Below are 72,089 nucleotides of genomic sequence, written 5' to 3'. Positions count from 1 at the left end.
TGTAAAATTGAAAGGTTCAATATCACTCAAGCCCTTTTGGCAAGTAAACATAAAGAAGGAAAGTCGGTGTGTGCACACATCCTAGGGATGAAGTCGCACATTGATAGACTAAGAATGATGGGATCCGTTGTTAGTGAAGTGATGGTTGTTGATTGGGTTCTTCAGTCACTTCCCAACTCGTATAGTGAGTTCGTAAGAGAGTACTATATGATGAACCACGACGTGACACTTATAGATCTCACCTACATGCTTATTGCTGCTGAATCAGCAATGGTTTGGCGCAATAGAAAAGCAAAGTTGATTGGTGAATCTGCCTTCAAGACCTCTATGGATATAGACAATGGGAATGAAAGACATGCAATGATCGGAAAGTTTGATCATAAGAGAAAGGCGATGTCTGAAGTAGTTCCATTTGTTGTTCCAAAAGAGTCAATTTGCTTTTATTGCCAAGAGAAGGGGCATTGGAGACGAAGTTGCCCTAATTACCTAAGAGATCTAAGAGATGGGAGAGTCAAAACGTATGGCTCCACTTTAGGTAAAATCCACTATATAACTTCGTTAAGTTCCTATTCATTAATTCTTAATACATGATGTAATAAGATTGCATTTGAGTGTTTAGCAGGATCGGTGAAAAGAAAGGAAGCTTGTTGAGAAAGCAAGATGAATCTAATCACCAAGAGATGGATCTCGATCGCATGGACTTGAAGATTAGATTTTGAGCTTAGATAGTTATGATAGAGTTGTTAGAAATTTTCTTTTTACATAGTTTTCAATGGATTTTGCATTGTAAGGACAAATATTTCCGCTGCTTTTATAAATAAAATAAATTTTGTTTGACTTATTTATTTATTTGTTTATTTCCTTGCAATGAAATCGTTATGAAAATTGATGTTTGCATATTTCTACAACGAATGGATATGATTCTTAATTATGTTATTTATGGAAATGTCAAGAATTTACCAAATAGGGAGAGTTTCTCATCACCCAAAGTTTTAATTGGACAAAAATTTGGAATCACGCAACTTGGTTGCATGATGAATGAGAAATTTCATATTTGGAAATTAGACTAATTCGTTGACAAAGTGTCAAGTGAAGGACTAGGAGATCGAGTACACAAAGTTGTGTGTTGGTAAAAGTCCACCATAATAGTAACAAGATATTCGTAATGATTTACTAAAAGTTTAGTAAATATGATTATACTTATAGGATTAAGTGTAATTTTGAATTGATTGAAAAGGTTTAAATCAATAGCAAAACGAATAAGAAGAATCAAGTAGGCAAAAAGAAAAAAGTTTCTCCATTCTAAGAAGAAGGGAGAGTAGCTTTTATACTTTATTATAGGTCTTAATGATTAAGAACCATATCTCAATTGATCCTCTAAGTGAGTCTTAGTACAATTGTATGTTTGAGAAGAGGAATCAAGGATTGAAGAAATGGTTAAATCAAGAAGTCAATCATACTTCGTCCCAATAACAAGTCTTAAAGTTAAGATTGTGACAATGAGTCAAAAGTATTATAACATTCATCAAATGTGGAAAGTTGTGATGTCTTGAATAAGACAAAGACCAACTAGAGCCAATTTATGAAGTGTTTTGATAAAAACTACACTAACTCTTGGATATTTGTTTGTCAAGAAATGGTTATTGACAAAAGAATCCTATATGTCAAGGAGTCGGTGAGAGTTTTAATGGACTTGAAAAGTTTCAAGAACAAATCAAATAAACCTTAACGATCATCACTAGCACACGAGTTGAGGTTTACAACCTATCGTGTTGACATTAATTTGTTTCTGTGCTGTTCCAATTGAGTTAATTATGCATGTGAGTCCTATGAGTTCTCATTTAGAACGCATAAAAGGCAAAGCACCTTAATCAATGAAAGGTACATTGATAAGAAAGGGTGAGTTGCTTAACTACTTGGAAGACATGGTGGGCAGCTGTGCTACCATAAGGCAAGAAATCAAGTTTAAGAAAGTTCGGTCCATATGAGTTTGAATTTGTCGTAAACTTTGGTTTTAACAAATTCACATGGATAGGAACAAATACACCGCTTTAAATCTAAGTGTCATAAGATTTCCTACTTCATGAAAATGATTGTGAGGAAATGCTTTCACTAAGAAAGATTTTAAGAAGATAGTGATTGTAAAATTTCATTCTCAAATTCAATTATGGTTACGGTATCCCTTTCCATGATTTGAATTGTGAGGTTTGGCAATTAGTCTTAAATGTTTAGACACATATGAACTATCTAAGGCAAAAGTGTATAAGTTCAAGAAGCCTTGATAAAAGATTATCAAAGCATTAAGTATTAGAAACATGAACTTAAGAAATTCAATAGGTATTGTTTTTCTGGAAGTTAAGATGTTTTGAATACATGTCGAAGCTAGTGGGAGCATAAGTGTTATGTTTTATAGTAATCATCATGATAGTGGGAGCATAAAAGTTATGATTGTATGATTATTAAGGCACGTATTGCAAAGTTGGCAATATTAATTATAGAAAACAAGAGTTAAACCTTGCAAAGTAGTAAGGGTTATAAAGTTGTTTTGCTATAATTAAGGGAGACAATATTATGCTTCATTTCAAATCTAAAGGATTAGGTTGAGAAATGTTAATAAATTTAGTCAAAGGTACATAGTGTGTTCTTAAAATTTCAATTATGATTACGATATTCCTCTTCATAATTCGAATTTTGAGAACATAGCAAATAAAACATTATGTGTCGTGTCTCATACGCTTCGGGTATAGGATCGATTGCAAATGCTTTAATATTTGACCATTCTAAAACTTTCAAAATGCCTAGCGCATTTAGAGGAAAAAGGGACTCGAATTGGTTTTGACTAAAATAATTAAACAACTAACAAAGGACAATCCAATGTTCGACGAGGATTGGTTGCTTGTGAGTAGTTGGAAGAATGGTATTAATGGATCATATTGACATTATGATGAATAGAAAAGATTCTATTAAGAATGAGTTGTCATATGGAAAATGTGGAAATGTTTCCATATTGGATGGACCGTATCGACCTTATTATGAATAGAAAAGATTCTATTAAGAATAAGTTGTCAAATGGAACATATGGAAGCGTGTCCATATTGGGAAGTAAATATTGAAAATCTATGACTATATTAGAAACTTTTATGTAAAAGGATGTTCAAAGGAATGTACTTTGAGTGAGAGACATCATATCTAAGGAATTGTCTTGTAACAATCTCCGTTAGAGAACTTTGTAATATCATTGGCAATAGTCTTTATGGCTTTGGTTCAATGACATTACGAAAGGATCGTTGCATAGAATGTTAGAATCTAGCATATTCTGTAAGTAACAAGAATTTGATATTCTTACACTTATGAAAAAGGATTTGGAGTTGTGAAATGAGAATGATTGGAAATGTGCTCAATTTTTCTATTTCACAAAAGTAAGAACCATAGGTAAACATTGTGTGCATGCTAGGAACATGGGACAAGTGTAATAATTCAAGTAAGAAGTTGATTACCCGAAACGACAAATAATGAGTAATTGGTATGGTGATAAATAAAAGGAGTTTTATTTATACTCAAAAGTTTGAGGCCATATGGGATTAGTATTATTCTTGTGTTTCACTTTGCATGTTTTGACTTCCAGAATAATTGAGTTTATTAAGAATAATCGATTTATTCGAACGGGCCACAGTCGTTCATATGTTGGAAGTAGATATGAATGAAGACTGTCCTGAATTGATGTGTGGATTGTCTAGAAAAGTATTAGACATAAGCAAATGTTTGTTGCAACGTTCATGAGTGCTTACGAATATGATTTGAGCATTGGATTAAACCCACGCTCACTTGGATCGCTCCATGAATTGTATCACGAGTGATTTGTGAGACGATAACATCTTATATTCTTGAAACCGAGATGTGTGAGTTGTATCTTGCGAATCGGTTGCACATTGATAATATGTAAACGCACTAGTAACTTGGTGTTATAAAACATATTGTTGTGTGTAATTCGGTGAGTGAGTGCAAGCGAGCATTGTATCAAAGTTTATCCGTTCCTTTTATCCAAAGTAGGATAAAAGCGATATCTTTGGGCCCCTCGATGGTTTAGTGATGACATACGTAAATGCTCGGCCGGGCTAGGGCTAATTTGATTTGTTCAATTAGTCTGTCGTCATAAATCAGAAATCGAGAAGTAGTACAAAGAGAATGATTAGAAATCATATCTCATATGATATCTAGAATGGAGGAATATATGATCCCTTATCTAAGGACACGCGTATCTGATAGGATCAGAGTTGACAACGGCTTTGGAAAGCTACGATTGCAGATCAGGATCTGAAGTCATACGTAGAATAGTTATTAGACTTATCCAAGTGGGAGACTGTTGGATTAGTGTCTAAGTCCATAACTATTTTTGTATGTACTTGACCCGATGGTGCATGGTCCTTTTGGGTTGCCTTCACCAAAGCAACTTGATTGGAGAAATAAATAAAGAGAGAAAGGTTATTATGATTTATTAATATGTTATAAGAATAATATATTAAAGGAGAAATCATATTTGTTTAATTAATATTGGTCAATAATTAATTAGGAATTAATTTTGTGATCAAGTGTAATTAATTAAACTAGAGGGGCTGAATTGTAATTATGTGATAGTTACAAAATAAGGTAAGGATTATCTTATTATTAGGTTGGACGAATTTAAGGTGATAAGGCCTTAGAATTCGACTATGATAAGGATTAAAGGATTATTTTATTGGTTGCTTTGTGGATAAGCAACTAGATAAGGATAATGACTGAAACCTTATCTCTACACCTATATAAAGGCCCTAAGGTTCATAAATTCGGGTATGCCTTCCCAAGAAGTCCTAAGGACGAATTCTAACCTCTCTCCTCTCTCTTTATACCTTCTATATTTGCTCTTGGTGTTTGTAAGCCATTAGAGGAGTGATACTTGTGACTCTAAGCCTTCCAAAGTCAATACAAGGAGATTTGGGATTGTTATTGCTACATAACAATCGAGGTAATATTATAAACCTATTCTTATGTTAATATGATTACTTATATGCTAGAATTAGGGTTTCTTTATGTGTTCATAATGTTGTGTATCTAATAGTGAAAACATAGATCCAATTCTAGGGTTGCATACACACATAGGATTGTTTGTATAAAAACCAACAATAACTTCTTCGTTATAACTCAGATTTCGGTGCTCTTTATATGTACGAAACCCTTGAGACATATTCTAAAACTTGGTTCAGATTATTTATTCTAAATAATATTTTGTTGAAAAGTTGTTTTCGACCCCTATTATCTCCAAATTTACTAGCCCGGATCTACGGGCGTTACAGTGAGGGAATGTACGACCATACACATGAGTGTACGGCCATACACATGTGTGTGCGGCCATACACATGTGTGTGCGGCCATACACATGTGTGTGCAGCCGTACACCCATGTTGTATGTACACACCCTTTATAAGTGCGATATCCCTTCATTCCTAAGTCATTTCCTCAGTTTCCAAGCCAAGAACATCGATTTTTCTCTCAACTATCATCGAGCTTTCACCCCGATCTTCAAGAATGTAAGCCTTTCTTCCGTTTTTATATGTTGTTATCCTTCTCCTCCTAACACCCTTTGATTTCATCCATGGAAATCATCTTTTGGCTAGATCTTCAAATCTTCATCCATTTCACCAAGAACACACACTTGTTCTTGGTGATTGTGAACCCTTTTGAGCCTCCAAATTGTAAGCACTATTTCCTGATGCTTAGTGCATGTTAGGAACACTTGATTAACACCTTAAAAACGACCAAAACTCAATATCATAAGGAGTGTACGGCAGTACACCCATGTGTGGTCGTACACCCCTCAAAACACCCCTAAAGGGCCTTTAAAATGCAAATCTAGCTTCAAGACTTGATGAGCAATAGTCCCACAAGCTTCCCTATCATCCAAGCAAACTTTTGTACACTTGTTACCATGAGTGTACGGTTGTACACTCCCTGGTCGTACACCTATGGCCGTACACTCCTCATTGTGGCCATATACACCCCTTCGATAAATCACATGTGATTCTAACACTTGGTCCAAGTGTTTCCTAGTCCCTAAAGGTGTTTCCTTGCATGTGGTTTCTTCTGAACACTATATTCATGCCAATATATGCTAGTATATGTCATTTAGGACTCGTATGTGTCTCAGGACTTCGTTCGTGGAACTTCCCATCCTTGTGCGCTTATTCGTTTGAATCACCCATATAAGGTGAGTTCATACCCCTATAAGCAATCTTTTAAATTGTTTTAAATGCTTTTAAGGAGGGGGGAATACAAGTTGAACACAATTGATAATTGTGTAAACGTTTGATATAAACATCTTTCAATGGTTGCTTATGTTTTTATAAGTGATCAAAACATTTCAAAAACTCTTTTAAATTTATGTTACTTTATAGTTTACAAAACTCCGTTTTTAAAAGTATAATCATAACTTAGTAAATAAAATGAGTCTTTTATTCAAGTCGGTATTAGTTCAAGTAAACATACCAATAAACTATAATGGGTATAGTTTACGGGTTCAGTTCATACTATAACAAGTACAAAGAAGAGCATACTATAACAAGTAAAGAGAAGAGTATACTATAACAGGTACAGGGAGGAACACATTATAGCAATAACAGACAAACAATTCAAGAATTACACACTTATACGGTGTTCCTAGTACTCAAGGAAGACATCGTATCCTTAATTCATTATTTGTAACAAATTAAGATGTTAATATATCTTTCCAGGTTTGCATTAACACTAGTACGATTTCATGTACCAAGGTTAGCAAGCACAAGATGATAAAACATACTAATATATCTTTTCGAGTTTGCATTAACACCAGTACGATGTCACGTACCAGGGTTGGCAGGCACGAGGTGATAAAACATGATAATATATCTTTTTCGGGTTTGCGTTAACACCAGTACGATTAGAGTTAGTAGGCACGAGGTGATAGCAATATATTGAATCAAAATTATTTATACAAAGTATCTTTGTAAAGTACCTGACAGTAATAAATAAATAACATACATAACTTATTCGTAACATGAACATTAAGTAGAAAGGGACCTATAATGCTAACTTTATGATTCTTTAGTGTATACATCAAGGATATATATTAATCGGGTATAGGAGATAGTAAGACATGTGCTTTCCGCCTTACTTTATGTTCTTTGTTTGGTTGTGAGCTTAGGGTATATGCACCCAGTCTACTATCTATCCGGTCTTATATATATATATATATATATATATATATATATATATATATATATATATATATATATATATATATATATATATATTCCGTATACACCAAGTAATCATAAGGAGTACCAGGTATAGGTCAGGTCATAGTAAACTAATTCAAATACATCGTTTTCTAGTACAAGAACATACTTTTTAGAAAGAACACGAAGTAGACTAAACTAGAAACTTATCAGTAAAAAAGTTTAATCCATTTTATTAAACCAATATACTTAAAGGACCTTTAGTGGTTAATTCCATAATACCTTAGTCTATAAATCAGAGTTATATATAATTAATATCTGATAGGCAATTGGATGTGTGCTTTCCACCTTACTTCTTGTTCCTTGTTTGGTTGTGGGATTAGGGAAGATCCACACAATTAATTATCTGTTCGATATTAGATTATATATAGCTTGTATAAAGTAAGTGATTATAGAAGGAACTATTGTGGTTACCATTTTACTAAAGGAAATAAGGGTTTTCCTTAAGGAATTTTTTTATCAAATATAGAGGGACTATTACAGTTAACTCCGTGAGTACCAAGTGAATACGACAGGGTTATATACAACGATGATCTAACAAACAATGGGAGGTGTGTCTTTCGTCCTATTTCCTGTTCCTTATTTGGTTGTGGGCTTAGGGCAGATACATACAATCGATTGTTTGTTTACTCTAAGTTTTATATAACTTGTATCCACTTAGTACTCATAGAAAGGATTGTAGAGTCATTTTTACTTATCTTTCATCAAAGCGGGAAATATAGGATTTTCTGGAGGAACAAGCGAACTTTTCTAAACAGAACTTACAACTTACTGCAAATTTCTTATGGCATACATTACATCACTAAAATCTTATGAGCTCACCAGCTTAAATGCTGATCTACGCTTTCAAAATAACTTGTATTCTCAGGAAACCAATAGACATGTACGGGCACTGGGATTCAGAAGATAGAGCATAATAGCTTCATGTCTTTTTGGTTATTTACTTTGTAGTCTATGTTATGTGAACCACATACTTTGTAAACACTTTCTTTCTAATAAAATGGTTGTTTATTACTTTGATTACTATGATGCATGTCTTGTAATACTAAACATGACGTCCTTCACCCCCGAACGTTTCCGCCGTTCCGGTTTTGGGGTGTGACAAAAACGAAGTTGCATGAACAAGATCCATTCTTTCGACCTAAAAAGGTCCAAATTTCAAAACCCTATATCTAAGCTTCTAAGAGGAAAAATAGGAGCTTTATACCTCCTTTGGGTGCCAAAAGATGAACTAGTTCCAGATCCTTAACTCAAGATACTCAAGTGCTTCTTCCTTTAACTTCTCTTCACTTATTCCTAGCCTTTCTTCACCAAAATGGACTCAAAAAGGTCAAGCACACAAAACAATGGAGTATGAGACGAACTAGGGTTTTCTGAGGGTGAGGGACTAGTGAGGAGGCCAAAGGGGAGACTATAATGGGGTATTTATATGTCTTAAACCCTAAACATTAGGGTTTGGCATCTGCCCGCGTACGTTGGGCATACCAAGACGCATACGCCCCCGAGTCCCTCAAATCCAATGTGGCCACTACGCCTGGTTACGCTCAACGTATGGCTTATGGACAACCCAACTTTTGGGCCCAATTTGCTAAGGTCCACTCCAAAGGGTCCATTGTCCAATTGTTAGTCCAAAACCAATATTAATTTACATAATTTAAATAATACATCGAGACGGATGTTATATATATATATATATATATATATATATATATATATATATATATATATATATATATATATGTATGTATATGAAACTTAGAATTTGAAATACACTATTGATAGAACTTGAAGCCATCAAGAATCATTGTAATTCGAAAATTAAGCCATGGATGAGTAACAAAAGTGTATACTTTATGATATATAAGCTAAGGTTCTATTTGTTTTTTCGAAGCAAAAATGTCTAAAATCTGCGAACCACCTCTGCAACCCTCTATAACAGAAGAGGTAGACCAAACGACTGCACCATTTAATAAAAAGTCTGTTTGTTTTTAAATGTCTGCAGATTGTTGCAGTAAGTTAAAGTAAGGTGTGAAGAGGTTTGAAACAGTTAGTTTACTGTTGTGCCGCGCAACACACGTACATTAATTTTTAAGTCAGAAGTCTTCTGAAAAACAAACAACTGCAAAAGATCAAGTATTACGCATGTGCTACCCGGTGCAACAATAAATTGTTTGAAGTGGTTTTTAAAAAGAAAAACAAACAACACCTAAAAGTCACTAGAAACAACAACAAAACACTCATTATATGAGGATTTTTGGATTTGGGGTTTTCACCCAAACCCACAATCGGATTTATGGAGAACATGAAGGAGTTTGTACCTTCCAATGTCTTCCTAATAAAACCTTATGTTCTGTACTTTATTTGTTATTCAGTTTCACCTCAAATATATTCTAAATCGTTAGTATTTTTCTTCCTCTCATCTCAAAATTATTTCAACTCTGAATAGTGAAAAGGAGAGATAACTAGTATTGATATTGACAACTAACATCATTAACTTCTTATTTTAACACTTTGAACACTAATGGACATCAATTTATAAATAAATAAATAAAATTAGTCATTCATTATCTTTACCATTTTAGCCCTTCTCTAGCAATGGTTATAACATTTATAACCCTTAATTAAGTTAGTTATTACTAAGAACTACTTATTTAGAAGGTATTTGCTAGAGATAACTATACAAGTTAAATTGAAATTTACAACTCACAATATATATAATATTTTAATTATTATTGGTTTGATTATTTTATTTTATTTATTTACTATGATTGTTATTTTTGTTTATTAATTTATAAATAAAGTTTTAAAAAATTACCCAGAAATGAGGATGTTACGTCTACCAAAATGAAACCATGTCCTAAATGGGGAATTTCAAACTTATTTCAGATTAACATTACGTCACATTAAAATACTAACAAAAAAGTTACATTTTGAACTCAAAATCCATATATAGGATTTCAGATTTTGGATAAAAATGTATTTCAAAATTTCAAAAATATGTCCGATAAATGAACAAATCCAAAATTTAGAGAAAATATTTGGTTTTATACATAAATCTTAGAAAATAAATAAAGAAATATAACAAATGTGGAATAGATATCATATAAAGATATTAAGTAACACATTATTTTGAAGAAATAATAATATTAGACATTTCGAAATAGTTGTTTCGAAAATATGTAAAGATTTTTAAAAAATATTTGGGGCAAATGAAAAAATACACATTATATATTTATTTAAATAAAAAATTTATGGTAATAGGGAATATACAATAAAGCACCACCTAAACTTAAGTAATAAACCTCTAAAATATATCGGTTTAACTTTAGTAAAAATATCTGATTTGGTTTTCACTTGGTAATATATCATCCACGATAACATTTATTTCTTCAATTATCGCTTTACCATTCATATTTTATATCATCCATTATCGTTTATTACTTCATCCAACGAACATTACTGTTTTCCACTATCACGAATGTTGAAAATAACCAATATTTTTTATTTATTATCAAAACTATTGCGTCGATCTTGAATCTACATCTTCAAGTGTTAATCGTGAATCTCCTAATCATAATCTTTATATAGTAAAAGAACGTATTTTTATAAAGTTTAGTATCTAAGCTTAAGTGGAATTATAATGTATATTCGTTTTTTCCAAAATATATATCTAAATTGTAATGTATATTAGTTTTTTCCAAAATATATATATATATATATATATATATATATATATATATATATATATATATATATATATATATATATATATATATATATATATATATATATATATATATATATATATATATATATATATATCTATTTAGTGGTGCTTATTTTTACAAATGCCCTAAAAGTTTGGAATCATTTCCCATCATTTTTCAAAATCATGTGGTCACTTTTATGGATCTCATTTATTTAAGTAATCTATACATATACATATTAAATAGTGTTGGTTTTCCAAGAAATAGAAAACAAAATGCCTCCATGGAAACTTTTATATAAAGTTTTATATTTCATGTTTACACCATTAGAGAAAATATTTAATGAAGTCATATGCCTATATGCTAGAAGTGTAGTCGGGTGTTGTACTTGTCATGATGCACCTACTAAAACGTTGTGATAAGTTTCATTTTCATCCACAATGAATGATAAAGCACGTCTACTAAAAGCTATTTTAAAAAACTTAGTATCTTCCGTTTAGCATCATTGTTTTCATATTAATGGATCACATGGTTTTTCATGAGAACTTCTTGGGGACATCCAAGCAATATGTTTTCTCAAGGCAAAAAGCTCATTCGCTTAAACCGAATTGAAGTATTTAACTTTTAAACAGAATTTCATTTGTTATTTATTCTATAATTTTTATGACATTTTTCATTTTTCTGAGATATTTAACTTTGGCTATTTTCACTCGTATGAATACGACTCTTGCAATGGTTGCCAACTTCCTATATGAACATGTTTCCAAATTTCAACTATTAATTGTCAGTGATACTTGCATGTTTGAAGATTTTCCATAGAAGAGTTTTGATAGAAGATTATTTAGTGAATTTATAATTGAATGATAAAATAACACTTTCGATAGAAGATAAATAATCTTAACAAAAGATATAGTAGACACAATGAGGATTCTGTAGATATAAGTAGCGTTTAAATCCAAATTCATATTAATAAATTATGTTTTTTCGAAGTTTCTTGATTAAATCAATACGGTTGTACGTGTCATAAAAAGTGAACCGGAGATAGGTTGCTTATTAGTCTAAGTAGTCTAAACAAAAGTCGTAGTAATCACTATATCGAGAACGTGCATATAGAAAACGTCTAAATCTGACTTCATATGATGAAGTTATGATTTTTCGAAGTTTCAGTACAGTAGCGTGTGACACAGAAACCGAAATTTTGATCGGTTGATTGTTAGGTAAAACAATCTAAACGGGAGTTGAAGATCTCGTCAATATGATTATGTCGATATAAAAACAGTCGAGAACGGATGTCGTATGAAAAAGTTATGATTTTCTTACAGATTTTAACAGTATATACATGTTAATAATATACTTTGTATACCAAACGGGTCATACCTCCGATATGATATTACCTGGCTATTATTTACTTGATAGATCTTGATGTAGACATTGAGATTAGTAAGGAATCTAGACTATCATAAGTCACCAAGAATATTAGACTAAGACTCAATATTAATCGTGCTTAGGTCACGTCAAAGGAAAAGTTAATATGTTTGGTGAAGCTTTGCCCAAATCATCAGTCATCCACCCAAGTCAGGTGAGTGCATAGTCCCTTTCAGGAACATGATTTTAATAAAAGTATCAATCAAAGCATTAAATATTTGTCGAAAAGTTTATATGTGAGCTATATGTTTATTGTCTGGAATATGCGTTAAAGATATATATGATATGCGAACCATATGCGAATGATATGCGAACCAAATAGGATTCATAAGTGTTAAAATATATGCCTATTATTAATAATAATAGAAGTATTATTAGAGAGAAAGATAAAATATATTAATATGTAAATACTATATGTTAAATATATACACTAAATTATGATAATTTTGCCTAAACTGAGTTGGTATTGGGAGCCTAATAATTTTGTCTCTTAATGAAATTAGAATTATTATAGATGCCCAATTCAATTATGTTTGATATTATGTAGTCTCATTCGAAGAATATGTGTAAGTTGGGAATGGAGAGTAGAGTTTTTTCCGTGACACTTTCAAGTGTTGATGGTACGAAATACGTACTAGAGTACAATATAATATTCTTGTAACGCCCGCGGATTCGGGTAGTCAATTAAAATAAAATTAACGATAAAAATGACATTTTGATAGAAGTGTAACACCCAAAGTTGGAAAGCTAAGAAAAGAAAGAAAACCCCAATTTTAAGGGGAGACTCGGCGAGTCCAAGGAGGGACTCAGCGAGTCCGAGCGGGGTCCGGGTTGAGGAGTAAGCGACCGACTCAGCGAGTCGGCCAAAGTGACTCGGCGAGTCTGGTCTGAACGAGGAAAACCCTAAAAAACGGGACTTGGTGCCTATTTAAACGCCCCATTCTCTTCCCTAAGGTTCCTTTAGTGCCCAGAACAATAAACCCTAGCCGCCATAATCGTTTTAGAGCAAGATCTTGTTGGATTAGTGTCTAAGTCCATAACTATTTTGGTATGTACTTGACCCGATGATGCATGGTCCTTTTGGGTTGCCTTCACCAAAACAACTTGATTGGAGAAATAAATAAAGAGAGAGAGGTTATTATGATTTATTAATATGTTATAAGAATAATATATTAAAGGAGAAATCATATTTGCTTAATTAATATTGGTCAATAATTAATTAGGAATTAATTTTGTGATCAAGTGTAATTAATTAAACTAGAGGGGCTGAATTGTAATTATGTGATAGTTACAAAATATGGTAATGGTTATCCTAAATATGGGTTGAACGAATTCAAGGAGATAAGGATCCTTGAAATCGTCCAAAGGATAAAGGATAAGGGTTTTCGAGGCTTATCTTATGGTTGCTTTGTGGATAAGCAACTAGCTAAGGATAATGACTGAAACCCTATCTCTACACCTATATAAAGACCCTAAGGCCTTAGAATTCGTGTACTTATTCCCAAGAAGTTCTAAGGACGAATTCCTACCTCTCTCCTCTCTCTTTATACCTTCTCCATTTGCTCTTGGTGTTTGTAAGCCATTAGAGGAGTGACACTTGTGACTCTAAGCATTCCAAAGTCAATTCAAGGTGGAATTAGGATTGTTATTACTATATAACAATCAAGGTATGTTCTTAAACCCATTCATATGTTAATATCGATTTCATATACTAGAATTAGGGTTTATAGTCTTGGATTCAAAGCATGTACAATAGAGAAACCTAGATCCAAGCATTAGGGTTTGTATGAGCACATAGGATGTCTTATGACCAAAACCCATCAGTGGTATCAGAGATTGGTTTGGTTTCAATTGTATGAACTTGATATATTAGGGTTTATTGCCAATAAACCCTAAGAGGCTAGGGTTTTTCGAGATTAGGGTTTGCAAACCCTAATTTGCAAGAGTTCGAATAAGATCTTCAAATCCTTTCCTTAAACCCTTAAATTTCGAAATCTAGGGTTTGTTATAATCCCTTGATTTTCGAAATTTGCCTCCTCCCCAAGATAAGGTCCTAATTTTTAGGGATTTGGATTATCCCATATCTTGTAATTATCCTCTAATTGTTATATATGGTAATTCAAGATCTTGCATTATCCATCCATATTTTCGAAATCTATATAGATATTTAAGGGATTAGGATAACTTAAATGTCTAAATGGTAATTATCCTCATTACTTAGATAATCCCTTATGATTTAATAATTAAATTAATAGTCTAATTCAAGATAATTATTAAATCAAGAGTTTTAATATTTAAAATTTTAATTTAAATGTCATAAATTCGAAATTTTAAGATAGATTAAAACTAAATTGTTTTGAAATATTTCAAAACTTGCCCTCAAGTTTTGGAATTTAAAAGTTGATTAAAAAGGTTTAATTAGGAGTGTTAAATTCTAAAACCCTAGTATTGTTTTGAAAAGTTCAAATCACACCCTTATGGTTTTATTAATTAATTAAGGTGTATAATTAAAAGAGATTTAATAAATCCATAAAAGTTTTGGTTTGCAATTTAATTGAATTAAAGGTATAATTATTAAATTTGACTACCTAGTATTTTAAAAGTGTAAAATACACCCTATAATATATATAACATTAAAACTCTAACATTATATATATGCATGAGTAAAAGTCAGTCTTACCATTAGTAGGCCTCATTCACGAAGCTGGTCTATAAGGGGTATTTAAGGAAATTGCCTATAATATGGCGATTGAATGGGTATCCATTCTTACCCACCGTACTCTTGACTAGTGGAGGGTCGTTGGCCGAACGAGTAGGATAGGACGAAACCTTCCATTATAAGTATAATGAAATACAAAGTAGCTAAATGTTTTTCTAATTCCCAATCTTAGTTACTTAGGCAAAAGTGAATTGATGCAATTCCATGAAATTACACTTTGTGCCCTTGCGAAGACGTTAGTGGAGCGTGTGTGGTTTACCGGCACACTAAATGGTTCTAAGAAAAGGTTGCAAAGGGTGACTCAATGTTTGTCATAGTTCGGTGGAGCGTGTGTGGTTTACCGGCACATCGAATGGGTGATTGTAACATGTGAGGGCACCATGTAAGTTTGCATGGTTATTCACACCCGCTTTGTGATCCTCGGCATCCCAGTCACAAACAAGAGGGGCATATCGAGATTTAAACATGCCATTGAAAGTTCAATGAATCTCAAAGGATCTAGGAGTTTTCATAGATTTAAAACTTAAATTTCTTTTTCGTTTTTCATGGTGGAAATTAGTGAATCGTCATTCACTTACCTTCAAATATTCTGCAACTAGATTACGGCATCCCTTTTCTAGGTTGTAGCGTATTGTGTTGGGTCCTAGCCTTAGTATCTCATTTGGGTGATTTACTAAGGACTCAATCGATCAACTAACTTGAATTTGTTTTCTCCCGTTTTGTAGATGTCAAAGTTCGACAATCATGGTCTTCCCAAATCCCGTGGAACAAGCATTCCACATGAAGATGATATTCCACGATCCGATCGAGGAACAAGAAATTATGCTTCACTTCCTCCTCCTCCTCCAATTGTTCTCCCTAACCCACAAGATCAAAGAATTGAAAGGTTCAATATCACTAAAGCCCTATTGGAAATGAAACATGAAGATGGTAAATCCGTGTGTGCCCACATTCTAGGAATGAAATCACACATCGATAGGTTGATTATGTTGGGTGTGTCATTCCCGAATGAGTTGGCTGTAAATTGGGTTTTGCAGTCACTTCCTGAATCATATAATGAGTTCAAAAGAAAGTATTATATGATGGATCATGACGACAACCTCATTGACCTAACCTACATGCTCATTGCTGCTGAATCAGAAATGATTTGGCGAAGCAATGGAGCGTATTTCTTGGGAGAGTCAACCGACCATGCTTCCAAGGACGTTCTAGGAGAACCGACCTGTGTTTGCTGCCAAGAGAAAGGGCGTTGGATAGAAGTCTGCCCCAAGAGCCTGAAAATTCCAAAGATGCGAGAGTCAAAGAGTATGACTGCGCTTCATAAAATCCACTATCTAACTTCGTTAAGTTCCTATTCATTGATTCAAATACATGATGTGATAAGATTGCATTTGAATGTTTTAAAGGATCGGTAAAAAGTAAGGAAGCTTGATAAGAGAGCAAGATGAATCTAATCACAAGAGATGGATCTTGATCGCATGGACTTGAAGATTGGATTTTGAGCTTAGATAGTTATGATAGAGTTGTTAGAAAATTTTCTTTTACATAGTTTTTCAATAGATTTTGCATTGTAAGGACAAATGTTTTTCCGCTGCTTTTATAAATAAAATAAATTTTGTTTGACTTATTTATTTATTTGTTCACTTCCTTGCAATGAAATCATTATGAAAATTGATGTTTGCATATTTCTACAACAAATGGATATGATTCTTATTTATGGTGATGTCGAGAATTTATCAAATAGGGAGAGTTTCTCATCACCCAAGTTTCAATTGGACAGAAACTTGGAATCATGCAACTTGGTTGCACGATGAATAAGAAATTTCATGTTCTAGAAATTAGACTAATTCATTGATAAAGTGTCAAGTGAAGGACTAGGAGATCAAGTACACAAAGTTGCGTGTTGATCAAAGTCCACCATAAGAGCAACAAAGACATTCGTCATGATTTACTGAAGGATTAGTAAATATGATTATGCTTATAAGATTGAGTGTAATTCTAAATTGATTGAAAATGTTTAAATCAATAGCAGAACGAATAAGAAGAGTCAAGTAGGCAGAAAGATAAAAGTTTCTCCATTCTAAGAAGAATGGAGAGTAGCTTTTATGCTTTATAATGGGTCTTGATGATTAAGAACCATGTCTCAATTGATCCTCTAAGTAAGTCTTAGTACAATTGTATGTTTAAGAAGAGGAATCAAGGATTGAAGAAATGGTTAAATCAAGAAGTTTATCATACTTCGTTCCAATAACAAGTCTTAAAGTTAAGATTGTGGTAATGAGTGAAAAGTATTAAAGGTTTATAACATTCATAAAATGTGGAAAGTTGTGATGTCTTGAATAAGACAAAGACCAACTTGGACCAAGTTATGAAGTGTTTTGATAAAAGCTACACTAACTCTTGAATATTTGGTTGTCAACAAATGTTTATTGACAAGAGAATCTTATATGTCAAGGAGTCAGTGGGAGTCTTAATGGTCTTGAAAAGTTTCAAGAACAAATCAAATAAACCTTATCGATCATCACTAGCACACGAGTTGAGTTTTACAGCCTATTGTGTTGACGATATTTTGATTCTGTGCTATTCCAATTGAGTTAATTATGCATGTGAGTCCTATGAGTACTCATTTTGAACGCATAAAAGGCAAAGCACCTTGATCAATGAAAGGTACATTGATAGGAAAAGGGTGAGATGCTTAACTACTTGGAAGACGTGGTGGGCAGCTGTGCTACCATAAGGCAAGAAATCAAGATTAAAAAAAGGCTCGTTCCATATGAGTTTGAATTTGTCGTAAACTTTGGTTTTAACAAATTCACATGGATAGACAAATACACCATTTAAATCTAAGTGTCATAATATTTCCTCCTTCATGAAAATGATTGTGAGGAAATGCTTTCACTAAGAAAGATTTTAAGAAGATAGTGATTGTAAAATTGCATTCTCGAATTCGATCATGGTTACGGTATCCCTTTCCATAATTTGAGTTGTGAGGTTTGGCAATTAGTCTTAATTGTTTACGACACACATATGAACTATCTAAGGCAAAGGTTTATAAGTTCAAGAAGCCTTGATAAAAGATTATCAAAGCACTAAGTATTAGAAACATGGACTTAAGAAATTCAATAGGTATTGTTTTTCTGAAAGTTAAGATGTTTATGAATACATGTCAAAGCTAGTGGGAGCATAAGTGTTATGTTTTATAGTAATCATCATGATAGTGGGAGCATAAAAGTTATGATTGTATGATTATTAAGGCACGTATTGCAAAGTTGGCAATATTAATTATAGAAAACAAGAGTTAAACCTTGCAAAGTAGTAAGGGTTATAAAGTTGTTTTTCTATAATTAAGGGAGACAATATTATGCTTCATTTCAAATCTAAAGGATTAGGTTGTGGAATGTTAATAAATTTAGTCAAAGGTACATTGTGTGTTCTTAAAATTTCGATTATGATTACAGCATTCCTCTTCACTATTCGAATTTTGAGAACATAGCAAATAAAACATTGTGCATCGTGTCCCATAGGCTTCGGGTATAGGATCGATTGCAAATGCTTTAATGTTTGACCATTCTAAAATTTTCCAAATGTCTAGCGCATTTAGAGGGAAAAGGGACTAGAATCGGTTTTGACTAAAATAATTAAACAACTATCAAAGGACAATTCAAAGTTCGACGAGAATTGGTTGCTTGTGAGTAGTTGGAAGTATAGTATTGGAAAATATGGAAATGTTTCCATATTGGATGGACCATATCGACATTATGATGAATGGAAAAGATTCTATTAAGAATAAGTTGTCATATGGAACATATGGAAGCGTGTCCATATTGGGAAGTAAATATTGAAAATCTATGACTAGATTAGAAACTTTTATGCAAAAGGATGTTCGAAGAATGTTATTTGAGTGAGAGACATCATATCTAAGGGATTTTCTTGTAACAATCTTCGTTAGAGAACTTTGTAATATCATTGGCAATAGTCTTTGTGACTTTGGTGCAGTGACATTACGAAAGGATCGTTGCATAAAGAGTTAGAATCTAGTATATTCTATAAGTTGCAAGAATTTGATATTCTTAAACTTATGAAAAACGGATTTGGAGTTGTGAAATGAGAATGATTGGAAATGTGTTAAATTTGTCTATTTCACCAAAGTAAGAACCATAGGTGAACATATTGTTGTGTGTGATTCGGTGAGTGAGTGCAAGCAAGCATTGTATCAAAGTTTATCCGTTCCTTTTATCCAAAGTAGGATAAAAGCGATATCTTTGGGCCCCTCGACGGTTTAGTGATGACAAACGTAAATGCTCGGCCGGGCTAGGGCTAATTTGATTTGTTCAATTAGTCAGTCGTCATAAATCGGAAATCGAGAAGTAGTACAAAGAGAATGATTTGAAATCATATCTCATACGATATCTAGAATGGAGGAATATATGATCCGTTATCTAAGGACACGCGTATCTGATAGGATCAGAGTTGACAGCGGCTTTGGAAAGCTACGATTGCAAATCAGAATCTGAAGTCATACGCAGAATAGTTATTAGACTTATCCAAGTGGGAGACTGTTGGATTAGTGTCTAAGTCCATAACTATTTTGGTATGTACTTGACCCGATGGTGCATGGTCATTTTGGGTTGCCTTCACCAAAGCAACTTGATTGGAGAAATAAATAAAGAGAGATAGGTTATTATGATTTATTAATATGTTATAAGAATAATATATTAAAGGAGAAATCATATTTGCTTAATTAATATTGGTCAATAATTAATTAGGAATTAATTTTGTGATCAAGTGTAATTAATTAAACTAGAGGGACTGAATTGTAATTATGTGATAGTTACAAAATATGGTAATGGTTATCCTAAATATGGGTTGAATGAATTCAAGGAGATAAGGATCCTTGAAATCGTCCAAAGGATAAAGGATAAGGGTTTTCAAGGCTTATCTTATGGTTGCTTTGTGGATAAGCAACTAGATAAGGATAATGACTGAAACCCTATCTCTACACCTATATAAAGACCCTAAGGCCTTAGAATTCGTGTACTTGTTCCCAAGAAGTCCTAAGGACGAATTCCTACCTCTCTCCTCTCTCTTTATACCTTCTCCATTTGCTCTTGGTGTTTGTAAGCCATTAGAGGAGTGACACTTGTGACTCTAAGCATTCCAAAGTCAATTCAAGGTGGAATTAGGATTGTTACTACTATATAACAATCAAGGTATGTTCTTAAACCCATTCATATGTTAATATCGATTTCATATACTAGAATTAGGGTTTATAGTCTTGGATTCAAAGCATGTACAATAGAGAAACCTAGATCCAAGCATTAGGGTTTGTATGAGCACATAGGATGTCTTATGACCAAAACCCATCAGATCTAACCCTTGGTGAAGCTCTTTGGAGCTTGAGAGAGAGAGGATAGTCATTGTAGAGCAAGAAGGGGGCCTTGGATCCAGAGTTGGTGGAGCATTTCTGAGCATTTAAAGGTAATAAATCGGTACCTTCCCTCTTTGGTTTAATAGATCAACCTTGGCTATGAGATTTGGAGCTTTTATGCCATGCTTAAGAATTATTTCGAGTTAGAAGCCCAGATCTGAAGTTGCTACTTCAGATATGAGTGTATCTTGGTCTAGAAAGTCATAAAGCATCTGTTCTTGGGTTGATAGTGAAGTCTCTTTGTCTTAAACCCTAGTTTGGATTGTTTTAAGCCTAGATGTCTTTATCTACACGTAAAGTTTGCCACTGTACGTGAGGGATAGGCCTTAGAAGTATGGATCTATAAGTTGGAAGCCCTGTTTGGCTCGAAAAGCTACTGCATGGATTAAGGACTGAATGGACTCGGCGAGTCCTTTAAGTGGACTCGGCGAGTAGTATGAAGATGGAGGCTAACTCGACGAGTTGGATGAACAACTCGGCGAGTCTATTGAAGATTGCCTTGGACTCGGCGAGTCAAGTCGAGAAACCCCAAACCCTTCGAGTCAGGGCTCAGTTTAGTGAGTTGAGTGGGGACTCAGTGAGTTGGACAGGATAGAACTCGGAAATCAGTGAACTCGGTGAGTCAGTAGGCTGACTCGGCGAGTAGGGTCAACATGGAAGGTTGACTTTGGCCAGGACTTTGACTTTGATCAGAGTTGAGTTAGTTGACTTTTAGAGGACTGTCAAGCTAAGTGTCGCTTTGTTATTGGTAGCTCGGAGAGTTAGAGGAGCAGCATTTCAGACGGTGGTTGGTTAGCAGTCCGAGGGTTACCAACAAAATTCAGCAGTTCAGGTGAGTTTCCTTCCAGTAGGAACGAGTCTAAGGCCACAATGCCGGCCCGTTCAGTTAACAGTAGTTTCCGGACTTCAGTCCGATGCAGTAGTTAGTATGTTTGATGCCTTCGTGGCTCAGATAGGATTTATGTGTTATGTGTTATGTGTTCCGGGCTACGGCCCGATGCAGTATGCAGTATATGTGTTCATGCTAGTTGATATGTTATGTTATGTTATGTTATGTTTAGTCAGTTTCCGAACTTCGGTCCGATGCAGGGGGCAAGGCCCCAGTTAGTCCGGACTTTGGTCCGATGCAGGGGACAAGGTCCCAGTCAGTTTCCGGACTTCGGTCTGATGCAGGGGGCAAGGTCCCAGTTAGTCTGGACCACGGTCCGATGTAGTGGGCAAGGCCCAATATGTGCTTTATATATTATTGTATGGTATGTGGTAGTTTGGGGGAGCTCACTAAGCTTCGTGCTTACAGTTTTAGTTTTTGGTTTCAGGTACTCAGTCTTCAAAAGAGGAGCTCGGAGAGATTGCAGTGCACACACCATAGTCAGATAGCCTGGGATGTTTTACTCTGATAATAAGTTTGTATTTCGAATTAATGCTACGAAATTATGTTATGATTATGATACGGTTTTTATGAATATGGTTTTAGTAATGTCTTAAAAAGAAAATTTTAGTCGTGATATTTGGGATGTTACAAGTTGGTATCAGAGCCTTGGTTTGAGGGATTTGGGCACACTTCCGGGAGTGTCTGAACTCAAACTAAGGAAGTGGTATAAAGTTTTCAAGAAAAAATCATGGTTACAAAAGAATTTTGAGAAAAGAAAACAATTTTAGAAAAAGTATATAGAAAAGAGTTTTAGAAAAAGTGAAAAGAGTTTTGAAAAGAGAAAAGGGTGTGGTGCATGCAATCAGTTGAGCTCAAGTAAGTACTCCCAAATTACCCATACAAGTTATGTTATGATTGTTAGTTTTAGTTTTAGTAGAACAGTATGCTAGAATAGGACTAAGGATCTAGGAGGATGCCTTATGTGCCTGCTATATGTGTTTTAGCTTTACAAGATTTGCATGCTAGTATTGAGTAGACAATAGTAGGATAGCCTGTTTAGGTTATGCCTGATAGTATGAGCTTAGCATTGTATGCTAGTGCAGTATCTCGTTATGAGAATAGATTTGCTTGAGTAGTTTTCGTACCCGAATGTTGCTTGCTTTGTGCTTTGTGGGACTCTGAGTGATAGGAGTTAGCCATTAGGTGAATACATCACATCACATGTGGTCAGGGTTGAATAATCTCAGAGTGTTGGATTTGGCCCTATTGCGCAGCTCTTGTTTGAGTCTAACCGTTGTAGGGACGAGTCTTTTACTCGAAGGATTATCTGAGCCTCATCACATGTGATGGTATTCAGGTGATGACTAATTAGTATTACAAGGAGGCCTTCAGCAGCTGAGGACTGGTTTGAATGGAGTCAGAGATTTCCCTAGGGCAAGCCTAGGATGAGAGTAGCAAAGATCAGTAGTAGTAGAGTGACTTGGTGGAGTTGTGGTAACTCTTGAGGAAAGTACGGATAAATGTGGAAGGTAGTATGGGCCCGTACTACTGAAAGCAGAGGATCCGTACTCGATTTAAGAGGGGCCGAGACAAAACCAGGGAACTAGTAGAGTGTGTGAGAGATCCCTCAGCAGCGGTGTGTATATTGATCAGTAGTGTGTTATATTTTTTCAGCATGGTGACTTTGCGCGAGATACCAGTTAGCAGTTCAGGTACCAGGGAGGGATCTGGCTCGGGCTCTGGAGCCGGGCAACTTGACGATTAGATGAAGGATTTCATTTCTGCAGAGATTATGCACAACATTATCGATCAGACTCCAGTGATTTTCGGTTCAGTTAAAGAGGCCATTATGGAACTTATGGACAGTCATCTTGAGGCCTTTAGGACCGGGGTGGTTTCAGGGCAGATTGGGGCTCGTCTAGAGCCTGATTCTTATGAGGTTCAGGGAGATCCCATTTCCAGCTTTTGCCATCAAGGGTCAAGAGTGAGTAAGGCACCCTGTCTTCAAGAGAGACCTCTGCATGATTGGATAGTTGAGGAGGTTTCGCGAGCCATTCGCGAGGAGTTGCCCGACATGGTCGTGAGGATTATTGATAGGTTGACTACGAAGCTCCATGATCAGACAATAGTTGTTCAGATGATGGATGGGTTTGATAGGGTAGCTCAGGAGCGAGAGTCGGGCAGGGAGTCGGAAAGGAAAAGGAAAACAGATAGGACATAGGTAGCCTCAGGTTCGGGCAAAAGGCCCAAAGGGTCGGATTGGAGATCGAGGTACTATCAGAGCCATAGTCGATGCGGGAAGTGTGGTAGGTCGCACTTGGGTGCGTGCAGGAGTGGTAGTGGTGGTGATTTGGGCTGCTTCAGATGCGGCCGAATGGGTCATTTCAACAGGGATTGTACTACTACCATCGCCTAGGGACTTGACCCGATATGTTTCCATTACAGTCAGAGAGGTCACAAGAAGGCCCACTGTCCAGGTGTGTATGCAGCAGAGCAGGTGATAGCTCATGCGTCTATGTCTTCGAGTACCACCAGCGGTTGCCGGGGCCGGGCTAGGGCGCCCACGGCTCGAAGCAGATTGTACCGGTTGATTGCAGCTAGGGTCCGGGCAGCGCCGGGTGTTGGAGGTATGTATCTTTTGCCTTCCTGTCAGTTATTATTCATGATATTATTGTTATGTTGCTGCAGCGATATTTATAAGCGTATGTTTTGGGGTATCATATTACCTGTTTGTGATCGAGTTATATGCCATCTGCATACCTTGGATTTTTGGTTAGTAGTCAAGGGATGGGTTTTATCGAAAAAGGTTACTTAGGGTGCAGTAAGTGTAGCATGCCTTGGAGGGACTCGGTATGTCTCGCTAGTTCGGAGCCGTATAAGTTTTAGAATGGACAGGTTAGATCCCTAGCTATGGTAAGATTGGGATTCATCAACGGATTGATTTTGGAATGGTAGTAAGGATTGGGATTTCTCTTTACTGAGCATCGAGGTGTAAGCAGGATCGAAGTGGGGGAGAATTCTACGAGTGTACAAGGGTAAGAGCACGCAAATCCAGAACGAGTACGTGATTTCTGAGAAGGAAAAGAAGTAGTTCAGCGTTTGCTGGATTGAGTAGTTCAGGGTTGGGAGTTTGAGAAACTCCCCATTGGTCAGTGCGTGTAAATGGTAATGGTGAGAATGTGGTTCGGATTCCGCTGAAGGGTCGCCTGTAGGACTCGTGTGAGTCGGAAAGAAGGATCTTGAGAACGGTTAGCAAGAGATGTTTCTGTGTTAGTAGTCAGTGGTAGAGACAGCATGTAGGGTTGTGTGAATTCCGGAGTTGGAAGTTTGGAAACTTCCCAATGTTAGTTTCATGTTTCTGGATTAGTAGACGGTTGGGTTGGGAACCAAGTCGAAGAATTCCTCGACGGAACGTTAATTTCATCAAGGATATAAGATGTCAAGGTTGATGTAGCATCTGATGATTGAGGACTGATTTTGAGAAGTCAGGATGAGGAATTGCTAGCAGAACTAGGGATAGTCAAGAAGTCCTCGGATTAGTGATTGGTAAGCAGTAAGATAGTAGTAGTAGTGTTGTAAGTACGCGGGGGTAGCCGTAGCATTCACTAGCAGCCGGATAGTAGTAGTAGTGTTGTAAGTCTGCGGGGGTAGCCGTAGCGTTCACTAGCAGTCAGATAGTAGTAGAGTGATGTAAGCCTGCGGGGGTAGACGTAGCGTTCACTAGTAGTCAGACAGTATTAGGGAGTTGTAGGTCTACGGGTGTAGTCGTAGCATTCGCCAGGTTAGTAGACAGCATGAACGGGTTGTTTGGACGCAGAGGAGAAGCAGTAGTATCCACCAGTTCGTGTGCAGCAGCGAACATGCGGAAATCCACGGGTTGGATTTTGAATATTCCAGAGTTTAGTCAGGGTTGAGCCAGCAATGCGACAGATGGATCATCAACACAGTCCTGAGATCAGTGAAGCAGTGGACCATTGGGGTTCATGTATGTTAAGGGCTACCATTAGCCTGGGAGCCATCATATTAGTCTTGGATTTGTTGATGTTTGGATTCGACGTTTGGATCCGGTCGGTTGGATCGGGAGGTCGTTAGGGCCACAGTAACAGGGCGACTAGTGGAAACTAGTTCCAAAGTAAGGTTTCTTTCACGCTGGAAATGACTTCTTAAGGGTAAAGTTTCCAACTTTACCCACTCCTAATTATTTTTAATGGGTTTAGCCAAAACCCTAGCCCCCTTAAGACATAAATCCTTGTCCAAAACTCCTTATTGCTCCAAACCAAAATAGGAGGACCAAGATCTAGGCCTTAGACACCTAATAAACATGTAAATCCTAGAACTTTACTTCCATGCATGGCCCTTAGGGGCTTAAAAGGCCATAGTAGCATTCTTGGGGAGTGAATGGGACTCTAATGGCATAGAGTTTGCACCTTTATGCCTTCACAACCCTTAATGACTTCGGATCTAAAAGGATCTTTTCTTAGGACGTCTAAATCCCAAAGGCTATCAACCTTGGATCAAATATTCCATAAAAGGGAAATGAAGAGATCTAATGAACTAATGATCAAGATAGAAAATTAATTACAAGAAAATGATGAGATTGAGAAGCTACTTCTAGATCTACATTCCTTTCCTCGAGCCTTCAAGTTTCTTCTTCTTATTCTAGTATTCATGAACACACCAACCCCTCAAAAACAAGCTCACAAGCTCAAGGATGCACTTGGGTTTCGAGATCTACGGTTTTGGATATGGGAGTTGAGAATGAGGCTGATGGGAGGAGAATAGGATGCTTAAATAGGGTACATAAGCCCGAATTTAGGGTTTCCCAAACCCTGTCCAACTCGCATAGTCGGTCTACCTACTTATCGATTAGGTCACTTATCTTGCGACAAATACTCGCCCCTACTCGTCGAGTCATCCCTCTGGACTTAACAAGTAGATCTCTTGACTTGAGGGGTTTTCCTTTCTTTTCTAGTTCTTCTGAATTCGGGGTGTTACACCACCGACCTACAGTCTATGTGGTACGCCTATAGAGCCTTCAGTCTAATTGGAACGCCCCACCAGCCTACAGTCTGTTTGGTACGATCACAACACCTTCAGCATGAGTGATACTCCTTATCGGGACTTCAGCCTATCTGAACTGTTCTCCGGACCTTCGGGATAACTGGTATGCCCCATTGGCCTTCATTCTATCCGAGACGCCTTGGGTTTGTTGACCTTTAACACAAATCAGGACCGCCTCAACACAACCACACATAAACCATGTCGACCCACATATCTAATAGAAAAGCATACAAATAACCAATCAATAATCAAATAGAGCCTTTAGCCTGACGAGATTGCCCCATCGGCCTACAGTCTATCTGGTATGCTCACAAATAGACTCTTCAACATGACTGCTATGCCTCATCGAGCCTTCAGCCTATCTGGAACATTCTCTGAGGCTTACACACCTCAGGCTTGTAGTCTATCTTGGACGTCGTGGGTTTGTTGGTCTTCAGCACATAGCAGGACCGCCTCAACCCAACCATACACAACATATCAATATATATATATATATATATATATATATATATATATATATATATATATATATATATATATATATATATCCAAAACACATATAAGTCCATTAAGCCATAACAATATATCGATATAAACATTACCGGGTTTATTTACTGACAACACAAAGTAGTACAGTCTCAACCCATCCACACCACGACGACATATACACAACTAAACATATAACCACTCAACAGACAATCAGGCAGATCTTACATATCACTATGCATAACATCACCCTATATACTAGGATACATATCTAACAGATCACTACAACATACAAACATGCGATAAACCATGATATCAATCTAATGGGCCGGCCTTGGTGCCTTCGAACCCAAAGCACAATGAGGAAAACTCACCTTAAACAACCAAATATCTCATATAAAATCTCGGACTACTGATCCGGAAATTCCTACATGCTAGCACCAACAAATAATACCAAATTAATAATTGATCCCTAACCCAAAGCTCCAAATGGGCCCAAGCACCAAAAAGGCTCACATATAGAAAACTAGGGCCCAACAAGGCCCAAATGCCCAAAAACCACATCTCACGTTGTAAACAGCCTTGATCACGTTGTGAGAGCTCACTCAATCAGATCCCAACTCATCACAACTTGACATAGTCAACTCAGCTAAGGAATATTCAACGGGACTGCCCTTACATCGTGAGAATCCTTTCTCACGTCATGATCCCCAAGCAGATAACCATAAACCGGACCAAACATTTCTCACATCGTGCGACCTTGTGTCTCACGTCGTGAGAACATTCTGAGGCTAAAAATCCAACTTTTAAGTCCTTAATCCATTAATCCTTTAATCATACTTCTTCCAGAAGCTATCAAGGACTCCAAAGGCCAATAAAAACAATTACTTGATGGATATGCATACCCCAAGCATTTCCTAAACCCATCTTAGGTCAAAATGACAAGAAATGGCCCCAAAATCAATCAAGATTCATAAATTACAACCGCACTCTAGATCCATAAGACTAAATCATGGAGAATGACTCATTGATCCATAAAGTCTCCAAATCTTTCTCTTGTAAAATCCCCAAGCTCACTTTCCTCCTCCTCTTACTCAAATTAGGGTTTGGAATCGCTTAAAGAAGCTTTTGACCGACAAGAGGGGGGGGGGGGGCTGACGAGAAGACATAAGGTCCTTTAAATAAGGTGCAAACCCTATGATTAAGGCTTTTCCCGTCCAGACCAGACTCGCCGACTCGTCGAGTCGGTCACTTATTCTATAACCCGGATCCAGCTCCGACTCGGCGAGTAAGTATACCTACCCGTCGAGTCCCTTCTTTAATCTACACTTTAAGCTCTTAACTCAAACTTCTGAAATTTGGGATGTTACATTAAGACATCTTAACTCTTACATGAAAGGGATGGAAATGATCAAGATCACATTTTTATGGTTCCTAATAGCTCCATAATAGATAAAGTTTCAAACTTTATCCATTAGAATGGTTCAAGCAATCAAGATCTAGTCTTTTAAGTTTCAAAGGGACCAAAAGTGCATCTTTCTTACTTAATTCATTAAGTCTAAGTTTCTAACCTGTAGATCTGAATCAAAATGATGTTTAGATGGATAAAGTTTCCAACTTTATCCATAACATGCTCACAAACTTTCAAGATCTAAACATTATGCACTAAAGTGACCAAAAGTTCACAACACCCAAAACTAGTTAGATCTAACAAATGCATCATCAAGATTCAAGCTTTATACCTACAGAAGAAATATCAAGATTAACAAGGTTTGGATCTACAAGCTCCAATGCAACTAACACTTCTATAATGAGCTCTTTCTTCTCCAAGATGCACCAAGAATACTCCAAAGCACTCAAAAACTACTTCTTTAGCTCACAAGGCTCAAACTAGGGTTATGTTTTCAAGGGAGGGCGTTGAAGGGATGGAGGCTGAAAATGGAAAGGGTTTAGGGAAGGTAAGGAGCTTAAATAGGGCTAAAACCCCTCAAATTATGGTTTGGGTGATGGTCGCGTACGCCTAACATACTTCTGGTATGCCCAACGTACCAGATTAAAGCTCGCAGTCTGCCATTACCTAGTACACCCAGTGTACACGCTGTACGCCCAACATATTCAACTTAACCCAAAACATTTTTAACTTCTAACGATCATAACTTCTTCGTTCCAATTCCGTTTTCAATGATCATTATATCCACAGAAAGGTAACGAAGAACCCTACAATATTATCGATATATATTGGATTAAAAACTTCTCAAACAAAAATCAATATTTCATGCAAGAACCCGACCTATGACTTTTCCCTTTCTACCCTTCGGCCCAATATGCAATTCAAGGGTTAAATCTCTTAACCATCATTATCTCCTTCCACGAGGACTAAACTTTACCTCCTTAAGGCCCATAGCCTTTATGCAATCGACTTTCAGGCCACGACCCTGAAATAAGAAATGATCGGACATGGGGTGGTACAAGGCATAAACAAATGAGTCAGTACTCGAAACCAATGAAAGAGCTATGGTTTGGTACCAACGACTGTTTTATTATTTAGGAGATAAAAAAGGGGAAGATGTAGAGCATAATGAAGGCACCTTTGACGACTTTGAGAGAATGTCGTCGAAGATGGAGGGCGGTAACTGTTGGTTGTGGTCAATAATAAGGTTTTAACCTAGAGCTCTAATACTATGTAAGATAATAGATTAATTGATTAATAGTGAGAGTTAAACCTTATTTAAATATTGATACATAAAAGGCCCTCGGCCTAACCTAAACCCTAAGGGGATTAGGCCTAAACCCTAAATGTTAACATACTAACATGGAGCACTAACAATAATTTGTGTATTAAATATCTGAACCATAACCCTAATAAATGGAATTTAATAACTCAAACCACAAACTTATAACTCAAGGATGTGGTTATTAGACTAAATGGAGTATGTGCGGTAAAAACTGCACTTTTGCCACGATGATGCCAAGGAACACCGCCTGTACCGTGCGGTTTGGGATGCGCTTTGGCCGCACGCGGTAATATCTAGCCGCACTCTTCCTTCTTCAATTGCCTCTCTCTCTCTCTCTCTCTCCCCCTTTATTTTCTTATTTTTTGGTACACCACATCTAGTGTGTGGCAAAGAACCACACTCTTGTGGTAAAGTTGACTGGAGCACATGTGGTGTCTACGTGGCATATGAGGGAGTGTAGTTTCTGTGACACCACTCTCTCCCACCTTAGGGTGAAAAGGGTCATGCCATAGTTCTACCATGATAAAGACTCTTCACCTCCGCTTTCTCTAAACCATCTCATTTTACCACCTTGGTTATCACATACTAGGAGTGGTGTACCAAAAATAGAAGGAAGAAGGAAGGAGAAGAGAGATGATGAATCACGATAGTTTCTAGCCGAGCTCGACAGTACCACACTTAAACTGTAGACCCGACACGGTGTTAGCTGCGGTCTGCATGGCGAGTACATGGAATACCACACCAACATCATATAGCCTTAAATGTATGTCGGTTGTTTTTCCTATTAGATCGACAAAATGGCCATGGTGTGATTTACATCTGCCACTCAAAATAACCGAAGACAAACATTGAAGGAAAAATAGGGGGTGGGGTTAGTTATTGTTATAATAATAATAAATATAAATAATAATAATAAAGTACTACGTTAAAAAGAAATCCAACACCTTGGATGTCTAGTCAATAAACCTTTAGTCGGCCAGGTCATATTTTCACATGGTTGTAACACTAAGATCAAGTTGTGAGATTATGTGTATAAAAAAATAAGTACGAAGACACTTTAAATGATTGGTTGTTATATAAAAAATAAACCCTTTGAAAAGTATTTAGCTTGTATCCTAATAAAAACAAAATTGATTGACTTTGTTATATGAATAATTACTTACCAGTGTATTATATATATATATATATATATATATATATATATATATATATATATATATATATATATAAAATGTTCATTTATGTATTAATAAAAATTTACAAACAAAGTAATTTTTTAAACAAATAAACAAAAAAAAGTAGTTATGTATATATAAAGAGGAGGAGAAAGAAGTATTGTTGACCAAACACAAAGTTTTACTTTATCCAAAATTTTACAATTTTACAATTTGAGCAACATCCAATCCAACGTGCCACAATTGAAGGCAACGCAGCGTTTGTTTGAGCGTCATCACCATCATCCCCTGCCCCCATCTCTCTCCTTCCATAACTTTTTCTCAGACACGCTTTCGGACACGCCGATTTCAATACGCCACGAGATCTTGGATTAATTCACCAGATCTACAAAAAAAAATTATTTGTTTTTTCCCTTTTTATTCATTGATTCATCAATTCTTTCTGGGTGTTTTCAATCCATTCCCTATTCGTTGAAATTGATTGATCATCGTCTATATGTTTCTCCGACCAATGTGCGGAGGATTTATGTTTTAGGGTTCGGTTTTCCGATTCTAAATCTTTGGACGGATGGTGTTAATCGGGAACTATGCGGATTCAGAGACGAAACAGTGGGTGTGGGGTTAATTTTTGGAATCAACAATTAGATCGGGGTTTATTGATGGAATCCCCGCCGCCTTCGAAGTTGCTTCCAATTAATGATTCATCGTCTCCTTTCATGCAATCTTCGCTTCCTACTTCATCCGGTGTCGGTGGTTCGAGTGTCGGCGACGGCGGTTTTGGGTATATCGAGCATACCGTCACGAAATTCGATACGCTCGCTGGTGTCGCAATTAAGTATGGCGTTGAGGTAATACAATCTCCAATTGATTCGACAAATTAATCTAAAAAAATTGGTTTTATGTCTTTTCATGTCGTGACAACTTCCTTCACCTTTTTATACTAATGAGTTTCTGATGTTTAGCTCGTTATATGTTCTTTACAGAAATCTGGTACATTCCATTTTGCGATTGTCCTTAAACAGAAAACTAGTTCAAATTAATCTGTAGGAAGAATCTGGTTAAGGAACTAGAACACAAAACTGAGCAACTCTACGAATTTTCGATATATTTACTTGGATGTTGTTGCTTAATAAACGTTCATTCAAAAGTACAAAGATTTTGGTTTTTCATATTCCCTCTTGTAAAAATTGTACATTATGATCGGTTCTGAATTATTGATGCCAAATTTAATACACTGCTCAAGTACATTCTATTGCTTCCTGCCCTAAATAAGACTGTCCACAGTACAATTTATAATGAATCTAGAGAGATGTTTTAAACAGTTCTGCTTTTGAATTTAGATACAAAAAAAAAATCCAATCTTTTGTACAAAGAAATAGTTTGTTAGAAAGATCAAACTTGTTGAGATTTCGAATTATAAGGTTTTTATTGGTCTACATTGCCAGCTTACATTAAATGATTGATATAAGGACACCAAAGGGCCTTCTCAAAAACTTGGAGTCATGACAAATTTGTCTTTCAAGTCATTTCATTTTGTGAATCAAAGGGAAGTTTTATGTATTTATGTAAATGACACCAAAAGGATATTAAATGAATGGAATTGGGATATGATGTATGCTGAAATATTTCCACTTTTAGTTACATGTGAAGGATTGTACTTGTCATTTGTCAATTTGCATACATTATGATGCACATGGTGTCAAATCTACATATGCTCAACTGGTTATGTGTTGTAGATTAGTTTTATTTATCATCTTCTGTATTTTTTTAACATTGCATTGTATATTTGTATGTTAGGTGGCTGACATAAAAAAGATGAATGGCCTAACAACGGACCTACAAATGTTTGCCCGCAAGACTCTTCATATACCCCTACCCGGAAGACACCCGCCCTCTCCAATCATGTCAAATGGACAAGGGTAATTACGTCATTTCCTCTTCACTTCTCATTTTAACTTTCTAACCATCAATCTTGTCTCTAAATTACGTTTACTCACACATGACAACATATATGTGTCCAAACTCAGCTGACGATAATTACCCTGAAATCTTTTTTAATGGTTAAAACATAAAAATGAAAACTTTAGTTATTATCTTTAACATGGGTGATTTTATTTTATAGGCCAAAACACTCGGAAATGACACCACCAAGACAAAGACAAAGACATTCTGATATGTTGGATTCGATAAAATCCCTAAAATTATCATCATCTTCTTCTTCTTCTTCACCACGAAACATTTCACCATCAATGGACGCCTTACGAGACTATTACGGTCTTAAACCAACCGATCAAACCGGACCAAATTCCCACCCGCCGCTCGGACTTCACCGGAAATGTAAAAGCTTAGCTAACGGGATGTCAGAGCAGGGCGGAAACGGAAACGGAAATGGAAACGGAAACGCCATTTCTGGCACAAACGGAATCCACGATTCCGATTCTGACACATGGTACGATAGATGGATGAGAAGACGGCGATCGGAAATCGACCTCCAGAATCAAACCCCGGAAACGATGCTTAAACCCGACACCAGCAATTCCAACGGTGCGTTTGCGGCGGCAGGCGGCAAAGGCCTGGCGCTCCGGCCAAAGGCTGCCAGTCGAACCGCTGGTGATGCCGACGGTTTACCGAATATGCCTCCTTTAAAAATGGGGGAATCGGTGATTACGGAGGCTTCAAATGGAGTCAAAAAGTCTTCGAGTTCACCGAGTTTTCATGAGATGCAAAGTAATGGGAACTCCACGTCCACGTCATCATCGATATGGCCCACTTCCATGTTGAATTTGACGGCTGACATTCAAGCTTCTACGGCCGCCATTGCGAGGCCTATTTTTGATGGGTTGCCGAAGCCGATTAGTGGGAGGAAGAATAAGGCGGCGATTGATTGATTGATTGATTGATTAGTGAGTTGTTTTGTTTTGGTTTTTGGATATATATATATAAATATAAATATATATTAATTTGGTTGGTTTGGACAGAGGGAATAGAAAATTAGAAATAAAAAGGAAGGAAAGAGAAAGATTGATGAATTTTTTGGGGAGAAGAAGTATAATACAAGTACAAGAGTAGATTAGAGAAAATTGTATATTAGATGTGTATGGAGATGAGAGGAGAGAAGGTTGGAATTGGATGGTGTTTATATGTTTTTATTTGATTACCTAACTTATCTCAAACATATTATTATTATTATTATTCTTTATTGAAAAACTTGTACTATTATTATATATTTATTATTACTACCTGTATTATTTATTCTGCCTTTGTTTGTGTAAAATGTAATTGATGTCTTAAGAGGTTTTGAACTAAAGATATCAGGAAGTTTGGTGTTGCTCACGTTCATGTCATTTTTCAAAGCTGCAATCTTTAGTTCAAATATTCATGCTTTGAAATAATATGAGATAAAGCACTTACCATAGAATTAAGGCATACTATAGGCCTTCGTACACGATGATATTCTTTCAAAGATGTCGTAATCCAAGAACGTAGTCCACAATGACAATGATATAATTCATTAAAATTTATATTTTATATTGAAGCATATATTTTGATCCAAAAACATTACAAAAATTAATCCCATAAGTCAAACTAAAAAATGTTCTGGTTCATTCCAGAAGTAGTCTGACCTCAAATCGATTTTTGAAGCCCTACAACAAACTCCCATTTTCTCAAAAACTTCCATCGATCTATTTCTATAGCACCAAACCAATGCAGAACCCAATCACTCGCAGTTTGAACAAGCTTTGGAACGGGGTAGGAGCAACTGTAGCAAGCCGGAGTATAATAAATCATCAATGGCGGTCGTACAGTGTAATCCCCATGGTGATAGAGCATTCATCACGAGGAGAGAGAGCCTACGACATCTTCTCTCGACTCCTTAAAGAAAGGATTATCTGTATCAACGGCCCAATTTCCGATGACACATCACACGTCGTCGTAGCTCAGCTTCTCTACCTCGAATCCGAAAACCCTTCTAAACCCATCAACATGTACCTCAACTCCCCCGGCGGAGCCGTCACGGCAGGTAGGTTTTCAATTTTACTTCTTCACCTATGCAAAAATTAGGTCTTATCACCATTTTCTCTGTAAACTAATTTAGGAAATGGCGAATTTGATGGTGTTAGGTCTTGCAATATACGATACAATGCAATACATTCGATCTCCGATCAATACAATATGTTTAGGCCAAGCTGCATCAATGGCTTCTTTGCTGTTGGCTGCTGGTGCAAAGGGTGAAAGGCGATCTCTTCCTAATGCCACCATCATGATTCATCAACCTTCCGGTGGATACAGCGGGCAGGCTAAAGACATGACCATTCACACGAAGCAGATTATTAGGGTTTGGGAGTCTTTGAATGGGCTTTATGCAAAGCATACTGGACAAAATGTTGATGTGATTCAGAAGAATATGGATAGGGATTGTTTTATGACTCCTGAAGAGGCAAAAGAGTTTGGGATTATAGATGAAGTGATGGATGAGAGGCCCTTGACTTTGGTTACTGATGCTGTTGGAAAGGAGTAAAATTGGATTGAATCGAATGCAGGAAGTGGATTTCTTTGAATGGTTCTTGAATCTTGAGTTTCACATGATTATACAATACAAAAAAAGGAAAAATGAGTATCGAGTGTAAGACAATTAGGCTGTTTAACATTAAACTTTCATTTGTTTTATGGCTTAAACGACCCAATAACTATCATCTTTGATTGTCGTCAATGTCTCTACTCTCTAGCAAATGAAATGGTCATTGTTGCTCTTTCAAGTTTCATTTCATACTCATGTTTATATCCCACATACCAAAGCATATACACTAGATTTATCTACCCAATCTTACATTAAATCTGCAAAATCCTTCAAATACCGAGAAGACATGGATGAAAAATTACATGCCAATTGTTCCACTACCAAATGATAGTAAAACACTTGGGTGTTTAATATCAAAAGAAAATATGATGGTTCGAACCATGGAACGCTATAAGCCCCACTTGATGTCCACAAGCTTTAAACAGCAAGAAGGCATCCACTTTCTTGATATGTGTTCTCCCAGTTCTAAATTAGTTACCATTAAGCTGCTCTTAGCCATATTTGGGTTATGTTTGGTGTACTAACTGAAAAGCTAGTTGTCAGCTAAAAATTAGCTACTAGCTTATAAACTAGTTGATAAAAAATAACGTTCGATACTAGCTGAAAAGTTCGTTAAACCATGAGTAAGTTCTTTTTCTTGAAAAACCTTTTATGAAAGATGAGAATAAACAATCTATTTGGGAATGTGGTTTGTATTTCATCAAACACTTTTGGGACATTTTAAAAGACGATATTGTTGCCTTTATGAGTGATTTTGGTGCCTGCGGGTTTATCTCCCTCTAGGATGCAGATCATGCAAATCCTCTTTTATAACCTAAATCCCGAATGTGAATGATCCAAAGGTGATTAAACTTATTAATCTCACAGGGGTAATATATAAGATTATTGCAAAAACTTTTACAAGTCGTCTTGTTTTAGTGATAGGTTTTATTGTAGGGGTGGAACAGTCGGCGTTTATTAAAGGGAAACAAATCTTAGACGGACCGTTAACAAATCTTAGACGGATTGTTGCTGATGAACAAATTTATTTCTTGGTGTAAAAAAATCAAAAAGAAAACCATGATTTTCAAGTGGACTTTGAAAAAGCTTGTGATATTATCTCCCAGGATTATTATTATTTTTTTTTTTGTCAAGGTGACGGAGGTTCTTGGATTCGATTCTAATTAGATTATGTGGATTAGGAGTTGTCTTTCTTTTTTCTCAATCATCTATTTTGGTTAATGTAGCTCCATGGGCGAGTTCCGGTTAGAGAGTTGCTTACGACAAGGAGATTCCCTATCTCATTTCCTTTTTCTTTTGGTTATGGAGGCATTAAATGTTGCTATAATGGATGTTGTCGATGCATGATTGTTTTCTCTTGTGCAAGTGGGATCGAACGATGTTAGAGTCTTTCATATGTTTTATACAAATGACATCATTTTTTTTAGGACATTTGGACGAAAGAGAACATGGTTAATCTAAAAACAATTCTTAATTGGTTCTTTGAAGTCTATAGATTGCAAATTAATTTTCACTAGTCTAAGCTTTACGGGCTAGGTGTAGGCAATGTTTTAAAAACCGGTTTGAACCGGCCGGTCGAACCGGTTGGACCGCGAACCAAGGGAGATAACGGTTCAACTATCATCGATTTTATATTGATTTATGAACCGGATGGAACTAGCTAGTCTTTAGAAAAATCCGATTGAACCCGTCAAAATAAACCGGTTAAATCAAATAAAAACACATGGGAAAGAACCATTTGCATAATAAACTTTGGTAAATTTTTTTAAAATCTATTTATTTTTCTTTAAATAAAAAACATATGGTAAATGTTATAAAATTTTTTGATGTGTTTATAATCATCTAAAACTATATTTTTTCGGTATTATATTTTCTTTTCTTTTTGATGTATATGGATTAATGTAAAACATTAAAACTTATGATGGTATGGTATTTTAATGTATTTGGATTAATCTACAACTTATTTTTATGTAAATTTTTAATGTTTGAACTAGTAAACCTCAAATTTAAGATTTAAATATGTATGTATGTATAGGAAAATAGGAAAAAAAAAATTATAGAAACCGGTTGACCAGGCAGTCGAACCGGGAACTGATCACCATACCGGTTTAACTAAAAATCGGTTTTTAAAACATTTGGTATAGGGATGTCAACGGGAGCAAACGGGATGGGTAGTGCATCCCCATCCCCGCCCCCAAAATTTCTCCGTTCCCCCGTCACCGTCACTGTCCCTGCCTCCATCCCGAAACGTCCTACCTTCCTACCCTGTCCCTGCCCCCAAATCCCCCTTATTACTACCTCCGTCCCCGCTCGATTGATTTTGGACTATCTTTTTTTGGACTAAAAAAAATTGTAGCAAAATTTTACATGTTAAAAATAAAAAAATTATAACATCTTAAAAACATTATACTAACACCTTAAAAACATTTGGAAACTCAAAATAATGTTATTGTTTATATATATATATATATATATATATATATATATATATATATATATATATATATATATATATATATAATTTGTTAACGGGGTTTCCATGAGAATTTTACATATTAAAAATTAAAAAATTATGACATCTTAAAAACATTATACTAACAATTTAAAAACATTTGAAAACTCAAAATCATATTATTGTTTATCATATTTATATAATTAATATATATAAATATATGCATAATTTATTAAGGGGATCTACATGAGGGTTTCAGAACGGGATCGTCCGCCCCCGCCTCCGCCCCCGAAATTAAAATGGGGGTTAACCTTACCTCCGTCCCTACCCCCAATTTTTTTAATAAATATCCCAAACGCAACGGGACCCATGAGAACAGGGTCCAACAGAACTTTTTTGACATTCCCAAGTAGGTGTTACGGATTTAGACTCATGGCTTGACGGCTTTTGGTTGTGATTCTGATGTGATTCCTTTCTACTTTCAAGTATCTTGGATTCCAGTTGGCTTAAACATGTCTGGAATTAAGAACCAAGGTTTGGGTTGGTGGCATATACATGCTGATTAAAGTTGTGTTGGGATCGCTGAGAATTTATTATTTTTCGTTGTTCAAGATGTCAGTGAAAGTTGGATTAATGACACTTGGTTTTGGAGTTGGCGTCGCAAGCCTACAATGGGCACAATCATGACTCGATTTACATATCTTTGTATCTTATATCAAGTTAAGCTCTCTAATTATCCAGGTAGATGGGTTATAATGTTATATCATTTACGTTGTATATATCTGTATGATCAAAGGCAACCAGAAAGATCAGTTTCACTTCATTTCTTCTCTACAGTGAAAAATAGAGCAGAATTTGAAGAGTTGAGGCTCCAAAAAGAACCATCCACATCCAAACAACCAGCTCGCCACTTGATTTCATAACACCCCAAACCAAACCTACAAACATCAACCATACAACTCCCAAATCCTTGTCCTTCCCCATTAACTCCAAAACACACAATCCTTTCCACAATCTCCCTATCTTTATCATAACCACTAACCCTATCTCCATTATTCACATACTTCGCTAGCTTTTCACTCAACTCCACCATCTTATCATCATCATCTGTTTGACTTTTATCGCCTCTACTTTGACCAGGTAGCTCACACGACATTTTACATTGAAGTATGCAATAAAGTTTAGTCAACCGAGTCCTATATTCTGGTGAAATGTCACACAACTGAAGGCATAGATCTAAATGGAGATGATACCCTGGCATCACACAGATCCTTCCACCATTCCCAGAGTCTCTATTCATGGCAAAAACCTCACAAGACACACATGGCTTTACACGAAACAAATATTTTGGAGTCATTAAGGAAATTTTCAACCAATTCTTCAAAGTATCCACTACAAACTCCAACCTATCATTCTTGTCACACCTTTTTGCTACATTTAGACAGATCCTGATAATACTTGTTACTTCATACACGTTCTCCAAACTTTTAGATTGTGGAACACATTGACCAAAAGAAGTTTCTAGAAGCAACATGAGCTCTTTACATGTCTCCCTATCTATATTCCAAATCCGTGACATAAGGTCATGTATAAGCATAGCATCAAAGTCACTCTGCAACTTCTGTGAATCATTAATAATGAAGGCTAAGACTGAACAACTTAATGCATGTGATGATATTAACATTCTACTTGTGTGATCCATGTCAATGAATGACGTGGCAAATAGATCATACTCATGTGCTAGTTTCAATAAACGTTTAGATAGCTGTTCAAGTGGTTGAAAGGAAACAGTTAGAGTACCCAAGAGCTTAAAGATATGGGCTACAGTTTCCATAACTTTTGATCTTAGAGACAAAAACTGGATATGGAAGTAGTGTTGATGACTTGGCATCACACCATTGGTAGACAGTATATTCTTTGAAGACTGAACAAGTTTACAAACCCCATCAAGGTTTTCAATGTTTGTTTCGCTTAAATCTGGTGAAGAAGAAGATCTGTTGGAGTTTAACCAATTTAACAAAAGTGAATGTTGTTTTGGGGAACTGAAATACTGGATTTTCATTTCTGAATAGGTGAATAAAGTCAACGATGTTAACCAGTGGCGAAAGGAATCAGAACTAACCATGGTTACTAATTCTCCAAAGATAAAACCAGCTGTAAACCATGCTCCCTTACATGCTGCATATTTTCCAATCCTGTAAGCAGACCACTTGTCTTTTGTTACAAGTTCCTTTGCTTTCTCAAGGGCAAGAATGTCATTTTTAATTAGGTATGACTCATCAAAACTGGAACTAGTACAAGGATGCAACAAAAGATAGTAGAGAATGTGCACATAGCAATCAAGATAACTGGATCCACATACGTCTTCAATCAGAAGTTTCACAACATTCTGAACTTGGATGCTCAAAGGTCCAGTTTTCATTAGGTTTTTTAGACACAGATTGACCACTTTTGATATACGCACCACAAGCTTTGACATGAGATGACATGGCAAAATCAAAACTCCATCATCCTTGTTCAGTATCCGGTTGATAAAAAGATGGATTTCATTTAGAGCAAATTCATCAAGATTAGGGCATTTGTTTAGAAGGAGAAAAACGGTTTTGAGTATTCCCAAAATTTCTTGATCAATTTCCATGTCAGATTGAGAGTTCGCCAGCAAGGCGATCCGAGTCATGAGAAATGAGATAGCTTGGGATGCCATGGTTTTACTACCATGTTCATCATATGACATGGCTCTTCTTGTGAACTTTCCAGATATATCTGAGAGAGCATAAATGGCAAAGAGTCTGATAGATAACAATGGAGATTGCATCATAATCTCAACAACAGTTAATAGCTTGGTGAAAGAATCTTTCATTTCAGAACAACTGAAAGTTAACATCTTGGACAAGAGGAACTGCAAATTGTGTTAAATAGATAAGAAAAGAGATGTTATAGTTATATCATTGCTGATGATGATGTATGAAACTAATTAAAGACTGACCTCATAGAAAATATGCAGGGGATCAGACTGCATAGGTGGTGGGAGTTTGCCATTTAGCATAGTGAAAATTGCAGTGATAAGTTCTGTAGGAGGAGAAAAACGAAAGCGTGTTCTTGATAATAAAATATGTAGACATCTTAATGATGTTGCTTGAAGTGGTATTGCCTTATCTTGGCTTAGAAATGAAAGAAGAAGGTCTACCTGAAACAGGAAGTGAAAAACATGTACATTTGGAAGAGTGAAATAGACACATAAAATCATCTGAGGGAACAAAGTTATACCTGCCTAGAAATCAAGATTGATGATCTGGAAGCAATTATGGAAAGTGAAATCATCATATTTGTCACAATATCATCTTCCATTGAACATAAACTCAGCTTTAGCCCCTCCTGCAGTGAGCTAACTGTGAGTTTCACATTAATCTTTAAAAAACAAAAACAAAAAAGGTGGAAATGTAAAGAACCTCATAAGCTTTGCTATTTAAAGTTGAAGATCTTCCAAGTTTTGAAAAAGCACGAACTCCTGCTACTCTACTAGCAATTGGCATCTCAGGAGATGAAACCATGTTTACTAACATCTCCAGAAGAACACGAGCAAAGTCATCTGAAAACTCACAAAAGCATCCAGCAGCAAATAATGAGGCCTTGACCTAATAAAGGATTAAAACTAGCATTAATGGACCTAATAAACAATTACAGAAATCATGCATCCAGATTGTTTATTCTTACCTCTAGAACATGGCAGGATATAACACTAGATAAGATAAGATAACGAATGTCTGCATTATCTTTAGCAAAGTCAGACCAGCAACCAAAAAGAGCTAACGCTAGTGCTCTAACATCCTCATCACCAGAGTTAAAACACACTTTTACTCTTCTCAAAAGTTCCAAGTGATTCTCTACTTTATTTTTCAGCAGAATTCCTTTGTTTTTTCTATTGAAACCTTTTGTTTTCCTCTGCTTCATCTCACTCAAGAAGATCTTTACAACACAAAGCTTGGTCTGTTTGTCACCGGACATAAATGTGTCTGCTAACCGGAGAAGGATGGCATTTGCAAATAGCTTATCTTCTCCAGGGACTAAGCCAAACATGTCAAATTCAGCCATTGAAAGCTCGGGTTCCTTGCCCCATCGCTCCAGCCTAGCCCCAACCTCTCGTATGGCTTCCATTCGTTTGCCTGAAAAAACACATGATTCAAAAGTACATTGCGTGTGTATTATAAGATTTGCTTTGTTAATTTTTTCGACAAGATTAATGATAAAAGCAACAATCTCGTTAAAGTACGAAAAACCCTAGGAGATGAAATCAGAGAGATTTTAGAAACAAGATGATAGTGAATAAAGTAAAAGGGGGGCAGACCAGGGTTGTTGGAGCGTAGGGCTTTGTCGAGATGAATGCTCCAATCCATGGCACAGGCTGCTGGAGTTTTCTCCATATCTGAACTGCTAATATCTTCGTTCTCGGTGGAATTGTATCAGTCAGTACATGAGCGATGCACAGCTCTTAAACCCTTTGGGTTTTCGGTAGGGTGAATGGGGTGCGTTTTATTCGTAAAAACGTTGATATATTTTCAAAATATATTTTCAAAACCGTCGGTTATTTTTAGAGTGCAGTGGGTGGTTATTTTGGTTATTATAGTTATTTTTACAGTTGGTTATTTTTGCAGTGCGGCTATTTTTTTGTGTTTCGGTTATTAACCATATCGTCTGGTGCCATTATTTTTGCAGTGCGATTTTTTTTTCTTAGATTATTAACCACATCTTTTGGTGCGGTTATTTTGTATGGTTTTTAAGCGCAGTTTAAAGTTCAAACGGATTTAAGAGTTCAAATATATTACTTATAATATATATATATATATATATATATATATATATATATATATATATATATATATATATAAGACAATTAACTTAAATTGCAAACAATTAATATCTTAAAAACGTCAAATCACTAGCAGCTAACAATAAATATCTTAAAATTGTCAAATTTCACCATTTTCCAAAGTTAAACATAATAAAAAACCAATAGTTTTGACTTTTAGAATTTTATCCTTATTTCATCTATGAAACTTGTTTTATTTTTAATATTTAATATATTAATAATTAATAAAAAAATTATATATAATATATGCAGTGTGGTGCGATTTTTTTGCGGTTTTGAAAACTAATAACCGCACCGCACCGTAAATTTACGGTTTATAAAAACAGAAAACTTCACCACCAATTTTTATAGCAGTTGTTGTTTATCGGTTGCAGTTTATACGGTTTTGACGGTTAATTTTAGTTGCGGTGCGGTTTTGCTCACCCTTAGCTTTTGGAATGGGAAAATGACTTATAAGGGTAAGAATGTTTCATAAATGCTCAAAAAAGACTATCGAAGTTTTGGTTGTTCAAAAAATATCATCTAAGTGGTGTTGTATAAACAACACCAAGAAAGTATATCGTTTTTTCAAATGTTACCTAATGGTAACCGGTTCTTGTCGGTTATCTGATGAGCTGGATTAAAAAATTGGTGAGGTGGCCTAAAATTAATGACATGACATTTATGTGTATTTCTTTAAAACGAATTAGGGCTTTTGCTCATAATAAGGGACGAGCACTCCTGGGTTTCTTCTCCTACATCGTCTCCTTCTTCAGCATCTGTGATCGCTTCATCTTGTTCTGCCAAATCCATAATCTCATCCTCAAACTCTAACGTTTCAAAGACAAATAAGATGGTTGGTGATTCATACCCTTGTGGTTGTGGGTTCCCATCTTAAATTTGGGGTTTGTCCCAACCAACTGGTAACTTATCATACCTTTTGTATACATACTTCCTTAGTTAATGTCATTTTCCCTCTTTGGTTGGTTAATTAAATAATTTATTTTTTCTGCATAGGAAGGATCCAAACACACCAAATCGTTCTCTTTGGAAATGAGTTGGTGACGATGAAGGACTAAGAAACACGAATAAGAGAGATGAAACATAAATAAAAGTATATTCCATTGAAGTGAGGATACCAATTTTGGAAAAAAATTTCAATGAGCACAAATGGATGACAAATAAGGAATATATTAGTTTGAGTAAGGAATTGGCACAAATGAGTATGAAATTACGATTTCAGAAGTAGTTCATAATCATGATGTTTGTTGTGTCTTTAGTGAAATTAATGATGTAGAATATATGTTTAAACCTTTGCAATATACTTCTTTTAGTATGTATGGTAAGTTGTAGTTTGACTTTGATTTTAACAATGTTTAGAAGAAATATCAATGCACTTGTTGTAGTTTTACTTTGATTTTAACAATGTTTAGAAGAAATATCAATGTACTTTTAATATATACTTGTTGTTTGTATAGAGGGTATAACTGTCATCAAGCCATTATAATGGAGGGGCATGCAAGGAAATAGCAATGTACTTTTATTCAATGATACATAAACCTATGCAGCCCCTCACAAATGGCTGCTATAACTTATGTTATCAAGAATAGTAACGTACTTTCTTATTTAAAACAAAAAACAACAAATTGAAAGTGTGTTGTTATTTCAGAAATGGTATAAATTGTATATTCAACATACTTTCTTAACCATTTTCTGCATTTTCTTTTCATGATTTGCCCTTCTTCTTTTTTTTTTTTTTTTTTTTTTTTTTTTTTTTTTTTGCATGTGTTATTAAGTTTGGTCATTAATTTCGAAACAGGGGTAGTTTGGTCATTACTTTCAAAATAGGGGTAGTTTGGACACATGATGTTAAAGTAACTATTTTTTAACCAAAAAATGTATATAAGCGCATTTTGGTCACAAACTGTTAAAAGTCACTTAATTTTAACCCAAAAAAATGTATACGAGGGTAGTTTGGTCACATGATGTTAAAGTAACTAATTTTTAACCAAAAAATGTACATAAGGGCATTTTGGTCACAAACTGTTAAAAGTCACTTAAAAGCATTAGAATAGGGGCAGTTTGGTCGAAATTCTTAAAAGTAGTAGAAGGCATAAAAAAAATCATAAAAACCATAAAGAAATTCGATAAAAACAGGGTAATTTGGTCAAAAACTATTCAATGTACTTTTCCATTTGGTTTTAACAAAAAACAATTGCATACAGTGGCAGTTATGTGTAATTGTATACAGTGGCAGTTTGGTCGAAACAAGGGATTGGTAAAAAAACTATTAAAATCACTATTTTTAAAACCAACAAAACAGTATATATATGGGCAGTTTGGTAAAAAAAAACCATAAAACAGAATATAAAACATTAGATGTACAAACAATTTAAAGGTCATAAACAATAAATGATATTCATTCAAAACATGTGCATGAGGCACTAAATGTTGGTAAATGTGCACATAGCACCAAAAGAGGCGCCCTTACAATACATAATTGTTTTACGTGTGCACTACTGTGACAACTCGAACTTTCTTTTGCACAAACCGTTTAAAAATCAATCAAATCATATTTGTTTCTGCTATCGTTTATCATTATCCGGGGGTCAATTTAGGTATTCTAAGCTCAGTACAATCAAGGTTTGGGTCCAATGTAACGACCCAATTTTCACATCCAAAAAATTTTGTTTAAAAACGTTACTTTAGAAAATATTAATAACTAAAACATCATTTGATCAACCATAATATAAACTGAACCATGTCTGAAAACCAAAACATACAACTAATCAGAATATCAGAGTATCAATCCCAGAAAAGCTCGTAAATACGGAAACCGGAGAGAGTGTGTGTGACATGCTGCTACCTCGCCGACTCCTTTCCGCTAGCTGAGGAGGTACCTGAAACCAAAACTGAAACTGTAAGCACAAAGCTTAGTGAGTTCCCCCATAATACCCCATACCATGCATACATATAACAAACAATGTTCCGCTAGGAGTTACGGGCCTTGCCCACACTCGGGAAGATACGGGCTTTGCCCACACTTCGCTAGCCGGGAGATACGGGCCTCGCCCACACTTGTGAAGATACGGGCCCTGCCCACACTTCGCTATCGGGGAGATACGGGCCTAACACACACTCCAACCTCGGAGAGGTACGGGCCCCGCCCACACTCAACCGCTAACCCATAACATACAAGTATCACGCAGACAACAAGTATAGACAACTATATCATAATAGCATATATCATAATCAACTCAACTAAGAGCTACGGGCTCGGCCCACACTCTAATACTAATGTCTCGTCTATACGTGTCGGCCTTGGTGCCTTAGACCCGTTACTACTGGAAGGGAAACTCACCTCGAAATAGCTGCTGGTCTGTGTGGGAATTGATCACCTACTACTGCTGCTGCTACTCCGGAAACTCCCCGGCTGTAATTCCCACAATATACTTAATCATACACTGCTAACTGTCCTTTGGGTAAAAAGACCATATTACCCCTGGTCTAGCCCTAAGTCAAATCAGAGTCAACATTTAGTTGACCCGACTCGCCGAGTTGGCTCTCCAACTCGCCGAGTCCCTGTCCAGACAATTGTCCTGGGTCCCTGATTCTACTCGTCGAGTTAGGCTATGACTCGACGAGTTCATCTTCTAAACTGACATTCAACCCCCTTCATCCTACTCGCTGAGTTGTATGAACAACTCATCGAGTTCATCTTCATCCGAAGAACACTTATGCTAAGACTCGCCGAGTCTGTTCTTGATCTATGAAGATTGCCTTGGACTCGCCGAGTCAGGGCATTGACTCGCCGAGTCCTAACATGGGTGAGTTCAGCTCCCAATTCACCGAGTAACCCCCTGTGACTCACGACTCAAACTCGATACATCATAAAGGGACCAATTCGGTGACTCGCGACCAGACTCGCCGAGTCGCCGCCATGCATCCACCAAATACACCGATTTGCTCGATTTCAGTCCATGCCATTCATAGATCTGGACTTCTAGGACACAAATCACACGTAAAGTTTCCAACTTTACGTGTGGATATTCACCAATATGGATTTTAGGGCTCAAAATTCCTTAAAAGGGTAGATCTAGGGCTAACAAGCAACATGGGGCCATAAAGCTAACAGATCTGAGCTTCTGGAGCTCAATCTTGCCTAGATCTGGAGGCCAAACATCTTATTACGACATATAATGCACATACAAGGTTGGGGATTTGACCAAGAAAGACCCAAATGAAGTTTTAAGCATAAAATCATGGGGAAAACGGGTTATACCTCAAGGGAACTGCTGGAAGAACACAATAGTTGCCTGGATGGCTTCCCTTCTTCTGGATCTACTTCTTTCCTCCTTCAAAACGTTCAAAAACACCCACAAAAGTCTCAAACTCTCAAGGAACGGCTTAGGACGAGGGATACAGGCTCTAAGGGTGAATAAGGGCTGGCTTGGGGCAGTTAAGTCGTTTAAATAGGGTGCAAACCCCTGAAACTTAGGGTTTCATCCAACAGCGGCGACTCGCCGAGTCCAGGATATGGACTCGCCGAGTCGCCAACTTAAAACGTGACCTGGGTCGCATCTCTACTCGGCGAGTCGGACCTATGACTCGCCGAGTCCAAGGCTAAAATAGGCAATATTCGAATAAGATTTACATACCAGAAACTAGGTGCTACAAATCTCCCCCACTTATTTTAGACTTCGTCCTCGAAGTCTGCTGCTCGATCCTGAAACAGCTCGGGGTAATGCTCCATCATCTCGTCCGTCGGCTCCCAAGTCCATTCCGAACCCTTGCAGTGCTGCCATTGCACCTTCACTAACTCCACTCTCTTGTTCCTCAAATCCTTCGACTTCCTGTCGAGGATTGCGACTGGGCGCTCAATGTAATTCAGGCTGTCATCAACCTGAATATCCTCCAAAGGCACTACTGCTGAATCGTCCACTAAGCACTTCCGCAACTGAGAAACATGGAAAGTGCTGTGGATCTGGCTGAGCTCGGCTGGCAGATCCAACCTGTACGCCACCTTGCCCACCCAGGCTACGACCGTGAACGGTCCGATGAATCGCGGGCCCAACTTGCCCCGCTTCCTGAATCGAATGACGCCTTTCCAAGGCGACACCTTCAGGAGAACCATATCCCCGACTTGGAACTCCAAATCGGATCGACGCTTGTCGGCATAACTTTTCTGCCGATTCTGAGCAGTCTGAAGCCTGCTCCGGACCTGCTGGATCCTCTCGGTCGTCTTGAGCACCACTTCGGTGCTCCCCATGACCCTTTGGCCAACTTCACCCCAGCATATCGGGGTCCTACACCTCCGTCCGTACAACATCTCGAAGGGAGGGCAGTCGATACTCGCATGATAGCTATTGTTGTAGGAGAACTCGGCCAGGGGAAGATAGGTATCTGTTGGATTAATGTCTAAGTCCATAACTATAATTGGTAAGACTTGACCCAACCTGACATGGTCCATTTGGGTTGCATACCATCATGCACTTGGATAGACTATAATGAGAGAAATAAGACACTTATGGTTATTAATATATTATAAGTTCTAGTATATTAATAATAAGAATAATAAGATTATTTAATTAGTATTGATCAAGAGTTAATCTAGGATTAATTAAGTGATCAAAAGAAGACTAATTAAATATATGGGTTGATTGTGTAAATCATCCATACTTATATAGTGGGCTAATGCTCCATGGATAATCAAGTTGGGCTAAACTCCATAGGATGGTCCATGGATGCTCCATGGTGTATTTGAACCCATGGATCCAAGGAAACGGAAAGCCATGACAATTAAGGATTTACCCTAATTGTAACACTATATAAAGATCTTATTCTTGACAAAAATCGGCCACTAGAATCACATTAGAAAGTGAAGAAGAGGGCTAGCCGATTTCATGAAGTGTAGAACTCTCTCAAGTTATTCTAAGTGTTTTGATGATTGTGATTCCATTTGAGGCTTCCACACTATTGGCACTAGGCACTCAAGCTTCATGAAGACTTTCTACATCAAAGAGGTATGTATTCTATCTTGTTACACTCATTGTTTTGTATGCTAGATTAGGATAATACCTTGGATGTTCTTATTTGCATGTATAATAGAGAAAACATAGATCCAAGGTATTTAGGGTTGCATGTACACTTAGGAGTGTTAGAATGCTCAAAACCCAATAGTGGTATCAGAGCCTAGGCTTGTTTTCTTGTTATACCTACAAAACTGCTTAAAAAATCGAAAGTGTTGCTGTTTGATCATCAGACTCGGCGAGTCCATGCCTAAAAATTGATCAAAACGATCCAACTCGCCGAGTCGGTTCATGCACTCGACGAGTTGGAACCCCAGACAGCATATTTTCGAGGTTTTTTGCTAGAAATGGACTAGGAACATTACCCTAAGTTGTTTTTGAACTTATAAACTTGTTTTTAATGTGGATTAGTTCATGCTAATCCATTTTCAAAGATAATTGTCAATAGATTCATGTTTTGTATTAGTTTAAGGTTTAGACTAATTACATGAGAAAGTTTGATTTGAATTATCTTGTTCTTATGAGTTGCTTAGATTAATAGAAAAGTTAATTGAAATAGTTGTTTTCAATCCATTTTAATCTAAGAGTTGAGTATAAAATGTGTTTGTGTAACTTGTCCTCAAGTTACATGAAGAGTCACATTAAAGACTCATAAAACTCATAAAAGTTGGTAATGGTTACAAAATGAAGAGTCTTGTGTCATTGATTTTTTTTTTATGACTCCATAACTTGTCCTCAAGTTATGGAAGTTCAAGAGTCACTTTATTAAAGAGTAAAAGTGTAACCTTAATTAATTCCAGAAGTTATAAAAATAAAGAAAAGTTAATTCTTTTATTAGTTTAAAGTCTTCCATAAGTTATGGAACTTGAAGAGTTTTTTGGATTAAAGCTACTTTAAACACATAAGTTATGGAATTAATTAGTTTTGAATAGTTTCAAAACTTGCCCTCAAGTTTTGGAATTTGAAAAGTTTTCTCTTATGAATACTTTAATTCCATGTTAGCCCTTAGAATTCTAAAGAGTTAAAATTCAACACTTATACTATTTATAACATTAATGGTTAATTATATATATATATATATATATATATATATATATATATATATATATATATATATATATATATGTATAAGAACAAGTCGTTTTACCGTTAGTAGGCCTCATTCACGAAACCGGTCTATAAGGTGGGTATAAGGTTGTTGCCTATAAAATGGCGACTTAATGGGTGTCCACTCTCACCCACCGCTTGCTTGACTGGTGGAGGGTCGTTAGCCGAACGGGTAGGACAATGACTTTAAATTCTCCCTTCATTAAAAGTATTAATGATAAATACTAAGTAACTAAAATCTTAATAATTCCCAATCTTAGTTACTTTAGGAAAAATGTGAATTTGGTGCTAGCCCATGGAATTCACACTTTGTACCTTACCAAGTCGTTGGTGGAGCGTGTGTGGTTAACCGGCACACTAACTTGGACTAGTAAGGACCACGAAGGGTGACTTAATGTTTGTCATAGATCAATGGAGCATGTGTGGTTAACCGGCACATTGATTAGGTGATAATATTAAGGGTACCAAGTGAATTGATATGGTTATTCACACCTTGTTTTGTGATCCTCGGCATCCCAGTCATAAAATTTGAGAGGGCACACTCGAGATTGAAACATGCCATTGAAAAGTTCAATGAATCTCAAAAGATCTAGGAATTTCAAATCCAATTAAAACCTAATAAATTATTTCGTTTTTCATGGTGGAAATTGGTGAATCGTCATTCACCTACCTTCAAATATTTTATAGCTTGGATTACGACATTCCTCTTCTAAGTTATAAAATAGTTTGTTGGGTCCTAGCCTTAATATTTCATATTGGGTGTCATATTAAGAACTTTAAATCAACTATCTTGAATATCTCCCAAAACATGTCTGGTTTAGACATTTATGATCTTCCCAAATCTCTTGAAACTAGCTTTCCTAAATGAAGATGATGTTCCAATGGAAATCATACTTCTTTCACCTCCTCCAATTATTCTCCCTACCCCACAAGTTCTTGAAAAGTTTAAGGTCACTCCAGCCCTATTGGCAAGTAAAGGTCTTGGTGTGGTCACATCTTGGAGATGTAGTCACATATTGACAAGCCGGAAGAGTTGGGTGTCAAAGTCTTGAGAAAGTTGGTGGTTCAATCACTTTCTAAGTCACATAGTGAGTTCTTTTGGAACACCTATGAAAAAGACTATGACAAGACCCTTAATGATTTTATCTATTTGTTAAGATCAACTTCCTCAAAACTTGATGGACATTGACAATAGTGACACAGGAAATCCAGAAAAGCATTCTCTTCCCAATGGAAAGGGACCGGCCATAGTCAACTCGGTTGACCAAATGGTAAAGAGAAAAACTAAGTCTGTGATAGTCCCGTGTACCATTATCAAAGGGTCCGTATGTTTATATTGCCAAAGAAAGGGGCATTGGTTGCAAAGCTGCCATAATTTACCTAAGGATGTTAAAGTCGATATGTTTGACTCTACTTCAGGTGAAGTCCACTATCTAACTATGCTAAGTTTCTATTCTGAGATTCTTGATACATGATGTGATTGGGTCACATGGTGATGTTTTAAGAATCAAAGAAAAGGTAAAGAAACTTAAAGAAAGAATATGCTGAATCTGATCGCGTAGATGGATTTCTATCGCGTAGTTTGAAGATCGGATTCTTGAGCTACTTCTTAGGAGTTATAATATATTGCTTGTGAATAGATAACAACAAGGTTTTCATGTGGATTGTAAGGATAAGTTTTTCCGCAAAATTTTAAAATAAAAGAAAAAAAAGGGTTTTAATTTTATTTGTTTTAAAAAATATCCTTACAATGGCATATGTGGAAAATTGTTGCTTATGTGTTTCCAGTAATAGCAATATTGGAAAGTGGATTTGATTCTTTCCTTTGTGGTAGTGTCTGAATTTACCAAATGAAGAAAGTTTTTCATCACCCAAGTTTCAATTGGACAGAATCTTGGAATCATACAAGTTGTATTGTATGATGAATGAGAATTTTCATATTTGAAAATTAAGACTAATTCTTTGAGCACATGTATATGTGAGTCAATTGAAGGACTAAGGAATTAGGTACACTGGGTGTGCACTGGTCAAGGTCCACCACAAAGATTGATTTGTCATGATTTACTAAAGATTAGTAAATATGATTATACTTATAAGGTTAAGTATAATTCTGTAACATTGGAAAGGTTCCAATGTATGGCAGAGCGAATAAGAAGAATCAAATTAGGCAGAAGGATAAAAGTTTCTCAAATCTAAAAAGATGTGAGAGTACTTTAGTATCAGTTTTATGATCATCTTAATGATATAGAAACCATATCACAAATTCATACTCTAAGGACGTCTTAGTGCATTGTTATGGCTAAGAAGAGAGGTCATGAATTGTTGGATTGGTTAAGATCAAGGAGATGAGTCATACTTCGTTCCAAAACAATTCTTAGAGTCATACTCCAAGATTGTAACATTGAGTGACATAAAGTAAGGTTTAAAACACTTATCAAATGTAGTGTGAAATGTTTCTACTCTTGTACATTTGAGATTGGTAAGTTGTGATGTCTTGGATGAGACAAAGACCAACTAAGACCAATTGTGTGAAGTGTTAGTCTTGATAAGAATCCGCACTATCTCTTGAATATTTGTTTTGTCAAGGAATGGTTCTTGACTAGGAAAACTTATATGTCAAGGGGACAGTGGGAGCCTTAAAGATCCTGAAAGAGTTTCAAGATTTAATCAAGAGTGACACCTGTAATTTATCACTAGCACACGACTTAAGGTTTGCAACCTATCGTGTTGACATAATTCTTATTTTTGTACCTACTTCAAATAAGTTGGATTTGCATGTGAGTTATCAGAGTTCAACTTGGAAGCATTGGTGGGCCTTGTGCTACCAAGGTGACAAGAAAGTAAGATTGAATAAGTTTAATCCATGTAAGGCTGAATTTGTCACTAACCTTATCTTGTGATTATGGTTTTGACAAATTCTCATGGATAGGAACTCATACACTATAAAATCTAAGTGTCATAAGGTTTCTCTCCGATTCATGAAAATGATGGTGAGGAAACGCTTTCACTAAGTAGATTTTACGTAGATAGCAATTGTGTTATTTGCATTTTCAAAAAGTCGTTAGTGGAGCGCGTGTGGTTAACCGGCACGCTAACATGGACTTGTGAGAAATGGAAAATGCCTAAACAATTGAGACTATGATTACGACATCCCTTTTCATAGTTCTTGAAATTGCTTAGACACACAGCTGAGCTATCTACGGAAAGGTGTATGAATCTAAATTTCAGAAGTCTAGTAGATTTCTGGAAATATGTCAGAGCTAGTGGGAGCATAAGTGTTATGCTGATAATCATCATGTTAGTGGGAGCATGATTATTATGATTAGTATTGCAAGATAGCAATGTTAATTATAGAAAACAAAGTTTCAATCCGTGAAGTTGCAGGGGTTGAAAAGTTGTTTTGCTATAATTAAGGGAGAGGAAATTATACTTCATTTCAATTCTAAAGCTTAGATTGAGATTTTAATCATCTTTAGTCAAGAATATATATGAATTTTGTGTTGGAATGGTTCAACTTGAAGAAATTCTATATATATATATATATATATATATATATATATATATATATATATATATATATATATATATATATATATATATATATATATATATATATATATATTGTGTTTTCAAATTCGATTATGATTACGGCATCCCTCTTCATAGTTAAAATTTGAAAAACATGGCAAATAAAAATATTGTAGCAAAAGACTGGTCTTGTATCGTGCCTTTATGTCAAACATCATGAATCGTATCCCATATGCTTCATATATAGGATCGATTTCATGTGCTATAATATTCATCCTTTCTAAATTTTCCAAATGCTTAAGGCATTTAGAAGGGAAAAGTCTAGAACTGGATATGACTAAAGTGATTAAACAATTGTCGAGGAAAATCTAAGGTTTACCAAAGATTGGTTTCTCAAAGACAATTGGAAGTATAGTGATAATTCTGGAAGGACCATATTGACATAATCTGTAAGGAGGCAACTCTTGTTCAGAAGTGATAGTCAAAATGGGATCTGGAAATGTTTCAAAGTTAGAAATTATTCAATCTATGTAAGATTAGGAAACTTAATGCAAGAAGGATGTTCCCAAGGAGCTGATCTCCTTTGGAATACTCTGTAATGGTTGTTGTCAAGTCTTTCTGACTTCGTGCATAATCATTACAAGAGGGTCAATGCATATAAGTTTAGAATCTAACAGATTTCAGTAAATGACATGAATTTGGAATTCTTGCATTTACAATAAGGATTTGGGATTGTGATATGAGTATCATTGGAATCATGTTCAATTGATCTACATCACAATGTAAGGATCATAGACAAACATAGTGTGCATACTTGGGGTATGGCATAACTATTGTTTAGAAAAACAAAGTGTACATGCTAGGAGCATGGGACGACTGTTGTTTTTATTCAAGTCTTAAGTTGATTATTTGAAACATTGAATAATGTGTAATCAATATGGTGATAAATAAAAGGTGGTTTTATTTATATTCAAAAGGGTTCTGAGACCATATTAGATTCGATTATTATTGTGTTTCACTTTGCATCTTTTGACTTCCAAAATAGCTAGGTTATTCTTTCTGAATGACTAAGTTATTTAAACACTCCACAGTCATTCATATGTTGGAAGTAGGTATGAATCAAGACTGTCATGAATCGGGTTTGTAGATGGCTAAATGTGTTTAGACCTAGCAATGATCGCTACAACATTCATGAGTGCTCATAAGTTATGAGTATTGGAATAAACCCACGCTCACTTGTATCACTTCATGGAATTTATCTCGAGTGATCGTGAGATGGTAATATCATATAAATTTTCAAACCTAGAGATATGAGTTGTTACCTATGAGTTGGTTGTGCATTGATTGCACGTAAACGCATCAGTAACTTGATGTTATAAAACGTGCCTTTGTGTACAATTCAACAAGTAGTAGAACAAGCATATGAGTCGAAGTTTATCTGTTCCTTCTAGAAATAGAAGCGATATCTGGGCCCCTCGATGATTTTGTTGTGACCTATGTACCGGCCGGTCAGAACTGAATTGATGTGTTCGATTAAGTTCTTTGTCAAACAAATCAAAAATCGGGAAACAAACTGCTGGACAATAAGTATGACGTTGTTCCATGTATTTGTCCGGCTGATATCATGAGAACAGAGGATTATATGATCCCTTATCTAATGGACAAGTCATTGACAAGGTCAGAGTTCATCTACAAGGTCAGAGTTCGACAGAAGCTTTTGAGAGCTACGATTGCCAGTTGGTTCCTGAAGTCATACGCAATAATAGTTTTAGACTTATCCAAGTGGGAGACTGTTGGATTAATGTCTAAGTCCATAACTATAATTGGTAAGACTTGACCCGACCCGTCATGGTCCATTTGGGTTGCATACCATCATGCACTTGGATAGACTATAATGAGAGAAATAAGACACTTATGGTTATTAATATATTATAAGTTCTAGTATATTAATAATAAGAATAATAAGATTATTTAATTAGTATTGATCAAGAGTTAATCTAGGATTAATTAAGTGATCAAAAGAAGACTAATTAAATATATGGGTTGATTGTGTAAATCATCCATACTTATATAGTGGGCTAATGCTCCATGGATAATCAAGTTGGGCTAAAACCCATAGGATGGTCCATGGATGCTCCATGGTGTATTTGAACCCATGGATCCAAGGAAATGGAAAGCCATGACAATTAAGGATTTACCCTAATTGTAACACTATATAAAGATCTTATTCATGACAAAAATCGGCCACTAGAATCACATTAGAAAGTGAAGAAGAGGGCTAGCCGATTTCATGAAGTGTAGAACTCTCTCAAGTTATTCTAAGTGTTTTGATGATTGTGATTCCATTTGAGGCTTCCACACTATTGGGGCTAGGCACTCAAGCTTCATGAAGACTTTCTACATCAAATAGGTATGTATTCTATCTTCTTACACTCATTGTTTTGTATGCTAGATTAGGATAATACCTTGGATGTTCTTATTTGCATGTATAATAGAGAAAACATAGATCCAAGGTATTTAGGGTTGCATGTACACTTAGGAGTGTTAGAATGCTCAAAACCCAACAGTATCCCAGCTACCACCGAAGTCTAGCACGCACGCCCGCAACATATCCTCCAGAGTTTGGATGGTCCGCTCGCTCTGGCCATCCGTCTGCGGGTGAAAGGCAGTGCTAAAATGCAGACAAGTGCCCAACTCGTCATGGAATTTCTTCCAAAATCTGGAAGTAAAGCGCACATCCCTGTCTGAGATCACCGATACTGGTACCCCATGCCGTGCCACAATCTCCCTGATATAGATGTCGGCCAATTTTTCGGCCGATATGCTCTCCTGAATCGGAATAAAGTGAGCACTCTTGGTCAATCTATCCACGATGACCCAAATCGAATCCACTCCACGTGCGGTCCTGGGAAGCTTCGTGATAAAATCCATCGTGATATCTTCCCATTTCCACAGTGGAATATCCAACGGCTGCATCTTGTCATGCGGTCTCTGATGTTCGGCCTTGACCTTCCTGCAGGTCAAACACCGCTCGACGTACCATGCCACATCTCGCTTCATGTAGGGCCACCAGTAATCCAGACGAAGATCCCTATACATCTTCGTCGCCCCGGGATGAATAGAGAATCGGGACTTGTGCGCCTCCTCCATCAAAATCTGGCGCACGCCTCTGTGATACGGCACCCACACCCTACAGTGTAGTGTCAATAGTCCTCGGCTATCATAATCAAAGGAGGAAACCTGACCCACCACGCGCTCGCTCTTCCGATGCTCCTCCTTGATAGCCTCCTGTTGAGCCTCCCGAATCTGCTCCAACGGGGGAGTCACCACGATCATCCTCAAGCAGACGTCCCTGATCGGCTCCGCCTTGCGGCTAAGCGCATCGGCCACCACATTGGCCTTCCCCGGGTGGTAAAGGATCTCGCAATCATAATCCTTCACCACATCCAACCACCGACGCTGCCTCATGTTCAGATTCGGCTGGTCCATGAGGTACCTCAAACTCTTGTGGTCCGTGTAGATGGTACACCGAACCCCGTAGAGGTAATGTCGCCAAATCTTGAGAGCAAAGACCACCGCCCCCAACTCCAAATCGTGCGTCGGGTAGTTCACCTCGTGAGGCTTGAGCTGCCTCGAAGCGTAGGCAATGACATGCCCCCTCTGCATTAGTACCGCACCCAACCCAGAAACGGACACATCACAATAGACCACAAATTCCTCTACGCCCTCTGACAGGGCCAAGATCGGCGCCTTACACAATCTCTGTCTCAGCGTCTCAAATGCAGCCTGCTGCTCAGGTCCCCACCGAAAGACCACGACTTTCTTCGTCAGTCGCGTCAGGGGTACGGCTATCTTGGAGAAATCCTGGATAAATCTCCGATAGTAGCCCGCCAATCCCAGGAAACTCCGAATCTCAGATGGAGACTTCGGGACCTCCCATCTCATCACGGCCTCGACCTTGGCCGGATCAACCAGAATCCCGTTCTGGTTGACGAGGTGTCCAAGAAATTGCACCTCGCGCAACCAAAACTCACACTTGGAGAACTTGGCATACAAGCTCTCCCTCCTCAGGGTCTCCAATACCTCTCTCAGATGCTCCTCGTGTTTCTCCCGAGTTTTGTAATAAACCAAGATATCATCGATAAAGACTATCACAGACAGATCCAGCATCGGTCTGCATACGCGGTTCATGAGGTCCATGAACGCGGCAGGAGCATTGGTGAGCGCAAACGGCATCACCACGAACTCATAATGACCATAGCGCGTCCGAAACGCGGTCTTCTGCATATCCTCCTCCCTGACCCTCATCTGATGATAACCCGAACGCAAATCAATCTTGGAGAACCAAGATGCTCCCTGAAGCTGGTCAAATAGGTCATCAATCCTCGGAAGCGGGTAACGGTTCTTCACCGTTACCTTGTTCAGCTCCCGATAATCTATACACATCCGATGCGACCCATCCTTCTTCTTTACAAACATAATCGGGGCTCCCCAGGGTGAACTGCTCGGACGAATAAATCCCTTGTCTAGCAGCTCCTGCAGCTGCGTAGACAACTCCCGCATCTCGGGAGGGGCCAACCGATACGGCGCCTTGGCTATCGGAGCCGAGCCAGGGACAAGGTCAATCCTGAACTCCACATGTCGCTCCGGAGGTATCCCAGGAAGCTCCTCTGGGAAAACATCTGCAAAGTCTCGGACCACCGGAACCTCGCTCACTGTCGCCTTACCCGCCTCCCGGGTATCCATCACATATGCGACATATCCTGCGCATCCCTGCTGAAGGTAGCGCCTAGCCCTCGCAGCTGAACATACAGTGGGTCCACATTAAGGCCTCTCTCCATGAATCACTAGCTCTCCCCCGCTTGGGGTCCTGACTCGTACTAGCTGCTGCGCGCAATCTATCACCGCCCCATTATGGCTCAGCCAATCCATGCCTATAATCACCTTGTTCCCACGCAACGGAATGGGAACCAAATCTACCAAATAGCGCTCCTCAAACAAACGCAGCACGCAATCTCGAAATATCATCGATGCTCGCACCGATCGATCGTCAGCGATCTCCACTTCCAAAGGGCAATCTAACTCGCCCGATGACTCATGAAACTTCTTGCTAAGTGCAAGGGAAACGAATGATCGGGATGCACCTGAATCAAATAACACTTGAACTGGGAGGCCGTTCACATGGAACGATCCTAATGCATACATATACATATAGAGCACATATCAATAACATAACATCATAAAAAAAAGATAAAGGGAAAGAATCATATCCGTCACCACATCGGGTGCGGCGCGTGCCTCCTCGGCAGTCAACTGAAATGCCCGGCTCCTCACCACTGGAGCCTCTGCCTTGCCCTGCCGACCATCCGTGATCCGCAGGGTCACTGGAGCTGGCGCCTTCACTGGCACTGCAACTGTCAACTGGGGGCAATTGGCCTTCTTGTGGCCCCTCTGGTTGCAGTGAAAACACAGCAACTCTGATGTCTGAATAGCTGAAACTGGAGTAGTACAATCCCTGCTAAAGTTCCCTGTCTTGCCGCACTTGTAACAGCCTCCTAATCCCATCCTACATGCCCCCACATGCGTCCTACCGCATTTCCCGCAGCGGCTCGGTCCTGACTGGCCTTTCGGCCTACCATCTGATCCCTTGGGCTTCTTCCCCGAAGCCCCTCCTGCCTGACCCTCCTCTAGTTTCCGTTTCTGGATGTGCTCCAAATCTATCTCCCTCTCCCTAGCCCTGGCAATCATGGAGTCCAGGGTAGGGAAAGCCGAAAAGCTATCATGCTCCCGGATGTCAGCTCGTAGCATATCATGGTAACAAGTCCTCCTCATGTCCTCGTCACCAGCATATTGGGGCACCAATAAAGCCCTCTCTCGGAACTTGGCGGTGATCTCCGCCACAGTCTCCGTCGTCTGCCTCATGTCTAGAAACTCCCTGGCCAGCTGCTGAAGCTCGACAGCCGGCGCAAACTCTGCCCTGAACCTGGTCACAAAGTCCGACCAGGTCATTGCCTCGATAGCTGAGGCTCCCAACGAGTCACCCACTGACTCCCACCAATCCCGGGCTCGGTCCCGTAAACACTCCGCTGCGTATCTCACCTTCGACCCCTCGGGGCAGAAGCTAGTCAACTGGGTAGACTCGATATCTGCAATCCATCGCCTGGCAACAATGAGGTCTTTCACCCCATGGAAATCCGGCGCACCACTGCCCCTGAAGTCCTTGAAGGATAGTGTGCGAGATCCTGACTGGCTAGAGGCCATATCACTCCTGAATGCCCGTAGGCGATCCTCCATCAACTCCATGATCCCTTCCTTGATCGACCCAAAGAGAATACGGGTCAACTCAAGGATGCCCCTGGTGATCTCTGACGCGATGAACTCACGTAGCCTCTCATCAATCGGCTCGGAGCCTAATCCCGAACCTGACCCCTCTCCTGAACCGCCATCTGCCGGCCTCGATCAAAGTACCACCATTCTGCAATACATCACAACAATCATTAGTGATACTGCTACTTCCTGAGGGATCACAACTACTTACAGGCTCCCTGGTCTTATCTTGGCCTTCCTTGGTTCGAGTACGGATCCTCTGCTTTCAGTAGTACGGGCCCATACTACCTTCCACATCTATCCGTACCTTCTCCAAGGAATGCCTCGACTCCACCAGATCCCCTTCACTACTGCTGATCACAGCTATACTCATCCTAGACTTGCCCTAGGGAGATCTCTAATTCTATTCTAACCAGTCCTCAGCTGCTGCAGGCCTCGTTGTAATGCCAATTGGCCATTACCCGAATACCATCACATGTGACGAGGCTCAGATAATCCTTCAAGTACCAGACTCGTCCCTACAACGGTTGGACTCAAACAAGAGCTGCGCAGTAGGATCAAATTCGGCACTTTAAGATTATCCAATCCTGATTACATGTGACGTGACGCATTCGCCTAATGGCTAACTCCCATTATTCAGAGTCCCGCGAAGCACGAAGCAAGCAGCATTCAGACAAGGGTAACAATCTCAATTAACTCTATCCACTTTCAGGAACTGAGCTAGCATATAGTGCTAAGCTCATACTACCAGGCATAACCTAATCAAGTTATCCTACTTACTGTCTACTCAATATCTAGCATGCAATTTCTCATACAACCGAAACACAAATAGTAGGCACATAAGGCATCACTCCTAGATCCTTAGTCCTATTCTAGCATGCGGTTCTACGAAAGCTGATAAACATAACATAAACTTGTATGGGTACTATGGGGAATACTTACTTGAGCTCGGCCGGTCGCGCACATCACACACTTCGTTCTTTCTCAAAACTCTTTTCTAAATTTTAGAAAACATTTTCTTTTAGAAAATCTTTCAATCCCTCGATTTGAGTTCAGACACTCCCGAAGACGTGTCCGAATCCCTCAAACCAGGGCTCTAATACCAACTTGTAACGACCCAATTTTCACATCCAAAAAATTTTGTTTAAAAACGTTACTTTAGAAAATATTAATAACTAAAACATCATTTGATCAACCATAATATAAACTGAACCATGTCTGAAAACCAAAATATACAACTAATCAGAATATCACAGTATCAATCCCAGAAAAGCTCGTAAATGCGGAAACCGGAGAGAGTGTGTGTGACATGCTGCTACCGCGCCGACTCCTTTCCCCTAGCTGAGGAGGTACCTGAAACCAAAACTGAAACTGTAAGCACAAAGCTTAGTGAGTTTCCCCATAATACCCCATACCATGCATACATATAACAAAAAATGTTCCACTAGGAGTTACGGGCCTTGCCCACACTCGGGAAGATACAGGCTCTGCCCACACTTCGCTAGCCGGGAGATACGGGCCTCGCCCACACTTGTGAAGATACGGGCCCTGCCCACACTTCGCTATCGGGGAGATACGGGCCTAGCCCACACTCCAACCTCGGAGAGGTACGGGACCCACCCACACTCAACCGCTAACCCATAACATACAAGTATCACGCAGACAACAAGTATAGAAAACTATATCATACTAGCATATATCATAATCAACTCAACTAAGAGCTACGGGCTCGGCCCACACTCTAATACTAATGTCTCGTCTATACGGGCCGGCCTTGGTGCCTTAGACCTGTTACTACTGGAAGGGAAACTCACCTCGAAATAGCTGCTGGTCTGTGTGGGAATTGATCACCTACTACTGCTGCTGCTGCTCCGGAAACTCCCCGGCTGTAATTCCCACAATATACTTAATCATACACTGCTAACTGTCCTTTGGGTAAAAAGACCATATTACCCTTGGTCTAGCCCTAAGTCAAATCAGAGTCAACTTTTAGTTGACCCGACTCGCCGATTTGGCTCTCCAACTCGCCGAGTCCCTATCCAGACAATTGTCCTGGGTCCCTGATTCTACTCGTCGAGTTAGGCTATGACTTGACGAGTTCATCTTCTAAACTGACATTCAACCCCTTCATCCTACTCGCCGAGTTATATGAACAACTCGTCGAGTTCATCTTCATCCGAAGAACACTTATGCTAAGACTCGCCGAGTTGTATGAACAACTCGCCGAGTCTGTTCTTGATCTATGAAGATTGCCTTGGACTCGCCGAGTCAGGGCATTGACTCGCCGAGTCCTAACATGGGTGAGTTCAGCTGCCAACTCACCGAGTCACCCCCTGTGACTCACGGCTCAAACTCGATACATCATAAAGGGACCAATTCGGTGACTCGCGACCAGACTCGCCGAGTCACATATACGACTCGCCGAGTCGCCGCCATGCATCCACCAAATACACCAATTTGCTCGATTTCAGTCCATGCCATTCATAGATCTGGACTTCTAGGACACAAATCACACGTAAAGTTTCCAACTTTACGTGTGGATATTCACCAATATGGATTTTAGGGCTCAAAATGCCTTAAAAGGGTAGATCTAGGGCTAACAAGCAACATGGGGCCATAAAGCTAACAGATCTGAGCTCCTGGAGCTCAATCTTGCCTAGATCTAGAGGCCAAACATCTTATTATGACATATAATGCACATATAAGCTTGGGGATTTGACCAAGAAAGACCCAAATGAAGTTTTAAGCATAAAATCATGGGGAAAACGGGTTATACCTCAAGGGAACTGATGGAAGAACACAATAGTTGCCTGGATGGCTTCCCTTCTTCTGGATCTACTTCTTTCCTCCTTCAAAACCTTCAAAAACACCCACAAAAGTCTCAAACTCTCAAGGAACGGCTTAGGACGAGGGATACAGGGCTCTAAGGGTGAATGGGGGCTGGCTTGGGGCAGTTAAGTCATTTAAATAGGGTGCAAACCCCTGAAACTTAGGGTTTCATCCAACAGCGGCGACTCGCCGAGTCCAGGATATGGACTCGCCGAGTCGCCAACTTAAAACGTGACCTGGGTCGCGTCTCTACTCGGCGAGTCGGACCTATGACTCGTCGAGTCCAAGGCTAAAATAGGCAATATTCGAATAAGATTTACATACCAGAAACTAGGTGCTACATCCAAGATCGCGTTTTCATAAGTCATAACATAACATGCGGGCCAAACACCCGTTAGAGAGGAGTGTACGGCCGCAAACTCGAGTTTACGGCCATACACCCCCACCCACCTCTTGGCCGAACTCCTCTCTATAAAAGGAATACTTGGCCTTCATTTACCACTTTACTCACTTCAAAAGTTCTCTCTCTCTACTCTCTCTCTACATCCATCGAATTTTCTTCAAGACCTTCAAAGATGTAAGTATTTTCCCACCTTGAATTGTGTTTTATTCCTCTATCTAGTGGTGAATCAATGTCCCTATCTCATAAATTTCATCATTTTCTAGATATTCATCTTTCACCAAGAACACACACTAGTTCTTGGTGGCTAAAAATCTCATTTCAAGCTTCCTAATAGTAAGTAACTACTTCCTATGTTTGTAATCTACTAGAAATGCTTGTTTTTCAGCTTAAAAATCGACCAAAAGACATGAGCATAGAGGGTTTACGGCCGTACACACCTCATTGGCCGCAAACCTTAATTTGTGGCCAAAGAGTGGCCTTAAACTCCTAACTAAGCCATGCATAGGACCTAGAACACTTACAAGGGGATAGAAAGGACCTTAAATGTAACATCCCAAGTTCAAAAGCAAGAGTTCAGGGGTGTAAAGTGTTATTAGGAGGGTGGACTCGGCGAGTAGGTGAGGCTACTCGTCAAGTCAGAGTAGGATTTGATCGCGAATTAAGTGACCAACTCGCCGAGTCGGCAGCTAGACTCGACGAGTTGGTGCTGGGAAGAGAAAACCCTAATCTTAAGGTTTGCATCCTATTTAAAGGACTTTATGTCCTCCCCTCAGCCTCCTTATTACCCTTTATAGCCAGTGAACCCTAAAATCGAGTGTGAGCTTGGAAGCTTTGGAAGGAGATTCTAGCAAAAGAGACTTGTAGATTAAGTGTAAAGCATCAAGGGATCCATGGAGATCTGGAATCTACTCCATCTTGGGCACATTTCTGAGGTAACAAGTTGTTACCTTGAGCTTTTCCCTTCTAGATCTATTCTTGGGTGATGACTTGGGGCCTTTTAGCATGTTTAGAATCCATTTCGGGTTTTGGGACTAGATATGAGGTTGCAACTTCAGATATAGGCTTGTTTTGGTCCATATAGTCGGAAAGTATCAGCCCTTGGCATGCTTGTGAGCATTCTTGTCTTAAAACCTTAGCTCTAGATTGAGTTGGGCCTTTAGCCCTTTGTTTTCACGTAAAGTTTGCAACTTTACGTGAGAGTTTTGCCCTACAAGAATGGATCTACAGTTTGGAGCCCCTACATGGCTCGAAAAGTCTTTGTATGGATAAAGGACTGAAGAGACTCGGCGAGTTGCATGGGTGGACTCGGCGAGTCATATGAAGATGAGCTTGGACTCGGCGAGTTGGAAGAACAACTCAACGAGTCTGATGAAGATTACCGTGGACCCGGCGAGTCTGTTCTTGGACTCGGCGAGTCATAGCACAAAACCCACAACCTCTTCTGGTTAAGACTCCGATCAGTGAGCTGAGTGGTGACACAGTGAGTTGGACAGGAAAAGGACTCGGAGGTTGTTGACCTCGACGAGTCATGGGGAGGATATGAGCCATCACGTCGGACCCTTCCATTTTGTACCGGAAGTACCTGATACCATAAAAAAATCTGTAAGCACAAGGCTTAATGAGTTTTCCTAAAATATCACATACATCATACATATAATATAACAACACGTGGCTGTTTCAGGTCCGTATCAATCCCAAATGACAGCAAATGGTTGTGTCGGGTCCATATCAACCCCTGAATCCATAATGACTCCGAGTCTAGATTGTATCTATGCATATATCATTTAATCACATGAGTAAAAGTCATATAATAGCTTACATTCTACACAAATAATACAATAGGTCGACCTTGGTGTCTTCGACCCGCTAAGATGGTAAGAAAACTCGCATGACAACCTGAAAAGATAGCAGAAAAGAATGTTCCACCAACTGTCACCTCCACATGTCACAAGAGTACAGAAGATGTACAACAAGATGATAAGAAGAGTTGCTAGATGAATCCAAGACCAAAAGTCACATTCTTTTTCTTCTCGGGATCCGAATGTTACATCTCCGATAAAATCTCAATATTTTGGATCTGTTTACGGTTTAATCCTAAATTTTATTTTTTGAACAACAAATTCCCGATTATTTTAAATTTTGTCCAAATTAATGAAACAATACTTTTTGTCAACACAAAATGACAGATTATCGTATAAAATTAGATAATCGGAACTTTTCTATTCAAAATATAAATGTTGGGAGTAAACCGTAAATGATCCAAAATATTGATTTTTTTTAGATTTCCCTAAATATTTACGGTAAGTGTTATATATATGTGATATATGCAATGTATTAACTTTTGACGGTTATATCCAATGAGGTGTAATATACCATATATAGTACTTTTGATATTATCTATGTATAAGGTGCAAAAGAGATTAAATATTTCTTAAGTGTAATGTATTTTATGGTGTAATACATAATATCCATTTTATGCTATTAATTGATGAAAAGCGTCACATAGGGGTATCTTGTGACTAATTTGGGTGTATTTGTGAGCCTTATAAGTGGTGTCTTAAGGAAATATCAATTTAGTGTATAAATTTCATTGGTGCTAACTAATATTAATATTGGATTGTTGATAAATAGTTAATGAAGTTATTTAATAACTTGGTGTAGTAGAAAATTGTGTCTAATTGATACTAGATTAACAAGCAGTAGTTTTGATATACTAAGCCTTAATAGACCATAGAGTTTAATAGCTACCAGTGTGATGAATATTTGTATTTATCATATTGATTTGTTGGCAATTTATGATGATAGATAGATTGGGTGTTAGTATTCAGTATAGAACGGGAAACATATATGTGATTTTTAGTGCGATAGGTGGCAACGATTGGTGATTTGTCGGTGCGATATTCAATGCACGTGGTAACATATATCTCTTTGATGATTTGTCGTTACGATTCCAATGCAAGTGGCAATATATTTCTACTAGACGAATTCGCGCGCGTTGCACGTCGCAGCTTAAAAATAGATTGTTAAAATATTGAAAAATAAATGTTTAAAATGGTTATTTATTGACATTAATTTTGACGTAATATTTTTACACTAAATTATATATATATATATATATATATATATATATATATATATATATATATATATATATATATATATATAATCTTAACTATTTTGAACAATATTATTCATTGACATCAACCCACCTTCTTTATTAATAGAATTAAATAATTATGTATTTAGTATTATTTATAAAAAATATTATGATTGATTAATTAAATTTTTTACTTATGTGATTATTTTTTAATTTCAATAATGATGGTCATTAAAATACAATTTATTTGTAGCTAACGTTACATAATTTTTAGTTTGATATTATTATCATTTAAAATGATTGTTTATTAACTTAAACAACTTTTTATTATTATTAATTTAAAAAAAAACTTTTAAGAAACACTAAATATTATTACTCAAATATGAAAAATATATTTAAGTGATAAGATTGATAATTTACATTTTAAAAGTGACTTTCATGGATAATATAAAATATTCATGATTTTTCTAATTTACCATTTATTATTATTATTATTATTATTAAGTGAAATTATTATTATTAAGTGAAAGAAACGTTTTAAAAAGCACTTACTATTATAATTAAAATGTTAAACATATACTAAGATATAAAGTGATAAGATAGACAATTTGCATTTTAAAAGAGACTTACATGGATAATATGACATATCCATGATTTTTAATTAATTATTTCTTTGAAGCAACACAAATATACAAACATATATATAATATCTAATTAAATAGTATATATATCACATTCCATAACATATGATTGATAATATGAATCAAATCTAATTTACATTAAATTTTAACCACGACAATAATGATTATCTTAAAAGAATATTTAGACCAAGGTATATATATATATATATATATATATATATATATATATATATATATATATATATATATATATATATATATATAACAAACTTACAAATTAAAAACTTTAACATAATAATATGACTCGAAAATGGTCAAAAGCCTTCAAACCAACACAAAAACCTTTAAGCTTGTTTTCTTTATGGAATTTGTATGTGATTTGTTTTTGTGTTTCTACTCAAAGAGATTTGCCTTTTATAGTAGACTATACATTAATTGTTTATTAAACATATTATATAAGTTATAATACTTTTGAATAGTTAATCATTACTAAGAGACTCGTATGTGATTTGTTTTTGTGTTTCTACTCAAAGAGATTTGTCTTTTATAGTAGACTATACATTAATTGTTTATTAAACATATTATATAAGTTATAATACTTTTAAATAGTTAATCAAAATTAAGAGATTTTTGAGTGGTATTCATTTAAATAAGGGTTTCAAATGAATATTGTTTGAGTAAAAATAAAAGGTGAATGGCCTTGGGAGTTTCAAATGCATGAGGTTCAATGAAAAATACTAGCTTCATAAGATATATATAGATATAGATTTGGTTATTTAATAATGGCAATGCTCATGTGGTGTCTACAGGTATCCATGTGGCATTAATGTTAGCCATATGGTATTTACTCTTGCCTTATGGGTGAATCGCAAGTTGAGTACCTGATGATAGTTAAACACATTTTAATTATAGAGTAGGTTACTAACTACATTCTTTGTAGCTTACCAATTTGTTCTTATATACCTTTTACGTAAACTTACTAAAGAAGCAAGGAACTACAGAAGAGAAAAAAAAATAGTAATGCCTAGCTCGGATCTTTATCGTGATTTAGTGTATTTGATCTTTGATGATAACTAGTTGTATCTAACTGTTTATAAATTAGTAAGTAAACCAAAATCCAAAATCAATTCCTTCTTCTATTGAATGAGTTCGATTTCAAGCCAAAATATAAATAAGACACGAATCAAGAAAACAAACAAAAATTTTGCAAATCACACTCAAGCCCAAAATCTCAACTTACAATAAATAATATGTTTATACAACAAATTTTTACATCAAGATTCCCTTTTATTGAAATAAATATAGCAAAACAACTCATAAAACACACACACACACTCTCACACTGCATGATAATGACAACTAGGAAACACCTGGGAAGGATAGTCTATCCCTGAGAGTATCAAAAAGTGATGAAGCTGTTGAATCTTGTAATGTGTTTCTCAGACGCCCCAACAACTCCCCATCTTTACTCTGTGATGCAGCATCTGCAGCTTCCTTTGCCATGCCTACTCGAGCATACGCCTGTCATTCGTCAACAACACCCACAAACATATTTTATTTTTTTTAACTCCAAATCCACATATTTAATTTATATTCCAAAACTATAAAGAAATATATACAAACCTCTGCTTTTTCACGAGGATCTGCAAGCTTAGAAATGTACTTCACAGCTTCACCTTTTTCCTCAGCATCAATGCATGCCTCCACAAACGGCCTAAAACCTATCTCACCAAATATTATAAAATTCAATTACTTCTCATACAGAATTTATACATATAAAAAAAAAAAAAAAAAAAAACTTCGACAAAATGATTATATACCAACTGGAGGCCTTTTTTCCTTTGAAAACTTTTCCAAGGCATCCCAATCTCTGATCGTTGCCAAGGCAAAAACTTTGAGCCAATACCATCTTTTCTCTGAAACCTGATTCAAGATTTTGAAATTATACCATAATATAAGTGCACTGCTTAAATTATTAAATCAAACACTCATAAAATTCAGTTAGTGAGTGACTCATCTTTGACCTTGAATTCTGTTTTGACTCTGAGTGCAGCCCTATGATTGCCCAATACTATGCATGTCCTGATTGTGTCACTGATACTTGAATCAACAAATATTGGTTGCTTTGTGCTTACTTCTAGCTCATGTTGCATCCTGCATATAAATATATAAAAAAAAAAAGACAATGACACAATTAATATTTAGTAAGTTAAGAGTTTTTTGGACTTTTAAAACATGCCATACCTTAATAATCTTGCATGTTCTTCAGCAGCCTTGGACTCAAAAACATGTTCCTTAGTTTCAGCAAAAAGGTTTTGAGCTTTTTCAATGAGTTTTATACGTGGAGTATGAAGTGGAGATCCTCTACTTGCCATTGGATTCTTTGCTAATTCCCATGATTCTTTCCACAACAAGTAGGCAACATCCTACATACAACATTCAACAACACTTAACTTCTACTTTTGTTTTACCAAATCAAAAATATCAGTGTGTATCAAAACTTTTTCAACACCCAAAACATAACCAATTACATGAAGTTGACCAGTAGAAAGAAAGAAATCCTTGAGAAACTCATGCTTATAGCACCTGAAATAATAGACACATTCATCAAAAAAAAAAAAAAAATTCTTCATATTCTCAAATGAAATTAAATAGAAAAACTTATTATATAGCCTTTACCTTGCATAACGTATGAATAGATCGCGTGCAATAGGTCTAGCTTGTATCATTCCAAATAATTCCAATGCTGGTCTCTATACAAGTCAATAATTTGAGAACTTAATTTTAGTATTATATTTATAATTAATTAAATAAGAAAACAATAAATACCTTCTGCCATATATGAAAGAGAACAAGATAAACAAGATCAGTATCGCCACTTTCAGTTGCCTTAGTCAAGGCTGTATCTTCTTCCCCAATGCCTAGTAATAGAGGAACCTGAAAAGTTGATATGGATCATATTCAATCATATTATATATCATTCAATAAATTTTTCATATCTTGTATTTTAAACCCTAAACCTGCTTTGAGGAGAGAGGTTCATGTTCAACAAGCATAGCAGCTAATTTCCTCCTGCCAGTCTGATCTGCATGGGCAGCAACTGCAGCATAAGAAATGCTTCTGCACAACTTTAACTGAAAATTCCCAAAAAGTCAGTAATCATTGAAAGTGTAACAAAATTATAAATCATCATATAATAAAACTTAATTGAGCACAACCTTGTCAAGTAAAATTTCAAGGAGAGTAACATCAGGAACTGCTGATGATACTGTAAGCTTTGAACAAGCCCAGTGCATGATAACCACTTCCTGGATTTAAAAAAAAAGAATCAATCCACCAATCAAAACTGAACAAGTCACATCATATATGATAATGATTAGTGAAGAACAATACATAAAACTTACTTGGTTCATTCCAAGGTAATCTGATATCCTGAGTGCCAGGAGATGTTGGTGGGCATTAACCAATCGACCAATCAGAACTGATGGTGTAAGCAACTAAGGAACAGATTAAAAGCATTAATGTAATGAAGAATAATTGTGAAAGTGAATTATGTTTAGGTGTTAAAAAAAAAAAGACCTTGTATTGATGTATGCTTAATGGAATCCCTGTTTCTGGGCTTCTAACAGCATTTAGAACACGCAGTGTTTTACTCATCTCCTGAATGCTCTCACGTTGAAATTGGCTGCCAAAGCCAACTGGATATCACTATCGTTAACAAAAATTAGAAAAACTTAAAACTTAAAACCACCACCACCATTTATAAGCTTAACATTATCACCTTCTCTCATTTCTTAAAGAAAGCTTAACATTATGGAAAAAGGATGATTACTAGTTTTAGACCAACATATGTTACATGAAATACTTCACTTGCATTCAATAAAGTGGAAAAATCAAATATATAGATGATTGTTCACCATATTATCACAATATATGTATCTTCTACCAACAGATGAAAAACTTACCTACAAAACGCTTGCCCATAGCTTGCAGCTCTCAGTAGTGTCTGTTGTAGTGAAGGATCAAACTCATGTCCTGCAGCATCTACACAGGCTTCAACAGCCTCAGGCAACGATGTTTTTATCAGCCTCAAATTTTCATCAGCCTGGAATGGAATAAATCAACATTACAACTTAGAAAGAAAGAAAGAAATGTAAAGTCTAATTCAAATTTCAAAGATCAAAATGACACCTTACCTTTGCACTCCTCCTGTCAAAATGATCCAAAGCATCATACAATAAAGCTGCTGGTTCTGTGCTCCCAATCTTGAAGATAGATTCAGTAGAAGCTGGGACCCGTTGAAGAAACTCCATGTTTAAGTTGGACAATATCCTAGCTCCATCACACTCTGGGATAAGGATAATGGGTTCATCATAAAGATAGCGAACTGGATCTCCGTAGGGGCCCACCATCAGAAGCATATCATCCCAATACAGCAACACACTGTCCATTCCACACCAAACAAGTTGCTCTGGAGCTAGGGTAGACTGTATATAACAAGATGTTAATGGCATCCCATACATAATACAAGATAAATATGGTTTTTTGTATCAACAAGAGTGTCATAAAACAAACCTCGCAACTGTACTCAAAGATGATGCTTGAGAAGTCAGTGGGCATCACAAGAAGCTGACCATCGTGAGTGAATGACGCCATTAATTTCCCATTATGTGAAATAACCATCTTCTGCAGAGTTCCTAATCCATCACCTACAGTCTGAACTCCATCTTCCTCTACCAACAACACATGATCTCCAACTCCGAGCAACACCTCCACATTCCCGGACATAGTATACTGCGGCTCAATCACCGCCATACAAAGGGGGAATTCCTCTAACCCCGTATCAGCGAGCTTACAGGGTTTAGGGTTTTTCAAATCAGGAATACAGAACAACTGGAAAGCCTCATTGATACACACAACCCCATTGCCCCAAAACACACACTCAACCACACTGTGTTCGAAACACTCCGTACCCATGCTAACATTTGATTCAATTATCTTACAGTGGATGTCATACCTATAAACGGTGCCATCTTGTGTCACACAGACTAATACTTGCTCCTCGGTCCACGACAATCCGATCAAACGTCCTCCGGGGTTTCTCCAGACAGTCTCGGAGATTTGGCGGCCGCAGGAGTTGAATATTCGGAGTTTACGAAGGGCGGATTCGGCGTAGAGCTGGACGATCTTGGATTCGTCTCGAATGACGGCAATTGGACCACCGAATGGGGCGCAGGCGACCTTGTTTCGAGCAAGATCGATGTTTTTCCATCGTAATTGGTAGAGTTCTGGTTTTCGGTAGTACTTGTCGCCGAGAAGTTGCCATTCTGCGGCGAT

General features: G+C 37.2%; 4 protein-coding genes across 5 annotated transcripts in view; 2 read left to right on the top strand and 2 right to left on the bottom strand.

Annotated features, from left to right (window-relative positions):
• The first annotated feature begins 31,133 nt into the window (after window positions 1-31,133).
• Window positions 31,134-34,121, top strand: LOC145010950 (uncharacterized). The gene is made up of 3 exons (XM_078969542.1): window positions 31,134-31,762; window positions 32,712-32,833; window positions 33,037-34,121. Exons 1-3 carry the CDS (start codon window positions 31,502-31,504, stop codon window positions 33,800-33,802), a joined length of 1,149 nt encoding a protein of 382 aa, XP_078825668.1. The 5' UTR covers window positions 31,134-31,501; the 3' UTR covers window positions 33,803-34,121.
• A 359-nt stretch (window positions 34,122-34,480) lies between these two features.
• LOC145013197 (ATP-dependent Clp protease proteolytic subunit 2, mitochondrial-like) lies at window positions 34,481-35,682 on the top strand. Its single transcript, XM_078972001.1, has 2 exons — window positions 34,481-34,935; window positions 35,036-35,682. The coding sequence occupies exons 1-2, from the start codon at window positions 34,620-34,622 to the stop codon at window positions 35,431-35,433; spliced, it is 714 nt and encodes a 237-aa protein (XP_078828127.1). The 5' UTR covers window positions 34,481-34,619; the 3' UTR covers window positions 35,434-35,682.
• Window positions 35,683-38,104: 2,422 nt separating this feature from the next.
• EMB1895 (ARM repeat superfamily protein) lies at window positions 38,105-42,452 on the bottom strand. Of its 2 annotated transcripts, XM_078970543.1 has the most exons (6): window positions 42,291-42,452; window positions 41,660-42,108; window positions 41,395-41,580; window positions 41,213-41,320; window positions 40,932-41,132; window positions 38,105-40,844 (listed from the first exon to the last, which is right to left on the bottom strand). In XM_078970543.1, the coding sequence occupies exons 1-6, from the start codon at window positions 42,364-42,366 to the stop codon at window positions 38,766-38,768; spliced, it is 3,099 nt and encodes a 1,032-aa protein (XP_078826669.1). In that variant the 5' UTR covers window positions 42,367-42,452; the 3' UTR covers window positions 38,105-38,765. The 2 variants fall into 2 exon arrangements, with proteins under 2 accessions (XP_078826669.1, XP_078826670.1); XM_078970544.1 differs by lacking the exon at window positions 42,291-42,452 and having other exon boundaries at window positions 41,395-41,534; window positions 41,660-41,768.
• Window positions 42,453-67,969: 25,517 nt separating this feature from the next.
• The window catches only part of VCL1 (vacuoleless1 (VCL1)), a 4,196-nt gene continuing 76 nt past the window's right edge, over window positions 67,970-72,089 (bottom strand). Inside the window, exons 1-15 of the mRNA XM_078969223.1 lie at window positions 71,328-72,089; window positions 70,949-71,239; window positions 70,718-70,857; window positions 70,332-70,437; window positions 70,157-70,249; window positions 69,971-70,060; window positions 69,773-69,886; window positions 69,582-69,689; window positions 69,432-69,505; window positions 69,284-69,338; window positions 68,997-69,178; window positions 68,777-68,906; window positions 68,573-68,675; window positions 68,376-68,473; window positions 67,970-68,273 (exon numbers count right to left, since the gene is read on the bottom strand). The exon at window positions 71,328-72,089 is cut by the window's right edge and continues 76 nt beyond it. Of these exons, the coding sequence (XP_078825349.1) occupies window positions 68,112-68,273; window positions 68,376-68,473; window positions 68,573-68,675; window positions 68,777-68,906; window positions 68,997-69,178; window positions 69,284-69,338; window positions 69,432-69,505; window positions 69,582-69,689; window positions 69,773-69,886; window positions 69,971-70,060; window positions 70,157-70,249; window positions 70,332-70,437; window positions 70,718-70,857; window positions 70,949-71,239; window positions 71,328-72,089 (2,508 nt within the window). The 3' untranslated portion in view covers window positions 67,970-68,111. The remainder of the gene's footprint in view (window positions 68,274-68,375; window positions 68,474-68,572; window positions 68,676-68,776; window positions 68,907-68,996; window positions 69,179-69,283; window positions 69,339-69,431; window positions 69,506-69,581; window positions 69,690-69,772; window positions 69,887-69,970; window positions 70,061-70,156; window positions 70,250-70,331; window positions 70,438-70,717; window positions 70,858-70,948; window positions 71,240-71,327) is intronic.

The sequence above is a fragment of the Lactuca saligna genome, chromosome 8, assembly GCF_052625555.1.
Source record: "Lactuca saligna cultivar CGN05327 chromosome 8, ASM5262555v1, whole genome shotgun sequence".
Classification (NCBI taxonomy): domain Eukaryota; kingdom Viridiplantae; phylum Streptophyta; class Magnoliopsida; order Asterales; family Asteraceae; genus Lactuca; species Lactuca saligna.
This window is presented reverse-complemented; position numbering and strand designations above follow the sequence as displayed.

Bases quoted from the DNA above. Each gene is read 5' to 3' on its own strand.
- LOC145010950 (XM_078969542.1), top strand. From the start codon at position 31,502: ATGCGGATTCAGAGACGAAACAGTGGGTGTGGGGTTAATTTTTGGAAT. The intron at 31,763-32,711 runs GTAATACAATCT...TTTGTATGTTAG, and splicing joins CAATTAAGTATGGCGTTGAG to GTGGCTGACATAAAAAAGAT. The intron at 32,834-33,036 runs GTAATTACGTCA...TTTATTTTATAG, and splicing joins ATCATGTCAAATGGACAAGG to GCCAAAACACTCGGAAATGA.
- LOC145013197 (XM_078972001.1), top strand. From the start codon at position 34,620: ATGCAGAACCCAATCACTCGCAGTTTGAACAAGCTTTGGAACGGGGTA. The intron at 34,936-35,035 runs GTAGGTTTTCAA...TGATGGTGTTAG, and splicing joins CGGCGGAGCCGTCACGGCAG to GTCTTGCAATATACGATACA.
- EMB1895 (XM_078970543.1), bottom strand. From the start codon at position 42,366: ATGGAGAAAACTCCAGCAGCCTGTGCCATGGATTGGAGCATTCATCTC. The intron at 41,581-41,659 runs GTAAGAATAAAC...ATCCTTTATTAG, and splicing joins TATCCTGCCATGTTCTAGAG to GTCAAGGCCTCATTATTTGC. The intron at 41,321-41,394 runs GTTCTTTACATT...AGCTCACTGCAG, and splicing joins TAAATAGCAAAGCTTATGAG to GAGGGGCTAAAGCTGAGTTT.